Source organism: Salvelinus fontinalis, chromosome 19 (genome assembly GCF_029448725.1).
Source record: "Salvelinus fontinalis isolate EN_2023a chromosome 19, ASM2944872v1, whole genome shotgun sequence".
Lineage (NCBI taxonomy): Eukaryota > Metazoa > Chordata > Actinopteri > Salmoniformes > Salmonidae > Salvelinus > Salvelinus fontinalis.
Window position 1 is genome coordinate 3,185,965 of NC_074683.1, and position 72,089 is coordinate 3,258,053.

At 42.6% G+C, this 72,089-nt stretch overlaps 2 protein-coding genes across 2 annotated transcripts in view; one reads left to right on the forward strand and one right to left on the reverse strand.

Moving 5' to 3' along the window:
- The first annotated feature begins 416 nt into the window (after window positions 1-416).
- Window positions 417-33,649, forward strand: LOC129816155 (insulin-like growth factor-binding protein 2-B). The gene is made up of 4 exons (XM_055870377.1): window positions 417-796; window positions 12,589-12,764; window positions 14,821-14,961; window positions 31,852-33,649. Exons 1-4 carry the CDS (start codon window positions 433-435, stop codon window positions 32,029-32,031), a joined length of 861 nt encoding a protein of 286 aa, XP_055726352.1. The 5' UTR covers window positions 417-432; the 3' UTR covers window positions 32,032-33,649.
- Window positions 33,650-54,545: 20,896 nt separating this feature from the next.
- Window positions 54,546-72,089, reverse strand: part of LOC129816156 (insulin-like growth factor-binding protein 5) — a 19,216-nt gene continuing 1,672 nt past the window's right edge. The window contains exons 2-4 of the mRNA XM_055870378.1: window positions 58,983-59,206; window positions 58,682-58,801; window positions 54,546-58,503 (exon numbers count right to left, since the gene is read on the reverse strand). Of these exons, the coding sequence (XP_055726353.1) occupies window positions 58,366-58,503; window positions 58,682-58,801; window positions 58,983-59,206 (482 nt within the window). The 3' untranslated portion in view covers window positions 54,546-58,365. The remainder of the gene's footprint in view (window positions 58,504-58,681; window positions 58,802-58,982; window positions 59,207-72,089) is intronic.

The following is a 72,089-nucleotide window of genomic DNA, read 5'->3' on the forward strand; positions in this document are numbered from 1 at the left end:
AATCGAATATATTAATGCTTAGGATCCTTTTTCACTCGGGACAGCAGTGCAGCCTAAGATAATATATGAAATGTTGTAAGTAAACATAATATCATTTGAAAGCACAAAGCAAGCTCGTGCTATAGTCGAAGCGTGGCTATTCAAACATATGCACATGTTTATTCAGATATTGACATTTGATCATTTGTTCCTTCAATAATTCGTTATCTATTGCACACTAAGGTTATGCAAGAGACAACTCACTACAAGCTACATGTAGTTTTGACATACAATATCAGAAACATGACAGTTGATAGGACCCTGCAGATTGCACCACTGGGTTTCCCACTTGTTTACTATGCTAACACAGTTGACAGCTCCACTTTTGGACCCAAAGTTTACATCCTTATCTATCCATGTTACTCTTTATTAGACAGTACAGCTAAAGGTAGAATGGTGCTATATTATGGCTGCAGTTTGCTGCTGCTTACTTTCCGTGCTCTGCCGGGTCTATTGCTCGGGGACATGGAATTCCATTGTCCGAGCTGTGCTGCGGAGCGCCAAGCTGCATGTCCTAAGCTTGCTACAACCTGTACTGAGATAGTCAGGGAGCCCGGCTGTGGCTGCTGCCCAGTGTGTTCCCGGTTAGAAGGCGAATTCTGTGGCGTCTACACACCGAGGTGTTCCACAGGGCTGCGTTGTTATCCCACTGCAGATTCAGAATTGCCCTTGGAGCAGCTGGTTCAGGGGTTAGGACGATGCTCACACAAAGTAGACCCGGTACCCAACCTCACGCAAGAGCATCAGGACAAGAGTGGTAAGTAACTAGACTGTCGCTAAGAGAAGCTTATCATTATTGTAGGTTAACAAGTATTCTGTGTTAAACATGTCTTTAATCGGCCACAATATTGAAGTGCATGGCATCTGCTGAATGTCATAGGCTGGTATACTGGAGATCTATTGCTTCTCTAAATGTTTCCATTAGAAATCAGTACCCCAAGACGTCCCCTTATTAGGTGTAAATGGAAAACATGTATTTAAAACAATTTTCCCACTTTTTTTAATGCCCAAAGCACAGGTCAAAGATTAATGCTGCTAGCAGTAACTTGGTGCCATCTCACATACAGCATCCCCTTCACATCAGATTTCCATTTCATGAGCCAGTCAAGTGTAAAAGAGGCACTATCAGGTGCCAGGTGTCTTGTAAGCTTGAGGCTCTCTAAATTATCTTTAATTAGGTAGCAAGTCATATTCCTACACATAGCTCCCCCCTCCACACTCCATCCATCTCCCTCCCTCCATCATGTGTTTGTTTGATAACTGTTGCTGTTATTGGCATGACAACACATCTTGCAGCAATGGGAGAAAGCTGTACGAACTCGTGTGCTTTCGTACCAAAATACACGCACAAACCTCAGAGTACATACAGTACACTCTGGATGAACTCATCATTTTCAAGGAATTCTGTGCTTGGGTGGATGTTTGAAGATGTGTCCTCATCTGACTGAGCACACATTGCTTAGGCTGGAACTGCATTCAGTCTCTGAAAAACAGTGGGTTCTGACAAAAAGTTTCCCAGATTGGGAAGAGCTAATAGTGACTGTCATGTTGTAGTGACTGTTAATAGTGACTGTCAACATGTCATGTACATGTTGATTGCAAACAGCAGACCATAGGTCTGTTACAACTTTTTAGCCTCTTTATTGTCTCATACTTCCTCTCTTTCTCCTCCTTCTCTATGTGTTGTCTGTGAACAGGGATTGCCCTTGTAGCCCTGCAGGTAATGGTGTACTCAGACTTGGTGTGCTGACACCCCTACAGGTGGTTAATTACTGCATGTCTGTGCTTTTTGTGTGAGAGAGAGAGATTACAAATATAGGATCTTAATTTGACCAGTTTCTCACAGCAGGAAAATCATGTGAATTATTGTGTGGATTCTAATTAAATCAAACATTATAAAGTGGAAATTACAAACTTTAGAAGCCTTTTAAAACCTCAAGAGACTAAAGGTTTGCATTTCTAGCTGTGCAGGACATTTCCTGTAACAATAGGGTGATCACATTAAGATCTAACATCTGTAAAGATAGAGAGGGTGCGCTCTGGGTGGCAACTGCATGTTAGTACCTTTATTGAACTCCATTAGCATTAGATTTAACCTGTTCCGAAAGGAAAAGTTATGTGACCGGAGAAATGAGAATTCTGAGCCTTTTAGAGGTCAAAATGGTATGGAGACTAGTTGAAAAGGTCAATTTCCAAACGAATCAAACATTTTATGAAGGCAGAGCTGGCAATAGTAGCTGTACACTGTAGCAACTTGTTAGCATTAGTTAGCCAAGTTATGCACATCATAATCTTGTTCACCATACTTCCTCCCAATGCTCAGAATGTCTGGTAGACCAAAGCTTCAAACACAGCCTTCATTAGCCCAGTGGCAAGTTCTGGAAAAAGTCCATATGAAAATAGAAAGTCAGGGAGAAAGTCCAAATGCATATCCAATAACAGTGTGAGGAAGCAACTCTCAAAATATAGTTTACCAAGCTACCAATTTTTTATCTCGTCACATTAGTTTTTGGTTAAAAAGTTCATTTTTTTATCATCATGATTTATTTAAACAGTAATGTGCAATTGACCAAAAGTAATCCAACTTTCTGAATAGGAAACAAAGGCACGGGAATGCCCCTGTCTGTGTGTGTCAGGGCTAAACCAACATACAGGGAAGGTTTTGGAAACCCTCCAAGGCAGTCGATCATCCCGTCAGTGGCCCGCTCGCGCCAATAAATACAGTATAATGTAATATTGTTATTTTTTATCGAGGCTATGTAATTGATAAAAAAACATATGGATTCCCAAAGCTGTTCATTTGTTAAGTTGATTATTTATCACATGCTTGCTGCACACATATAGCCTATAGATAATCTGTTTGGCAGAGACAGCATGCAGCTCTCAAACAGCTGGTTCTTGCGTGGAGGAAAGCAGTAGGAAAGATGTTCCAAGTCATGATATCTACCAGTAAATGCTAAGGCAAGAATAGGTATGCAAACCAGGTATTACTGGTGATGTATAACGGATACTGATGATGCGCATTTTAGTCCTGCTAAGCTACAGGACTGTTTTACTAGCACAGACTGGAATGTTCTGGGACTCTTCTGATGGCATTGAGGAGTACACCACAGCAGTCACTGGCTTCATCAATAAGTGCATCGATGACATCACCCTCACAGTGACCGTACGTACATTCCCCAACCAGAAGCCATGGATTACAGGAAAAATCCGCACTGAACTTAAAGGGTAAAGCTTCCGCTTTCAAGGAGCGGGACTCCAACCTGGAAGCCTTTAACCTCTCTGGGATATGTGGGACGTTAGCATCCCACCTGGCCAACATCCAGTGAAAATGCAGAGCGCCAAATTCAAATAAATTACTATAAAAATTTAACTTTCATGAAATCACACATTCAATATACCAAATTAAAGTTATACTTGTTGTGAATCCAGCCAACGGGTCAGATTTCAAAAATGCTTTACGACGAAAGCAAACAATGCTATTATCTGAGGATAGCAACCAAGCAAACAAACACAGACCATCATATTACAACCCTCCCGGCGGGACACAAAACGCAGAAATAAAGATATAATTCATGCCTTACCTTTGACGAGCTTCTTCTGTTGGCACTCCAATATGTCCCATAAACATCACAAATGGTCCTTTTGTTCGATTAATTCCGTCGATATATATCCAAAATGTCCATTTATTTGGCGCGTTTGATCCAGAAAAACACTGGTTCCAACTTGCACATCGTGACTACAAAATATCTCAAAAGTTACCTGTAAGCTTTGTCCAAATTTTCAAACTACTTTTGTAATACAACTTTAGTTTTTTTTTTACGTAAATAATAGATAAAATTGAAGACGGGATAATCTGTGTTCAATACCAGAGGAAAACAATGTGTAGCATGCTTTCTGGTCACGCGCCTCTAACAAACAGTACACTTCACTGGAGCCTCATTCTGAACATGGCTACTTCTTCATTTCTCAAAGGAAAAACCTCAACCAATTTCTAAAGACTGTTGACATCCAGTGGAAGCAATAGAAACTGCAGGAAGGTCCCTTAGAAATCTGTATTCCCAATGAAACCTTATTAAAAAGAGAGTGTCTGTCTTCGGGGTTTTGAAAGACACCCAATGAAAACTTATTAAAAAAAAAATCTGAATGGTTTGTCTTCGGGGTTTTGCCTGCCAAATAAGTTCTGTTAGTCACAGACATGATTCAAACAGTTTTAGAAATTTCAGAGTGTTTTCTATCCAATATTAATAATTGCATATATTAGCATCTGGGACTGAGTAGGAGGCAGTTTACTCTGGGCACGTTTTTCATCCAAACGTGAAAATGCTGCCCCCTATCCACAAGAAGTTAAGAAATCCCGCTATGCCCCCAGAGGAACCATGGGGGCATAGCGGGATGTCAATACAGGACTAAGACTGAATCATACTACACCAGCTCCGACGCTCGTCAGATGTGGCAGGGCTTGCAAACTATTACAGACTACAAAGGGAAGCACAGCCACGAGCTACCCAGTGACATGAACCTACCAGACAAGCTAAATTACCGTTCCAGACAACTGTGTGATCACGCTCTCCGTAGCCGATGTGAGTAGACCTTTAAACAGGTCAACATTCACAAGGCTGCAGGGCCAGACGGATTACCAGGACGTGTACTCCGAGCATGCGCTGACCAACTGGCAAGTGTCTTTACTGACATTTTCAACCTGTCCCTGACTGAGTCTGTAATACCAACACGTTTCAAGCAGACAACCATAGAAATTAACACTAAGGTAACCTGCCAAAATGATTACCGACCCGTAGCACTCACGTCTGTAGCCATGAAGTGCTTTGAAAGGCTGGTCATAGCTCACATCAACACCATTATCCCATTATCCCAGAAACCCTAGACCCACTCCGATTTGCACACCGCCCCAACAGATCCACAGATGATGCAATCTCTATTGTACTCAACACTGTCCTTTCCCACTTGGACAAAAGGAACACATATGTGAGAATGCTATTCATTGACTACAGCTCATCGTTCAACACCATAGTGCAATCAAAGCTCATCATTAAGCTAAGGACCCTGGGACTAAACACCTCCCTCTGCAACTGGATCCTGGACTTCTTGATGGGCTGAACGCTTGTCAATTTTGGGACTACAATTGATGTTTGCCACTACTATCAATTCCACATGGAACATGTTTTGCACTATTCCCCAACACTGGCCATTTGAGTCCATACTGTTGTTTTTATTGGGGTTGTTGGTTTTCCTAACAAGCACAACCCATATTGATCATATATTTGGATAATGTATACCCAGCAAGTCTTCTAAATTCCCCCTATTAAAAATTAGAATTTAATTTATCTGCATGTCCAGCCATTATATTTAGCCTCACAATTAAGTATTTTACCATTTTCTTTTTAAGACAACCAGGGATACAAGTAGAACACAAAACAATTTGACATAAACAGTTGCATACATTAGTTTTACAAATGTCAATAAAATAATAAAGTGCGCCAAAGCAAAAACCTGCTAAAATGTATATGAATGCTGTAACTACAGAAATTGTTGGCTGGATGGGAAATAAATATCCAGCTAGCCAGTGACAACTGTGTGGAGTTTGGAGTTTGTGACAGTAACTATGTAAAGGTATTACAGTATTATAAACACTATGTTCTGGGATTTCCTATGATCTTCAATGTAGAAGACCCACATACCTTCTAAAGACTCTTATGTAGCTTGTGATCTTCATAGACATGTTACATGTGCGTGTTCGTGAGAGAGTCTCACCTTTTCATAGATAGCTTTTAATAGTTTGTAGCTCAAACTATTGGACTCCACAGACTTGTTTTTTTTTATGGGATCTGCCCTTGTCTCACAAACACTGCTCTATCTCAGCTCCCGTTAATCACACAGACCAATGATTGGTATCTACGGATGCAGATGAAATAGACTAATCAAATTGTGTAGCTCAAACACACAATGTTGAAAAGGGTTTAGCAGTCCAAAACATGCAGGTGTTACGGTGGCACTTATTGGGTTAAGTTAGCTAGAGATAAAAGGTAGCTAGCTAGCTACAGCTAGCTCGCTACTCTCAAGATTGGGGGAATGTTTTTGCTAGCACACAACATGTTTCTGATTCAGAACCATGCCTCACAGTCATGTAATTCGCTCAGATCAAATAATGACAAATACTTAGAGGAGCTGAACCAAAAACAAAACAACTTCTCTGGTTAAAAATGTTCCATGTGGAATTGATAGTAGTCGCAAACATCAATTGTAGTCCCAAAATTGACAAAAAAAGTGTAAAGTTGGATAATTTATAATGTCAGTGTTTTGTGAGATTAATGGAATAAAGGATGTAAATGTTCTTCTCATGTTGGGTTTGGATTTCAGTCCGCCCACATTCCCACTAACGTGGGACCACTGCCTGTTAGCACCCAAATCATCTGAGCACAGCTGCACGCTATCCAGTTGTAGTAGCAGAATCAACCTATAGCACACCCATTCCTTTACAGACAGTAGAACTACCCAATGAGACAACGAACAAGACATAGCTACAATACATCATCGCCAATGTTATGTTGAAAGAACAAGACTTGTTCATTATCAAAGGCTTGTTTTTTCCCCAACTCAAACATCCACACATTCGTGAGTCAACATTAGCATCCCAAACACAACTGTCATTCCTTTAGCCAATTTCGTAGATAGCACGGTGGTGCAGGATGTTTGGGGCTTGGGATAACTCAACTATGGTAAGTGAAGAGGAACAAAACAACAATAACTGCCATATATTGATCATAACACATACACATCAAACCACACCCTCAAGATTCAAATCTAGTTTTTCTTGAGGAGAAAAACCCAGGTGGAATCAATTCAGACCCCCGTCAGGTTTACTACCACAAAGGCCAGATTTGAGTCGTTGGTGTTTATATGCGCAATTAGCCTGGTGACGATGTTAGGCACATCATTACTATTCCATGATAAGAATTTTGGGACTATTTATATCTCTTCTTGTGAGTTGTTGCTATCTTTTTAGAATAAGTTAGACACATTGCAATTGACACAAAATCTATGGAAGTTGACTGATATGACACTTTTGACTGTAATTCCTTTTGGAATAAGTGCTAAATCCTCAAACACAAGACTAGACCTCATGTCTTTTGGGAGCAGAGAACTTGAGTTGGAAGAAGAAGCAAACCATCATATTTTTGGGCTCCCTGCTTCGACAAAACCTACACAATAATTTTACTGTTTGCCAACTGAACTTGTTTGAAGAGGTTTAGCCTCAAGTGGAAGGAACCATCACAAGCTACGACCATTATCTTGGCAGAAGAAAACATTTGTGATTTGCAACCTATTTACCACATTTTGAGCACAGTTATACTGTAAATGACAACCAATGTCCAAAAGAACGGTACCATTTTAATTGACATTGTAAGTACTGTATATCACTAATTCAGACAGCTGTGAAAGCATGTTCAGTAGCATTCTCAAAGCCAAGGTTCACATAACTTTCTAACATGCAGTTGCTATGCTGCCAAGATGGGATCAACACTAGTGTTTCAAAGTGAAACTAACAAGCTGATGGTTGTTGGCTGAAACTTGTATAATTCTTCTGAAATTTGGAATTTCAATAGCTACTGCCACAAAGCATTCAATCTGTCCAGAACAATGAACGCTATACTCTCTACTGCTGTGGACATTTTAACCAGTGGACAGTAAGCCATTCCTGACATTTTGAGGAGAAGCATACTAAGTAAAGTAATTAAAAAATGGTGTATAAATACACACAAGAATAGATATGAATACCCCCTCTCTCATTCTCTCATTCTCTCTCGCCCTCTCAATTAAATTCAATTTAAGGGCTTTATTGGCATGTTAAACATATGTTAACATTGCCAAAGCAGGTGAACTAGATAATAATCAAAAGTGAAAATCTCTCTCTCTCTCTCTCAGACACTCTGGCACAGTGACTGTACTCTGTTTGAATACCTTTGTCAAGTCAATGGGTTGCTCTCCCTCCTGGGAGTGGTTTACAGTCTTAGAGCTGCATTCCTCTGTTTGTGCCTCCCTAATTACAGATAAGAGTTAGTGGAGTGAGACACACACACACACACAGAGACACACGCACAAACACACACACGCTCACACAGTGCCCCCAGGAGGTAGTTCACCTCCACTGAGAAGGCAGGCAGAAAGTCCTTACTCAGCAAGAATACCAGGCTAAAAGTGCTTCCATACTATTCCCTGCTCGCTTCCCATGATAGGAAGTAATGTTCTGATCCGCAGTCAACAATTCTCCACCAGTGTTCTCTATAAGAATAGCAAAATTCAGCTAAGTTATAAACAGCGTTTCTGGGTTTCAAAACTGAGTGACTAGGAAATGAGTGTAACTATATCAGAATGTAGACGTTTTGTAAATCTGAGCCCTCCTGAAAATTCCCCATATCCATTGTTGGGCCAATTCAGCCTAATTTTAGTGAACCGAGCGATGCTACAAAAGTGTAGTGTGAAAGACAGTGTAACTGGGACAGCATTGCACAGCTTGTGTTGTAATACAGATAACGCTTTGCCAAAGATGATAAAACTTCAGGTGGACAAAACAAAGATTAACATTTGGGTACAACTTTATCCACCACCACAATTGTTTTATTTGTTATAATTATATATATTTTTTTACAGATAGAAGGATAACAGTGTAAAAGACAGGTGGGACCGGGATTCGATCTCTCTCAGCTAGAGGCTCATATACAGTGCCTTCATAAAGTTTGCATACCTCTTGACTTAGTCCACATTTTGTTTTGTTACAGACTGAATTCAAAATCCATTAAATATATGCTTTTTCTCACCCATCTACACTCAGTACCACATAATGACAAAGTGAATACAAATGTTTAGAAATGTCTTAAAGAGAAACTCTTTACAATTATTCAAGCTCTGTCAAGTTGGTTGTTGATCATTGCTAGACAACCATTTTTTTTGCCATAGATTTTCAATGAATTTAAGTCAAAACTGTAACTAGGCCACTTAGGAACATTCAATATTGTATTTTATGGGCTCCTAACCAGTGTGCTATTTTGTTTGTTTTTTCACATTGTTTGTAACTCATTTTGTACATAATGTTGCTGCTACCATCTCTTATGACCCAAAATAGCTTTTGGACATCAGAACAGCGATTACTTACTTCGAACTAGACTAAGACTTTTTCTTTAATGAGTCTGACGCAAAGGATACACCCCTTTGTCAAGACAAGGCCCAAATCCCCGTCATCCGCGTGAAGAAAAGATGGAGAAAAAGGGGGAGGAGGGCGGGTTGCCTGGTAAGAATTTTGCGACGAGTAGGTAAACCACCACTACCCTCCGTATTAATAGCCAACTTGCAATCATTGGAAAACAAACTGAATTATCTACAATTAAGACTATCCTGCCAAAGGGACATTAAAAACGATAATATCTTATGTTTCACCGAGACGTGGCTAAACGACGACACGGATAATATAGAGATGGCTGGCTTCTCCTTGCATCGGCAGGACAGAGCAGATATGTCTGGTAAAATGAGGGGCAGGGGTGTGCTTCTATTTGTCAATAACTGCTGGTGCGCAATATCAAATATTAAAGAAGTCTCGAGGTATTGCTCGCCTGAGGTAGAATACCTCATGATAAGCTTTAATGCAGGCAAACTTAAATATGTTTTTACCTCATTTCTACCAGCATGTCACATATGCAACCAGAGGAAAAACTCTAGACCACCTTTACGCATACAAAGCTCTCCCTCTCCATCCATTGGGCCAATCTGACCATAATTCTATCCTCCTGATTCCTGCTTACAAGCAATAACTAAAGCAGGGAGTACAATTTACTCGCTCAATACGGAAGTGGTCAGATGATGCAGATGCTACGCTACAGGACTGTTTTGCTAGCACAGACTGGAATATGTTCTGGGATTCATCCAATGGCATTGAGGAGTATACCACCTCAGTCACCGGCTTCATCAATAAGTGCATCGACAACTTCGTCTTCACAGTGACCGTACGTACACATCCCAAACAGAAGCCATGGATTACAGGCAACATCCGCCCCGAGCTAAAGGCGCTTTCAAGGAGCGGGACACTAATCCGGACACTTATAAGAAATCCTGCTATGCCATCAGACGAACCATCAAACTTGCAAAGTGAACCATCAAACAGACACCGGCTCTGACGCTCGTCAGATATGGCAGGGCTTGAAAATTGTTATGGACTACAAAGGGAAACCCAGCCATGAGCTGCCCACTGACGTGAGCCTACCAGACGAGCTAAATGCCCTTTATGCTCGCTTCACTGAAGCTTGCATGAGAGCACCAGCTGTTCCGGACGACTGTGAGATCACGCTCTCCGTAGCCGATGTAAGCAAGACCTTTAAACAGGTCAATATTCACAAAGCTGCGTGGCCAGAAGGATTACCAGGACGTGTACTCCAAGCATACGCGGACCAACTGGCAAGTCTCTTAACTTCTATTTTCAACCTCTCCCTGACTGAGTCTGTAATACCTACATGTTTCAAACAGACCACCTGCCTAAATGATTACCGACCCGTAGCACTCACGTTGGTAACCATGAAGTGCTTTGAAAGGCTGGTCATGGCTCACATCAACACCATCATGCTGGAAACCCTAGACCCACTCCAATTCTCAATCGCACTCCACACTGCCCTTTCCCACCTGGACAAAAGGAACACCTATGTGAGAATGCTGTTCATTGACTAGAGCTCAGCGTTCACCACCATAGTACCCACAAAGCGCATCACTTAACTAAGGACCCTGGGACTAAACATCTCCCTCTGCAACTGGATCCTGGACTTCCTGACGGGCCTCCCCAGGTGGTAATGGTAGGCAACAACACATCTGCCACGCTGATCCTCAACACTGGGGCCCGTTAGGGGTGCGTGCTTAGTCCCCTCCTGTACTCCCTGTTCTCCCATGACTGCGTGGTCAAGCACGACTCCAACACCATCATTCACTTTGCTGATGACAGTGGTAGGCCTGATCACCGACAATGAGGAGACAGCCTATAGGGAGGAGGTCAGAGACCTGGCAGTGTGGTGCCAGGACAACAACTTCTCCCTCAATGTGAACAAAACAAAGTGATCGTGGGCTATAGGAAAAGGAAGGCTGAACAGGCGCCCATTAACAATGATGGGGTTAAAGTGGAGCGGGTCGAGAGTTTCAAGTTCCACCAACGAACTAACATGTTTCAAACACACCAATACAGTTGTGAAGAGAGCACGGCAACACCTTTTCCCTCTCAGGAGACTGAAAATATTTTTAATGAGTCCCCAGATCCTCAAAAGGTTCTACAGCTGCACTATCAAGAGCATCCTGGCCGGTTGCATCACCGTCTGGTATGGAAACTGCTCTGCATCTGACCGTAAGGTGTTACAGAGGGTAGTGTGTACGGCCCAGTACATCACTGGGGCCAAGCTTCCCGACATCCAGGACCTATATACTAGGCGGTGTCAGAGGAAAGCTCAAAAAATGGTCAATGACTCCAGTCACCCAAGTCATAGACTGTTCTCTCTGCTACCGCACGGCAAGCAGTACTGGAGATCCAAGTCTAGGTCCAAGAAGCTTCTAAACAGTTTCTACCCCAAAGCCATAAGACTCCTGAACATCTAATCAAATGGCTACCCAGACTATTTGCATTGCTCCCCCTTTTTACACTGCTGCTATGGGGTATTATGTGTAGGCCAGTGGCAAAAACATATATAAATGTAATCCGTTTTAAATTCAGGCTGTAACACAATTTTGGGGGGAAAAAGTCAAGGGGTGTGAATACTTTCTGAAGGCACTGTATGTGCTGAGGGCTTTGATTTTAACCACACAACCAATCTTAGGCACCATCTCTCATCATTATTTACAACCTGTAGTACATACAAACTGTCACCAATGAGATTATAGTCCCGACCACTTCTGAGACTCAGCAGGAGAAGTGACATCAGGGTGTGAGACACATACTGTACCAGCAGGATGGTGCCTTGAGAGAGCCAATGTGAATCTTTTGTCTTCCAAAGATAACACATTGTTTACAGAAACCTGTCATTAGAAACATAGTGCTTTGAAAGCTCCTTTGGGATTAATTAAAGGAGAGCAAACAATTGTGTGTGTATCTATGGGTGTGTGTGTTCTGTCGACCCTGAGAGTCTATAAAGGGAACATTTTCTTCAGCAATCATTTTCTCTTTGTTTGGAACGAGTTTCCGGTGCATATAAACTTTATATGTGCAGATGTCCTTGTTTGTATTCGGGGCATGTACACTCTTAGAATAAAAGGTTCCAAAATGGTTCTGTGGCTGTCTCAATAGGAGAACTATTCTTGGTTCCATGTAGAACCCTCTGTGAAAACAGTTCTACAAGGAACTCAAAATGGTTCTAATTGGAACCAAAAGGGCTTCTTCATAGGGTTCTCGTATGGGGACAGCCAAAGAACCCTTTTTGGTTCTAGATACAGTACCACCTTTTTTCTAAGAGTGCACTAAGTCTTTGTTTGTGTGTGCGTGTTTGTGTGTGTGTGTGTGTGTGCATGCAGGACCTATAGTGGAGCTGCAGGGCGCTGAGGGTCCCCCTCAGAAGAAGCCGACCAAAGATGCCAGCCCCTGGATGTGGTCCAAACAGAAGGCTGTGAGGCAGGCCCTGAACGAGCTCAAGACCAAGATGAAGACCAACACCCGCCCTGAGGAACCTAGGACCCAGCGGCCCACTCAGGTCAGGACAAACCATTCCAAAAATAAATAAAAATCCATCTTTGTTCACATCCGCTATCTGAGAGATACAGTTCAGAAACTTGATGAGTAATTAGTATTATGACACTACATAGCTTAGAATGGCTAAACTTGGGGCCTTCCGAGTGGCGCAGCGGTCTAAGGCACTGCATCGCAGTGCTTGAGGCGTCACTACAGAACCGGGTTTGATACCGGACTATGTTGCAGCCGGCCATGACTGACCGGGAGACCTATAAGGCAACGCACAATTGGCCCAGCATCATCTGGGTTAGGAGAGGGTTTGGCCGGACGAGATGTCCTTGTCCCACCGCGCTCTAGCGACTGTGGCGGGCTGGGCGCATGAATGCTAACACTGTCGCCAGTTGTACAGTGTTTCCTCCGAAACATTGGAGCGGCCGGGTTAAGCGAGCAGTGTGTCAAGAAGCAGTGTGGCTTGGCAGGATCGTGTTTTGGAGAACGCATGGCTCTCGACCTTCGCCTCTCCCGAGTCCGTATGGGAGTTGCAACGATGGGTCAGGACTGTAATTAACAATTGGATATCATGAAATTGGAGAGAAAAACATGGATTTGGGTCAACTGATCCTAGAGCCTCCCAACCTCCCTAAACACACTGTTGTGTAAATTGATCGCAGTTCTGAAAGTGGTATCTGTAAATCCACTATATCCAATTGATTGAATACTGGCCTTAATGACCCTGGTTGGTATTTGGTACGGCAGTGCCCTCTTCCGTACACACACAAACACACAGCTACTTTGTATGTCAATAAAATCTTTATATTATTATATGTGTTGACAGATTGTCATTTATTTACATAGACCACTGAAGGCCAATATTCTTATACATTTGGCCCTATTTATTTTAATACTGCAATTGGTATAACTGTTTACAAAATACTATCAAATATTGACAGTATTTTCACCGTCAATCAGTAGAAATATTCGAGCTAAGTTGAATTGTGTTAAATTTGCACACTGCCAACAAACAGCATTCATTCAACAGTGTTTATGTGCTTCATTCAAGATCACGTGGCTTACAAGGACAACCTTGTTATTAGTTGACTAACACAACCCTAGTTAGCCCTACATTCATTTCCCAAACAACCCACTGTCGTCCGGTTCATGTGAACTTTTTTTAAAGCAAAAACATGTGGCATGCTAATAAGCGTGGCCCCCGGGCCCACAGAGAAGAGCCATAAGTGTTCCGACCTAGGAAACAATCATATACATGCCCAGATCTTCTCCCTCATTTAACTCTATGTATTGCCACAAAACACAAAAGAAGCGAGAGGGAACACAATTGATGAGACCATTAGAGACAACAATGGATATACTAATGCAGTAAATGGGGGTAGGCAAATGGGGGAGTCAGTTCTGGGGGTTGGTAAGTTGTGGGTTGTGGAGGGACAACTAAAATGACAATTCAAAAATTTTCCAACCTGGGGTTTGGTGAAATGGAGTGGTAAAGATGGGTTTTCTGTTAACGTGAGTGTTTGGAGTATGAGGTAAATATAGTGAGATCATTATTTACTCCAACTAGACATGAGAAGAATTGCTAAGTTAAAAGCTCACTTTTTCTACATCCTCCTTCCCTCAATAGAATGTGTGGGAACTTAGCATCCATATGTTATTGTAAGGTCCAGATAAGAACTCTGGCGGGTCATGCCGCCCTCTTGTCCCAGACCAAACCGTTGGAGGACACACTGATCCACTTTGATGGCTGTCATACACTACTGTATGGTATAAATAGGCGGGGAAAACACAGCCCTCAGCTCTGTCACGCTGTGCACCCGTCATACAATTCAATCACTTATTTAAGGGAAGGGAAAGGGGGGGGATACCTAGTCAGTTGTACAACTGAATGCCTTCCGCATTTAACCCAACCCCTCTGAATCAGAGAGGTGCGGGGGGCTGCCTTAATCGACATCCACGTCTGTGACGCCCAGGGAACAGTGGGTTAACTGGCTCAACGCTATGTACTGGATGGTGCTGAGTTGAATGTGTATTAGTTCAACAGTCAGCATTTTGTCTGTGCTTTTCAGAGCCATTGTCAACAGGAGATGGACAAGGTGCTGGAGGAGATCTCCAAGATGACCTTCCATGACAACAGGGAACCGCTGGAGAATCTGTACGAGCTCAACTTCCCCAATTGTGACAGAAGGGGCCAATACAATCTCAAACAGGTGAGCCTAAAATCATTGATATGGTTAATGTAATATACACTGCTCAAAAAAATAAAGGGAACACTTAAACAACACAATGTAACTCCAAGTCAATCACACTTCTGTGAAATCAAACAGTCCACTTAGGAAGCAACGCTGATTGACAATAAATTTCACATGCTGTTGTGCAAATGGAATAGACAAAAGGTGGAAATTATAGGCAATTAGCAAGACACCCCCAAAAAAGGAATGATTCTGCAGGTGGTGACCACAGACCACTTCTCAGTTCCTATGCTTCCTGGCTGATGTTTTGGTCACTTTTGAATGCTGGCGGTGCTCTCACTCTAGTGGTAGCATGAGACGGAGTCTACAACCCACACAAGTGGCTCAGGTAGTGCAGTTCATCCAGGATGGCACATCAATGCGAGCTGTGGCAAAAAGGTTTGCTGTGTCTGTCAGCGTAGTGTCCAGAGCATGGAGGCGCTACCAGGAGACAGGCCAGTACATCAGGAGACGTGGAGGAGGCCGTAGTACGGCAACAACCCAGCAGCAGGACCGCTACCTCCGCCTTTGTGCAAGGAGGTGCACTGCCAGCGCCCTGCAAAATGACCTCCAGCAGGCCACAAATGTGCATGTGTCTGCTTAAACGGTCAGAAACAGACTCCATGAGGGTGGTATGAGGGCCCGACGTCCACAGGTGGGGGTTGTGCTTACAGCCCAACACCGTGCAGGACGTTTGGCATTTGCCAGAGAACACCAAGATTGGCAAATTCGCCACTGGCGCCCTGTGCTCTTCACAGATGAAAGCAGGTTCACACTGAGCACATGAGCACATGTGACAGACGTGACAGAGTCTGGAGACGCCGTGGAGAACGTTCTGCTGCCTGCAACATCCTCCAGCATGACCGGTTTGGCGATGGGTCAGTCATGGTGTGGGGTGGCATTTCTTTGTGGGGCCGCACAGCCCTCCATGTGCTCGCCAGAGGTAGCCTGACTGCCAATAGGTACCGAGATGAGATCCTCAGACCCCTTGTGAGAACATTTGCTGACACATGCACATTTGTGGCCTGCTGGAGGTCATTTTGCAGGGCTCTGGCAGTGCACCTCCTTGCACAAAGGCAGAGGTAGTGGTCCTGCTGCTGGGTTGTTGCCCTCCTACGGCCTCCTCCACGTCTCCTGATGTACTGGCCTGTCTCCTGGTAGCGCCTCCATGCTCTGGACACTACGCTGACAGACACAGCAAACCTTTTTGCCACAGCTCGCATTGATGTGCCATCCTGGATGAACTGCACTACCTGAGCCACTTGTGTGGAATGATTTCTTTCATCACATTCCCAGTTGGTCAGAAGTTTACATACACTCAATTAGTATTTGGTAGCATTGCCTTTAAATTGTTTAACTTGGGTCGAATGTTTTGGGCAGCCTTCCACAAGCTTCCCACAATAAGTTGGGTGAATTTTGGCCCATTCCTCCTGACAGAGATGGTGTAACTGAATCAGGATTGTAGGCCTCCTTGCTCGAACACACTTTTTCAGTTCTGTCCACAAATTTTCTATGGGATCGAGGTCAGGGTTTTATGATGGACACTCCTCCTACAGCAAAGCACCCCCACAACATGATGCTGCCACCCCCGTGCTTCACAGTTGGGATGGTGTTCTTCAGATTGCAAGCCACCCCCTTTTTCCTACAATATGACAATGGTCATTATGCTCAAACAGTTCTATTTTTGTTTCATCAGACCAGAGGACATTTCTCCAAAAAGTATGATCTTTCTCCTCATGTGCAGTTGCAAACCGTAGTCTGGCTTTTTTATGGCGGTTTTGGAGCAGTGGCTTCTTCCTTGCTGAGCTGCCAATCAGGTTATGTCGATATAGGACTCGTTTTACTGTGGATATAGATACTTTTGTACCTGTTTCCTCCAGCATCTTCACAAGGTCCTTTGCTGTTGTTCTGGAATTGACTTGCACTTCTCGCACCAAAGTACGTTCATCTATAGGAGACAGAACGCGTCCACTTCTGACCCACTGGAATTGTGATACAGTGAATTATAAGTGAAATAATCTGCCTGTAAACAATTGTTGGAAACATTACTTGTGTCATGCACAAAGTAGATGTCTTAATCGACTTGCCAAAACTATAGTTTGTTAACAAGAAATGTGTGGAGTGGTTGAAAAGCGAGTTTGAATGACTCCAACCTAAGTGTATGTAAACTTCCGACTTCAACTGTATGTATATATCAGTGGAGGCTCCTCAGAGGAGGAAGGGGAGGACCATCCTCATAAAAATTTAAGTAGTTAAACATTTAAAATGTTATGGTTTTTATATGAAACTATACTAAATATATTCAAGTCACCAAATAATTGATTAAAACATGTTGTTTTGCAATGAAGGTCTACACTCTGTAGACTAGCACTGTGGTGTAGCCGGAGGACAGCTAGCTTCTGTCCTCCTCTGGGTACATTTACTTCAATACAAAACCTAGGAGGCTAATGGTTCTCACGCCTTTCAGGCTCCATATCTAAATCTTTTCAGGGTACCTAAATCTACATTTGTGCCAAATTGGGTGTGTTAATCTCAAAATAAGACTTCTGAACTGTATATTGTATTACCGTCTGTGGCCATTTCATAAGACGACTGCTAAGGCACCCTGCTAAGGCACCCATATCTAAAAAAAAGTATTTCAGAACATTAACATTATATTACCAACAGTGGCCATTTTGTAAAATGGCTGCTACGGCCCAAAGGGTGTGAGTCCAGATCTAAATATTTTGAGGCTACATAAACACACCAAATATGGCACAGAGGTAGGTTTATCTAAAAACAGGCCTTCAGAACATTAACAGTGTATTACCAATAGTAGCCTTTTTTGTAAAAAAAAAGGTGGATCCATTTTAAAAACTTTTCAGGCTACATAAATGTAGTTCTGTGCCAAATGTTGTGTGTTAATCTCAAAATAGTCATTCTGGATTGTAAAATAGTGTTACAAAATGTGGCCATTTTGAAATAGGCTGTGGTGTCTCCATATTAACATCTTCTCAGGTTCCATAAACCTACCTCTGTTCCAAAGTTGGTGCCTTTATCTCAAAACAGTTCTTCTGAATTGTGAAATAATGTTACCGTTGGTGGGCATTTAAAAAAATGTCTGTCACACCCCCCAGGGGCCAAATCTGTGGCGGCTCTATATCTGAATATTTCCAGGGTACTACCTCTGTGCCAGATTTGGTGCTTTTATTGCAAAATGTATGATTTTTCCCCAGATTTTTTTGTTTATAAGCTTGATGAGAAGATTCAATTATTTAAGATTTGTTTTAAATAAGACCTGTAACAACATCTAGTTTGTTGTTAGGCAAAATAAAGACATCTCAAGGAAGACGTCTTAAACTGTTCATCATTTGGTTATATGACGTCGAGACCAGAATATACCCAGACTAAGAAGACAAAATGACATTGTGTGCCCGTTAGCAAGTAGGTGACTGAAGCATGCTTCATTGATGTGGGGCACATGGGTCCCCCTCCTCCCATGCTTCCATCAATATCTGTAGTTGATCGCATTTCCTAAAGCCTAAGTTATTCACTTTTACGTGATGTGATATCACATTTTGTTACTTTGTATAGTTTATTTTCAAGCTTTCAGATAGGACATGAGTGTGAATCAATGGGTCCTGCACACTGGCTGATATGTTTTAAAAAGTCAAATGATGTCTTACCATTATTTCTCACCTTTATTTCTCATGAGTGTTCATGTTGATCAATATTTCGGCTATGCTGGCCTATTATAAATGATCAAATAAATGTCTGATCAATAGATACAATTCTTAAAATCTTGTCATTTATAATATTAATGTAGAGGTACCAATAAATTGTCCAGTAGACTTATTGTATGCTATTTTCATGTACGTTCCTTCTAAGGTGAGTCAGGCTTTACTAATTATTGTGAAGAAGTGAACCAACCATATTCTGTAATTAGTTGCAAAACAATAGGAATGCAATTGTGTATTGCTGCTGTTTATCTGATATCTAACAGTCCATGATCAGGTCTGTTGATCATGAGAGCATTTAGCGGAGAAAATGAGTTGAGGCATACTATTAGCAGTGTTGCATTCGAGACCACCTAAAGTGAGACCTACTCAAGAGCAAGACCGCAGCAAATCGAGTTCAAATCAAGACCGAGAACTGGAGGGGGACGAGGGATCCGAGACTGAGTCAAGAGAGAGACCAGAAAAATGTGAGTCCAATTAAAAGACCATGAATGTCATTTTCTCCAATTGCCACCATAATAAGAGATCAAAATGTCAACTGTTTCTGTGTTCATATTTCAGAAGAACTCTTTAGACATTCAGAATGGTGTCGTTTTAAAATATACATTTCGTGTTAATTTCTATTGAATTTTTTCAATAATATTTCAATAATATTATAACTATATTATTATTTTCAATTATATTCAGATTTAATCTCTTCAGTTTTTGTTGGAAAGGTATGTGTAACGGCATTCCTTCTCCTCTTCATCTTCGGAAGAGGAGGAGTATTGAGGGAACCAAGGCGCAGCGTAGTGAAAAGACATATTTATTTAACGAAAACACGAACTTGATAAACTAACAAAAAAACAACAAACGGTGTAGACAGACCTAGACGTCGTACTTACATAAAACAAGAAAACGCACGAATAGGAACATAGGCTACACAAACCGAACAAACCGTAAACAGTCCCGTGTGGTGTACAGACACAGACACGGAAGACAATCACCCACAACTAACACTGTGACAACGCCTACCTAAATATGACTCTTAATTAGAGGAACGCCAAACACCTGCCTCTAATTAAGAGCCATACCAGGCAACCCAAAAACCAACACAGAAACAGAAAACATAGAATGCCCACCCAACCTCACGTCCTGACCAACTAACACACATAAACTAACAGAAATAGGTCAGGAACGTGACATAACCCCCCCCATAAGGTGCGAACACCGGGCGCACCAGCACAAAGTCTAGGGGAGGGTCTGGGTGGGCATCTGACCACGGTGGTGGCTCAGGCTCCGGGCGAGGTCCCCACCCCACCATAATCAATCCTAGCCTCCATCTACCCCTAAAAATGTCCACCCATATCTTACCCCCACAAAATCCTCTTAGTAACATCCATGACAGGGACAGCACCGGGACAGAGGGATAAATCAAGACAGAGGGATAGCACAAGACAGAGGGGCAGTTCTGGGTATATAGCCGTTTCTGGCTGAAGGGCAGCTCATGGCTGACTGACGAATCTGGACACTCATGGCAGGCTGACGGCTCTCGACGCTCATGGCTGGCTGACGGCTCTCGACGCTCATGGCTGGCTGACGGCTCTCGACGCTCATGGCTGGCTGACGGCTCTCGACACTCATGGCTGGCTGACGGCTCTCGACGCTCATGGCTGGCTGACGGCTCTCGACGCTCATGGCAGGCTGACGGCTCTCGACGCTCATGGCAGGCTGACGGCTCTCGACGCTCATGGCAGGCTGACGGCTCTCGACGCTCATGGCTGGCTGACGGCTCTCGACGCTCATGGCAGGCTGACGGCTCTCGACGCTCATGGCAGGCTGACGGCTCTCGACGCTCATGGCAGGCTGACGGCTCTCGACGCTCATGGCAGGCTGACGGCTCTGGACGCTCATGGCTCGCTGGCGGCTCTGGCAGATCCTGTCTGGTTGGCGGCTCTGGCAGATCCTGTCTGGTTGGCGGCTCTGGCAGATCCTGTCTGGTTGGCGGATCTGGCAGATCCTGTCTGACGGACGGCTCTAGCGGCTCCTGTCTGGCGGGCGGCTCTAGCAGCTCCTGTCTGGCGGACGGCTCTGTAGGCTCATGGCAGACGGGCGGCTTTGCAGGCTCATGGCAGACGGGCGGCTTTGCAGGCTCATTGCAGACGGATGGCTCAGACGGCGCTGGGGAGACGGATGGCTCAGATGGCGCTGGGGAGACGGATGGCTCAGATGGCGCTGGGGAGACGGATGGCTCAGATGGCGCTGGGGAGACGGATGGCTCTGGCCGGATAAGGCGCACTGTAGACCTGGTGCGTGGTGCCGGAACTGGAGGCACCGGGCTAAGGACACGCACCTTCATACTAGTGCGGGGAGCAGGGACAGGGCACACTGGACTCTCAAAGCCCACTCTATACCTGGTGCGTGGTACCGGCACTGGTGACACCGGGCTGAGGGCAAGCACATCAGGATTAGTAGGGGGAGAAGAAACAGTGTGTACAGGGCTCTGGAGACGCACAGGAGGCTTAGTGCGTGGTGCCGGAACTGGAGGCACCGGGCTAGATACACGCACTACAGGGAGAGTGCGTGGAGGAGGAACTGGGCTCAGGAGACGCACTGGTAGCCTAGTGCGTAGTGTAGGCACTGTAGGTACTAGGCTGGGGCGGGGAGGTGGCGCCGGAAATACCGGACCGTGGAGGCGTACTGGCTCTCTTGAGCATTGAGCCTGCCCAACCTTACCTGGTTGAATGCTCCCGGTCGCCCAACCAGTGCGGGGAGGTGGAATAACCCGCACCGGCCTATGTAGGCGAACCGGGGAAACCATGCGTAAGGCAGGTGCCATGTATGCCGGCCCGAGGAGACGCACTGGAGACCAGACGCGTTGAGCCGGCCTCATGACACCTGGCTCAATACCCAATCTAGCCCTACCAGTGCGGGGAGGTGGAATAACCCGCACTGGGCTATGCACTCGTACAGGAGACACCGTGCGCTCTACTGCGTAACACGGCGCCTGCCCGTACTCCCGCTCTCCACGGTAAGCCTGGGAAGTGGGCGCAGGTCTCCTACCTGCCCTTGGCCCACTACCTCTTGGCCCCCACCCAAGAAATTTTTGGGTGTTACTCACGGGCTTTTTGGGCTTCCGTGCAAGACGCGTCCCCTCATAACTCCGGTTCCTCTCTCTCTTTTCCTCCACTCTCCGAGCTGCCTCCAGCTGTTCCCATGGACGGTGATTCACTTTAGCCCATGGTCCTTCTCCGTTAAATATTTGCTCCCAACTCCACAAGTCCTGTATACTTCCCCGTTGCTCCAAATTACGCTGCTTGTTTCTGGATTTTTGGTGGGTTATTCTGTAACGGCATTCCTCCTCCTCTTCTTCTTCGGAAGAGGAGGAGTATTGAGGGAACCAAGGCGCAGCGTAGTGAAAAGACATATTTATTTAACGAAAACACGAACTTGATAAACTAACAAAAAAACATCAAACGGTGTAGACAGACCTAGACTTCGTACTTACATAAAACAAGAAAACGCACGAATAGGAACATAGGCTACACAAACCGAACAAACCGTAAACAGTCCCGTGTGGTGTACAGACACAGACACGGAAGACAATCACCCACAACGAACACTGTGACAACGCCTACCTAAATATGACTCTTAATTAGAGGAACGCCAAACACCTGCCTCTAATTAAGAACCATACCAGGCAACCCAAAAACCAACACAGAAACAGAAAACATAGAATGCCCACCCAACCTCACGTCCTGACCAACTAACACACATAAACTAACAGAAATAGGTCAGGAACGTGACAGAATGTGTGAACATTGAAGAGAAAAAAAGATCCAGTGAGGATTTTTCTTTGGTTTTGTCTGGGGAGATAAATCTAGATAGGTAAGTCAGCCATTTGCTAGGCCATCAGAAGTTAGATAGAAAGTTATCTGCTCCATGCACCCTTAGTGTCCGGAAGTAATTTAGCCATTCATTGTAGCCATTGCGATCTGTAGGGTTTCTATTTTCTCTAGTTTGTCTCATGTCAATTAACTTGTGACATTTAAACAACAAATACAATAGTTCGTTGAAAAAAGGTTAAGGGTACAAGACTGTTAATGACTGGAGCGGCATGAGTGGAACGGTATCAAATACATCAAACACATGGTTTACAGGTGATTGATGCCATTCCATTTGCTTTGTTCCAGACATTATAATGAGGTGTTCTCCCCTCAGCAGCCTCCTGTGCTGTGTACATATCTTTATGTGTTGGCAAAGTCACTACTATCCCATCGAGCCAAGCGGGGAGAGGCTGCTCGTTGTCACAGTTCCAAGACCAGTCAGAAACGTCCAGCTAACTTGGATCTGCGTTAAGGGGGTGGTCGGAATTTACACAATTATTACCGGAGGAAAATGCGGGAGGGTCATGCTTTTTCAATTTCAGTCAGGGGGAGGGGTTTACTATTTTTTATTTAGTTCAGGGGAGGGTCATGTAGTTTGTACTCGATAAGCAAACCAAACTCAATGGTAAATCTAAGCACTGGTGGTAACACTATAGGTTTGGTGGAGTGTCAGAAACATTTTTGCTATTTTCACAACCAAAATAATCAGTGCAGTGGTGGTGGTGGTGGGAAAAGGCTGGGTTTGATGAATAAACCAGTTGTGTCGAGGCTTAGCCCCTCGTCAAAATGTGCTCCATGGCTAAATAAGTGATTGCTTCAAGTTGTGAATTTAGGGTATTTTATGTGTTACCAAGGTGCAGCGTGGTGAGAGTACATTTTCTCTTTATTTGGAAAAAGACACCGAACAAAACAACAAACACTACAAAAGCAAGCCGTGAAGCTAAAGGCTATGTGCCCTAAACAAAAGTCAACTTCCCACAAAGACAGGTGGAAATAAAGGGCTACCTAAGTATGGTGCTCAATCAGAGACAACGATAGACAGCTGCCTCTGATTGAGAACCACACCCGGCCAAACACAAAGAAATAGAAAACAAAGAAATAAAGAAACTAGAATGCCCACCCTAGTCACACCCTGGCCTAACCAAAATAGAGAAAAAAAGCCTCTCTATGGCCAGGGTGTGACAATAAGAAAATATAAACCCATCCCATCTTTGCTAAACACGTTAACTTGAAGCTGTTTGCAGTCAACATTGTTCTAAATAATTGCATGACTTTAATGTGGAAATATATACAGTACATACCATTCACACTGATATAGGGGCTAGGCCTTAGGCCTACTGTAAATTGCATTATGGCTGAGCATGGACATGCCAAATGTTGTTAATAAGCAATATACAATTCATTATTGATAAGGCCTTTATTGATAAAGCAGGTTTTCATCAAGGATCTCTCTGTACTTTGCTCCGTTCATCTTTCCCTTGATTCTGACTAGTCTCCCAGTCCCTGCTGCTAAAGAACATCCCCACAGCATGATGCTGCCACCACCATGCTTCACCGTAGGGATGGTGCCAGGTTTCCTCCAGACGTGACGCTTGGCATTCAGGCCAAAGACGTCTATCTTGGTTTAATTAGACCAGAGAACCTTGTTTCTCATGGTCGGAGAGTCCTTTGGGTGCTTTTTGGCAAACTCCAATTGGGCTGTCATGTGCCTTTTACTGAGGAGTGGCTTCCTTCTGGCAACTCTACCATAATGTCCTGATTGGTGGAGTGCTGCAGAGATGGTTGTCCTTCTGGAAGGTTAGGAAGGTTGTCCTTCGCGCTCATGAGTGGCATAGCGGTCTAAGGCACTGCATCTCAGTGCAAGAGGCATCACTACACACCCTGGTTTGTATCCAGGCTGTATCACATCTGGCCGTGATTGGGAGTCCCATAGAGCAGCGCGCAATTGGCCCAGCATCGTCCGGGTTTGGCCGGGGTAGGCCGTCATTGTAAATAAGAGATTGTTCTTAACTGACTTGCCTAGTTAAATAAAGGTAAATAATAAATAAAAGGTTATCCTATCTCCATAGAGGAACTCTGGAGCTCTGTCAGCGTGACCGTTGGGATCTTGGTCACCTCCCTGACCAAAGCCCTTCTCCTATAATTGCTCAGTTTGGCCGGGTAGGTTTGCTCTAGGGAGAGTCTTGGCAGTTCCAAAATTCTTCCATTTAAGAATGTGGTGGCCAGGTGGCGCAGTGGTCTAATGCACTGCATCGCAGTACCACCAGAGATTCTGGGTTCGAGCCCAGGCTCTGTCGCAGCCGGCCGCAACCGGGAGGTCCATGAGGCGAGGCACAATTGGCCCAGCGTCGTCCGGGTTAGGGAGGGTTTGGCCGGCAGGGATATCCTTGTCTCATCACGCACTAGCGACTCCTGTGGCGGGCCGGGCACAGTGCACGCTGACCAGGTCGCTAGGTGTACGGTGTTTCCTCCGACACATTGGTGCGGCTGGCTTCCGGGTTGGATGTGCGTTGTGTCAAGAAGCAGTGCGGCTAGGTTGGGTTGTGTTTCGGAGGACGCATGACTCTCGACTTTCGCCTCTCCCGAGTCCGTACGGGAGTTGCAGCGATGAGACAAGACTGTAAATACTACCAATTGGATACCATGAAATTGGGGAGAAAAAATTAAAAAAAAGAAAAAGGAAGAAAGAAAAAAAGAATGTTGGTGGCCTCTGTGTTCTTCAGGACCTTCCATGCTTCCAGAAATGTTTTGGTACCCTTCCCCAGATCTGTGCCTCGACACAATCCTGTCTCTGAGCTCTACGAACAATTCCTCCGACCTCATGGCTTGGTTTTTTATCTGACATGATGAGGGACCTTATATAGACAGGGGTGTGCCTTTCCAATCAATGTCCAATCATTTGAATTTACCACACCATTTACTCCAATCAAGTTGTAGAAACATCTCAAGGATGATAAATGGAAACAGGATGCACCTGAGCTCAATTTCGAGTCTCATAGCAAAGGGTATGAATAGTTATGTAAATATGATATGTTTTTTATTTTTCATACATTTGCAAAAATATTGAAAAAACTGTTTTTGCTTTATCATTTTGGGATATTGTGTGTAGATTGATAAGGAAAAATATGCATTCAATACATTTTAGAATAAGGCTGTAACGTAGCAAAATGTGGAAAAAGTCAAGGGGTCTGAATACTTTCCGAATGCACTGTCTAGTAGGGTAATATAGCTTAGCAGATGCTCTTATATTTGTATTCCCTAATCACAGTCAACACAAGTCAATTTTGTAACAAGAATATCATGGAATAAAATAGAACACATTAGAAAATGGTAATTTCAAGATGGTAAAAAGTTACAAGTGCATATAGGCCTACCGGCTGTGTTAAAAAACAAATGGCTTTTTCTTGAATAGATTTATGATCAGATACTTCCGTTGTAACTGGTTTTGTTGCTCTACAATTTTTTTAATTGATAGACAACTTCAGCACTGTTCCAAATATAGACTATCCTCTTTCTTAGCAATAGCCTGTATAGAAATCAAAACCTCTTTGGTGCTACAGCAGGCACTCATTCGTTGTCATACTCTGTTGTGGTATTTAAAGATTCTGCATGTCTCCAGTCATGTAAAATTATGTGGAATTAAAAAAAAGCAATTTTTTCTCGGACCGCAAATAAAATGATAAATTCATTCATTGCTTTTATTTTAACAATCTTTCCCCGTTCCCTTGTCAAAGGTGGAATATGACTACACAATCTCCTGGCTACTTTGCCATGTAGGCTAATGCTTACAAAACGAAGAACAGTTTCTGTTATGGTGTCGACACTATATAAATAATTACATTGAATATGTTATCGTACTTACCTGTAGTATAGTATGATTACTATTCATGTGTTCATGGTTATTATTGGCATTGGCTTTGACTGTGACCTTTCCCTTTTGATGATGTCATCAAAAGGGAAAGTTGGACCTGTTCTACCTGTGGTAGAGTTGGACCTGTTCAATGCAACTCTACCACAGGTTGAGTGGGCTGTATCGCTTTGCTGTGTTTGTACCGGTTGTACATGTCTGTACACCTTTTATTTATTAGGTTGAAAGTAAAGGAAAGTCATGTTGAATTGCATGTGGGCATTCCTTGTCAAGTTACTACAGTTTCTAAAACAGCATATCTGAAGGCTCTGGTCTGTCCTAGGAGTGAGTGTAAATAGTAGGCATGTTCTCTGGGTAAAGGGGACGGTCACTTGTTTTTTTCAAACATTCAGGGAAGGTCAGGTAAAAATATAAATTATTTTACTGAAGGGAGGGCCGTCTATTTTCATTTCAGAGAGGTACATTTTTCTCCTGGTATCACTCATTATAATTAACATAATAGCAATACTGTCCTTCACCACCATCGTCTTACAACAGATATCTCGATCCAGTCATGACTATTCAACAAAACAATACACCATTTCAAGTTTCTTTTCAGAGTATTTCTTAGTTACATAATTGTATAACTACCAAATGAGTTTTGAAGTAGAGGGTGCAGTATTTATGAAGTTTGGCAATGAGGACCGCTAGCCAGCTAGTTTAGCCAGGGAAAACCAGGGAAAATGAGCTTGGGCCGAGTGCGCATGTGTGCCAGCTGGAAACACATGCGCACTGGGCTAACTCAGGAGACAGATTGTAGTTTTTATGCCCTCATATCAGGAGCTGGTGGTGAAAAGTTTGATTAAACAATTCAGAGGCTGAAACGAATGAAACAGATTACTTATATTTAAGGAGAGCAAATCAATATACAATCCTGAAATCAGCTGTAACTGTCAGTAGTTAAACAAAGCTTAAATCGATGTTTGAGTGAACCCTTAATACAGAAAATTAATGATGAATTTGCTTCCGGACACGATAGACACCTCCTCAACCATTTATTGGGTCAGAATTTGGAAGTGACAGTGGAATCAACTGCTAAGACTTTACTTGACTTCCAGTGTCATAACACGTTATGACACGGTCATGTCATAATATGTCATAACGGCTGACATAACGTGTCATAACACTGTCATGACCCATATATTTACACTTGTTGTAACATATTGCGTTGTTTTATGGCTGGTTATGATACATAGATAACATGGTCAAAACCCCCAAAACCTACCAAACAAGGCAAAACATTCCATTACACCATAGCCTACTTGTCAACAGTATGTTTGTTATATTACGTTTTCTAAAATTGACCATATTAAAGTATCATTGTAATAAATGACTTAAATGTAAATGTAATTGCGCACACATTGATGTCAGACATGCACCTTCCCCAATGCTCTGTTTCTGATGACTAAGATGAATGCAGGAGCAGATTTCAGGAGCAGGACAAGACACCCTCTTCATGTACGTGATAGGCCTATCTGGTTTGTATGAATATGATAGTCGTAATGTTCCTTGACAGTGTCATAAAATGCATTTTCTTTGCCCAAGTAAAGTGACACAGGATGGTCATAATGCTTCTTGACAGTGTCATAAAATGCATTTTCTTTGCCCAAGTAAAGTGACATAGGATGGTCATAATGCTTCTTGACAGTGTCATAAAATGCATTTTCTTTGCCCAAGTAAATTGAAACAGGATGGTCATAATGCTTCTAGACAGTGTCATAAAGTGTATTTTCTTCAAGTTATTTAAAATATGATGGATAAAAACATGACTGTAAAGAATTCATTACAACAGCAACAAAGGACTTAAAAAACTTCTTGGCAGGGAAAAACACATTTTAATAAATGTGGGTTTTGACACTCTTATATAATAACGCAATATATGTCACAATAGGTGTACATATATGGGTCATGACAGTGTTATGACCATATTATGACAGGTTATGACAAATTATGAGATGTTATGATCGTGTCATAATGTGTTATGACACTGGGTGTCAAGTAAAGTGTTACCAATCAACATTTTGACTGGGTGGTACCATTTTTACAAAAACATATGAGAGCTTATGCCTTCTCGAAGGCCGACAGGTCACTGCACAATAGCGAGCAGTAATTTTCCCATAGCTTTTTGTAGGCTAGTTTGCAGCGGCTGCAGCAGGTGTTATCGAAGAGGATATTGTTGCTAATTTGTTAGGTTTGCCCTTTTCAAGATGAACTTTCACAAGAAGTTAAGTTTCAAGCTATCATCACCTGGTGAGTGGAACTGTGGTTTTTATTGCAGCTCGCTTGCTGTTAGCTATCTCTTTGAAAATTACTTGCATTAAACTTGTTGCATTTAATCTTTGGATCACCGCTTAATTTGTGTGCTGAACATAAAAAATATGTTTGCAATGCGAAGGAAGAGTTGTACATTTCGATTGGGAAATCCTATGCCTAATGGTTGTGTTTTTGTATTGTTATGATTGGGACCTACTGTACTGGCTTATTATGTCTGAGTGAATAGGCTGCTTATCCTTTAACATCATGCTGTGTGTGAGTGCTGTCTTTCTATTGGCCCCAACTGTCACGTTCTGACCTTAGTTCTTTTGTATTTTCTTTGTTTTAGTATGGTCAGGGCGTGAGTTGGGTGGGTTATCTATGTTTTGTGTTTCTATGTTGGGTTTTTCGTTTGGCCTGATATGGTTCTCAATCAGAGGCAGGTGTTAGTCATTGTCTCTGATTGGGAACCATATTTAGATAGCCTGTTTTCTGTTGTGTTTTGTGGGTGGTTGTCTTCCGTGTCTGTGTGTTCCACACGGAACTGTTTCGGTTTTCAGTAGTTCACTTTATTGTTTTTGTATCTCAGTGTTCAGTTTGTTCTATTAAAGATTCATCATGAACACTTACCACGCTGCGCTTTGGTCCTCCTCTCTTTCTCCAGACGAAGATCGTTACACCAGCTATGTGTTTTACAAAAAGTGCACTCACCTGCATCACAAGCCTGTCACACACAACCTTTGATGTGTCACTGTTGTCACTTTTGGTGATAGTGTGATAGTGATGGCGTTAGTCTAACATAGGTTGTGTAAGCAGTGTTGTTGCTGGTAGCATTATCCGTGCAGGTACTCTCTCTGTGTGAGTGGCAGCCCGAAGCTTGGCTCAGCCTCAGGTCTATTTGATTCAGCTGGGCGCATTAAATTATGCTACCTTTCTGCTATTTGTCTTCATATTTGAGTTTGGTACAAAGTAGTTCCAGTAGTGATGGTAGTGATGGTTCTCCACTGCGCAAACATGTCTATAATAGATATAAAGACTGTTACAACTTCTCACGGTCTTCCTTTACTAATAGTGAGCGTTCAAACTTCAAACAATTTCCCTACTCTTCCAAACCAATGAATCAAGGAAATTCTGACGATCGCGACAAAGTTTGAGGATTTTCTTTAACGAATGGACAGTAATGTCATGAGTAAAGTAGAAAGCCCAGTTTCAATAAGCAATAAGATATGAAAGGGATTCTTCTGGGTTTTGGCAACAAGGCACTTTATTTACTTCCCCAGAGTCAGATGAACTTGTGGATACCAATTTTATGTCTCTGTGCCCAGTATGAAGGAAGTTATAGTTAGTTTCGCTATGCAATTCTAACTAGAGTTAGCAAAATGACTGGAAGTCTATGGGTTTCTGCTAGCATGCTAGTAGATACCCATAAACTTCCAGTCATTGTGCTAACGCTAGTTAGCATTGGCTCTCGAAACTACCTCTAACTTCCTTCCTACTGGACATCCCAAAGTATCCCTTTAATGATTCATGATATAGCCTGGTGAAGTGATTTTATGCACTCACTGAATGGAAGCTGATAATTATGAATTTTTTACTCTGCTAGTCTTGGAAAGAAATGATGAGTTCTCACTGTCTGAGACAGAGTCAAGGCCAACTAATGTATATGACACAGAGACAAGATCAAGACATTCAATATGTGGTCTTTAGATCAGACTCGGGTACTACAACACTGATATTTAGGCTTGGAATGACATGTGGCCCATTGTTTACCTTATCATCAATGACATGTGGCCCATTGTTTACCTTATCATCAATGACATGTGGCCCATTGTTTACCTTGTTACCTGACAACAACAAGGGCATTTCAAAGAGCTATCAGTCAAGGCGAGTTCATGATTATAAGCTCCCTGCCCACTCAGCCTGTTCGTTCAGGCTTCCTGATAGTTACAGATAAGAGAAAAGGTACAATTTCTTCAATTCTGAGCATTTAAATAGCATAAAAATATTATGGGTGATGTTTTGGTAATTTGAAGGCAATTTTTACTTGGGAAATAAGATGACTGTGCAGGACCATTAACTCAACTCATACTGTTAAAAGATGTAATATAATCTGCACGCACACATACTGTACACAAACACACACACACACATTTATTTTCAAGAATGCCTTGAAAGGCAGAGTCAGTGGGTAGAGGCCCAGCAGGAAACTATGCCCCCTTATCCACCACCCTCCCTCACACACACTCTCACCCGCCCCATGCCCGAGAATGGGGCGATTTTTGTCAACATGGGGGCGACAGCGTCTGTGTCCAGAGTTACAAGGTAATAAAACTGTTTTCAGGCAGACCTTGGGAAGATTTCCACACTAAGTCGAAACAATGTTTCCCAATGAAGCTTTTCCCAGTTTCCTCTGCAAGCTTGTCTTTGCTGCTGGAAGGACCCACTTATTTTTAGAATGTGGTCAAAACAATGATATGACATATCTGCATCCTGAAAATACTTCATCTAGGCATCTGTGTGAGGTAAAATGAGGACAGGCGAGAAAGAGAGTGAGAGAGAGAGAGAGGCAAATGAGGGCATTGTTTTGATGACAAAACTCTCTGGTTCCCAGGGCTCAAAAAACACTGCACCTCCAACAACACTTAATCGTTCGGTAATCATTTTGTTCCTCTCGCAATTACTGTAACTGTCCCTTTTTGTTCTTTCTCATTGAAGGAAAAAATGGAAAGTGTGTTTTTTCTCTCTCCTCCCCTAAGGCCCTGTCCCCGTGGTCCTTTCTTGCGTGGCCTAAGAAGTGTCCAGTTAAATCAGTTCAATTATAACATTCGCGGGATGGGGGGGGGGGGGGGTCTCAACGGGGGGTCCGAGGCCAGCTAGCATGCTGGAGGAGACAGAGGGGGGATGGGGGGTTGGGGAGGGGGAATGTCCTGAGGATGGGCTGTTATTGCGGGCCAGAGCCCTACCCATCCACCTCATCTCAGCCAATCCAAATGCAAACACCCTCTTGTTATGCCGCCTACGCCCCCCAAACGCCCCATCGCTGACTGTATCCAGTGCCTCATTAAACCCCCACCTCTCCCCCCTCACCCCCCACCCTTCTCTCTCATTTCCCCCTCGTGTGTTCCAGTGCCACATGTCCACCCATGGTCAGCGGGGCGAGTGCTGGTGCGTTAACCCCATCACGGGTGTCCAGATCACCCAGTCCACGAAGGTCCGGGGGGACCCCAAATGCAGCCAGTATGTGGAGGAGCAGGAGATGGTGACTGGGACACTGCCCACTGTCGTCCTGCATATGGCAGAGGTATAGCAGCACTTCACCCACATCCAGATATCCCCAATGGTGGAACGGTCCAAATTGACTGACAGCTGATATTGTTGTCATGTGCATTGGTTTCTTTCTATGTAGCCTACATGTTTTTGTTTAAGTGTGTGTATAGGTGGGGTGTTGTCTTTATATGTTTATGTGTGCGTGAGAGGGACAGATAACGAGTACTTCTCTTGTCTTAGGACAGGTCTCCCTTGTGAATGTCACGATCGTCTTCTTGAGACAGATTGGACCAAGGCGCAGCGTGTGCAAAATACATCTTCTTTTATTGAGAAGAGAGAGAAAATACAAAACGAACACTATATACAAACTAACAAAACAACAAACGACCGTGAAGCTAAATAACGTAGGTGCACAGACAAGCAACAAACGTTCAACATAGACAACTACCCACAAAAGCCTACTGCCTATGGCTGCCTTAAATATGGCTCCCAATCAGAGACAATGAATGACAGCTGTCTCTGATTGAGACCCAATCTAGGCAGCCATAGACATAACTAGACAACCTCACTCTTCTCTACCCCATTCACATACAACACCCCTAGACTAGACAAAACACACAAAGACAACCCACCCCAACTCACGCCCTGACCAACTAATCAAGATGTTTGATAAAAGGGGTGTGAGAACAAGGCAAGGACATTATCCATGCTACAATTCAAAGCAGGTTTCATGAATATGTATTTACTGTGTGGGCATAAGCACTGTACGTGCGTGTGTGCCTGCCTGCTTGCTTGCTCATGTGTGTGTGCGTGTGTCTGTATGTGTGTGTGTGTGTTTGACTGGCTGTGTCCCCTGCTATTCATAGGCTAGGTGCTGCAAGTAGCATGGATGCCGGAGATAACACTATGCTAATCACGGGGCTGTCACTGCATCTGGTTCAATTGATGTATCAGGCGGCATATAACCTCCCATTTATGCAGCTGCTTGCCTTCCATGCCACGTTCCATATCTATTTATTCAACCTTTCTCTCATCACACTAGTCAATATGTGTGGTGGACTAACAAAGCCTCACATTAAGCCCTTGACATATAGAAGATCCGTACCAAACTAACGAACCATGGGTGACACTTTATTTTGGTGTCTACATACAATACACACTAATCTGTTATTAGTGCATCATTCCAATGATGATGATGTACTTACATGCTAATGCTAATTTGAATTGTTGGAAACACTTTACCTTAATAACCTATACCGCCACAGTCTATTACCAACGCTATTACATAGCAGTTCCTATGTAACTACAATGTTGTTACTACAGTTACTACGGTGTAGTTACATAGGTAGGCTACAGAAGCAACTTAAGGTACTGTGCTACCAAGTTGTTTCATGTTAATCGAAGTGTTCAGAGATTTCTGTAGGGTAATTGTAATGTTAATTATTTGTCTTCTTTAATACAAATTCTTATGTCCTCTTCTCGTTCTGATAAACAGTCTCGTGTTTTTGTTATTGATATAGCTCTGTCCTTTAAAGATATTCAGAGAAATAGCCTGTGCATGAATGTATCCTGTAGGTCCTTCACATCAACAAGGTTAGGTCATTTACGTTCAGATAACTTTCCTCTTTTGAGTATTCCTTGATTAGTTAATCAAATGTAGGTACATCTCTTGTTGAATAAAATGCCTGAATAAAATGTCCCCAACCAAGCTCTGTCTCTCTCTCTCTCTCTCTCTCTCTCTTCTACTATTTTCTACTCTGCCTTCTTCTTTATCCTTCACCTCATGCGTCCTCTCCCTCTTGTTGATCCTCCAGAATTCTGACCCCCTCCTCTCTCCCTTTCTCCAATCTATCCATCTTCTGCACTCTCTTCGTCCACTCCTCCCACCTCTCTACCAATGTTGTTCCATGATGACACCAGTCTGCAGTGGAATTGGGGTGGTGGTTTGTGTGTGTCTCTTTGCCCTCTGGTACTGTCATGCATCCTGCCCATGTGGTGACGCCCCTGGCAAAGGGTGGTGGGGGTGGTCGAAGGGAAAGGTATATGGGGATCGGTGGTGGTTTGTAGAGGGGGGGTGTTGGAGGAAAGGGTGAATGGGGGTCGGGTCGGCGGGTGGTTTGAAAAAGGGGGTGTCGGGAGGGTGTTGTGGGTTACTAATGAAGTGTTGACAGTGGTGAGAGATTAGAACCCAGGGCTGACATTGATAAATGTGATACTAAGTGGGTTTAAGTGTCTATAAATAAACACAGGTTCCCAAATGTATGTCCGCTATGCCAACGCTGAGGCCTGGCTGCTACACCTCTAGTCCACACACTGCTAGACAGAGGGTGAACAGAGAGAAGGGAGGTAAGGGTTGGTGGGAGGAGGAGGAGGGTCTTGCACTCGTGTGTCCTATCCAACCCTAGAACTGGATTTCCCATACTTTCTATGGGCTCTTTCCACAATGCTGAGAGCCAACCACTGACTGTCTTAAATGGCCCACTGACCGAATGAAGATATGAATACAAACATGCAAGCATGTCATACCATATCAATGTATCAATGATTTACAACTAAAATATTAAAAGAAAGGACAAACTAATATATGAGACTGTCGTTATGGAAAAACCACAATAATGTTTGATGATCACATGTGAATTGGTCCAAAAACACGTTTTCATATGACCACATGATCTTATTTAAAGTAAATGTCATAACATGTGACAACATGTAAAGCAACATGTGATAACATGAAACTACATGTGAAAACATGAGATCACATGTGAAGTGTTCCAAAAATACATTTCACATGTGAAGTCATGTGTTTTTTCTGTAAGGGTGTGACTGGGCTTTGATCTTATGACCTTATGTGTTGCCAGTCTGCCAGCAAGGTGCTAATCCAGTCACAATGCATCATCAAACATGCCACTCTCAATGTGGAACTGGAGCTAGTATTTTCATATTTCCTTTTTGTTACTGTTTTCGTAGAGTAAATTTTTTGTGCTTAGTATGATTTCAGTGCTTTGAGGATGTTGGCAGTTCGTTTCCTGTATAGATCCCTCTGTGCCCTCTGGTAGTGCACTAAATTTAACGGTAGTTTGAGGCTGGCCTACTTTGAAAACAAAGAGAAACCAATCCCTGTGGTTTTTGGGTATATTGATTTGTCAGAGTGGGCTAAAGTGGGTGGTGTGTGTGTTGATGGAGTGTTTGTGCCGGTGTGTGAAGAAGGGGTAGGTTTGACTAAGAGTGTGCATATGTACAGTATGTTTTCCTGGGGGGGAGTGGTTTAGCACAGAGTGGAGTGAGTGTTTACCATGTGCTGCAGAGCAGGTCCTTGTGTTTGGAGAAGCTCACTCTGGGTGACAGAGGGAATTCTCTGAAGCAAAGCAAAGCACCATGTGCTCTGCCAAGAACATTCACCGGGTGTTCTCCTTCCTTGTTTTAACTTCATGTTTAATTTTAAGGTAGCACCTTCTAGCATTCTTTCTGATTTGCGTAAGCTATACTGAATAAAAATATAAATGCAACATGAACTAATTTCATATAAGGAAATCAGTAAATTGAAATACATTCATTAGGCCTTAATCTATGGATTTCAAATGAATGGGACGGGGCGCAGCCATGGGTGCGCCTGAGAGTGCATAGGCCCACCCACTTAGGAGCCAGGCACACCCACTGGGAAGTCAGGCCCAGCCAATCAGAATGACTTTTTCCCCACAAAAGGGCTTTATTGCAGACAGAAATCGCTCCTCAGTTTCATCAGCTGTCCGGGTGGCTGTTCTCAGACAATGTCGCAGGTGAAGAATTCGGATGTGGAGGTCCTTGGCTGGTGTGGTTACACGTAGTCGTGGTTGTGAGGCCGGTTGGACGTACTGCCAAATTCTCTAAAATAACGTTGGATGAGGCTTATGGTAGACAAATGAACATTCAGTTCTCTGGCAACGGTTCTGGTGGAAATACCTGAAGTCAGCATGCCAATTCGACGCTCCCTTAAAACTTGAGACATATCTGGCATTGTGTTGTATGACAAAACGGAACATTTAAGAGTGGCCTTTTCTTGTCTCCAGCACAAGGTGCACCTGTGTAATGATCATGCCATTTAATCAGCTTCTTGATTTGTCACACCTGTCAAATGTATGGATTATCTTGGCAAAGGAGAATTGCTCACTAACAGGGATGTAAACACATTTGTGCACAAAATTTGAGAGAAATACCTTTTTTGTGCGTATGGAAAATGTCTGGGACCTTTTATTTCAGCTCATGAAACATGGAACTAACACTTTACATGTTACATTTATATTTTTGTTCAGTATATATGCAGTATTTTATAAATTGTTGATGTGGAATATTGAAAGATGTGGAACATCATGCTTCACTGAATGTGTTAAAATTAGGTTTTGTTGGCCACCCGAGTGGCGCAGTGGTCTGCGGCGCGCAATTGGCCCAGCATCGTCCGGGTTAGGGGAGGGTTTGGCCGGTTGGTTTGTCCTTGTCCCAACACGCTCTAGCGACTCCTGTGGTGGGCAGGGCGCAGGCACGCTGACATGGTCGCCGGGTGTACAGTGTTTTCTCCGAAAAATTGGTGCGACTGGCTTCCGGGGTAAGCGTGCAGTGCGGCTCGGCTGGGTCGTGTTTCGGAGGATGCACAGCTATCGACCTTCGCCTCTCCCAAGTCCTTATGGGAGTTGCAGCGATGGGACAAGACTGTAACTACCAATTGGATACCACGAAAAAGGGTTACATTTTTTGGGGGGGGAGGGGTTTGTTAACATTTTCACTATAACATCTAACAACAAAACATTAACCCAACTCTGACTGTTTTACTCTAGGATGAGATTTGATCAGATGTTCTGGGATTCACAGATGTTAGTCATACAGGACCAGCATTGGGGGAGAGAGCGCTTTAAAGGAGTGTTATGCTTTTTTTTTTTACAACTAAATCAAATATTTTTATGCAAATGGGGTGTTATAGAAGGGTCAAGGCACTTTTTTGCAATTTCACTTGTGTTTGAGAAAATTTCCCCAACCAACAATTAATTTCCTCATCCTCGTTGTACACTACGGGGGCTCCGAAAACATGAACATAGGCTCCAGAAAAGCCCAAAGAAGCCCAGAAAAGCCCAAAGAAGCCCAGAAAAGCCCAAATAAGCCCAAACTCTCAGTATAGTGATGCAGGTCTTTGTTGTGCACATGAAATTGTGTCATTCAGAACTTTATCTGCAACGTTGTATTCCAATTTGTTGCGACTGGAGCGATACCCCTCCGTCCATTCTAGCATCGGGTTACACATCGAATTGAACAGCTCGATAGGGAAATTGTCTCGAGTCGCACAAAATGAAATATTGCGTTGCATATAAAGTTCGGAATGGCACAATTTCATGTGTGTCACATGTAAAGATCTGCATCACTATACTGAGACGTTTTCCGTTTCTAAAAATCTGTATTTGGCTGTGTTTTTGGGACATTTGTTAATGTTTTTTTTTGGAGCCCACGTACTGCACAACGAGGATAAGAAAGTTAATCGCTGGTTGTGGTAAGTTTCTCAAAAACAAGTAAAATTGCAAAAAAAGGGTCTGGACCCTTCTATAACATGTAATTTACCTCAACAATAGAGATTTGGTTGTAAAAAAGAAAACTCCCATGCTGCGCATTCCTCAAATCTCCTTTCATCTTTATTCCAAATGGAGAAGAACCCCTATTACCCTCTGAGAGATGGAGAGAGTAGTACATTTAGGAGAACACAAGCAGTCATTTGGTATTTGTAGGTCTTGTAGTAAAATATGGGGGTGATTAAAGGCATATTACCTCCAAGGTCTGTGTTTCATTTGTGTTGCCATTGTTAATTATGTTTTTGACTCTCTTAACTACGCATATCACTATGTCCTGAATTTGGGATGCTCTCCACAGAGTGAGGCTGGTTTCGGATTGAGTAGTACTGAGAAACTGAGATTAAATCTGTTTATTCATTCCATCAGTTAGTAGATGTTATTCAATAGTTATTCAATATTGCTAAGCACATTTTAGCAGACCGACATTATATACGTTTCACAAAACTCCCTGTGCGACTTTGTGGGCCGATAAACCTTTGAAACCTCAAATACTTGGCATGAATCACCTTGTTCTAGGACAGGTTTGGTGTAGCGAGGCCCATGTTGCAATTATATGTAGCCATCCATAATTGTTGGCCTAATACTGTCATAAAAGGGGCATGAATGCTTTGAAGCCCTAAGTGCACTTGTCAGTTTCTTTGAAGGCAATAGTGAACATGACAATTACTATCTCACAAATCAAATCCTCTACACATGTTCCTTCTCCACAGAGTCTACCCGGCTTCCCTCTTATATTACTGACGCCTTGATCCGACTATACAGGGGAACAAAGTTACCAAGTCCTCCTCCCTCAGTGTCTGTGTGCCGACGCTGCGTCAATCACACACATCTGAAGTTGGTCAAGCCCAAGTGTCCCCAACATCCCTGTCTCTTCATGTTGTTTCCTCGAAGTCGTCGGCAAACAATTCCCCTTACACCCTCTCCTTCTCCCCCAAAACCGAAAAAAATCCAGTATACCTTCAGAGGAAGGTGTGTGATAGATGAGCTGATAGTACCCTCCTCTTTCCTGTTATTGAGCCCAAAAATGTTCTCTCTCTCTGTGTGTGTGTGTGTGTGTGTGTGTGTGTGTGTGTGTGTGTGTGTGTGTGTGTGTGTGTGTGTGTGTGTGTGTGTGTGTGTGTGTGTGTGTGTGTGTGTGTGTGTGTGTGTGTGTGTGTGTGTGTGTGTGTGAGAGAGAGAGACAGAGAGCAACGACTTATAACACAGTTCAATAACTTTGTCCTTGGAAAACTTTGACTTGGCATAACTGTCATATCTTCCATACACTGTTAGCCGTTTTTATTTAATCAGTAACTTACCATATTAATCAACAGTATGATACTGTATAACCTGAATACAGTAGATTACCGTAGAATGCACAGTAAAATACTGTTCATTTGTTTTACAGCAAACTAAGATCTTTCTGTAATTTCAACAGTAAAATACTGTAGAATGCACAGTAAAATAACTATAGTGCATTTTGGGAAAAAGTTGTCAGTGGGAAAGAGTCTTTTTTGGTTACTACATTCCATATGTGTTATTTCATAGTTTTGATGTCTTCACTATTATTCTACAATGTAGAAAATAGTAAAAATAAAGAAAAACCCTTGAATGAGTAGGTGTGTCCAAACTTTTAACTAGTACTATATTATATCATAAAATAAGTTGTTGTAATTACAATTATTTTGAAAACCAATGCATACCTAACTACAACAACATTTTCAGTAACGGTTACAGAAACCTTTTAGTTTCTCTGATTTATCAACCTTGAATGCACTGACTGTAAATTTCTAAGGAAAACCACAATACTGTTTACCCCTTAGCAAGCTCTGCCACTCAAACATCCCCTCAATTTCTATGGGGGCTGTGACTCAGGGTTTCCCAAAGTCGGTCCTGGTCCCAAAAGAATCCCACCTTGTCTAGCGTATTTTGTTTTGTCGGCATTTGGAGTTTACCAAATTTCATAGCACCTGGTTTATGACTGTGATGTCTCACCTAGCTATCTTCAGATGAATGCACTTACTGTAAGTTGCTCTGGATAAGCGCATCTGCTAAATAACAAACATTTACATTATTTGGCATGTCTGTGTGTGCGCCCATGTGTGTGGACTTTCGTTTCAGTGTGTGTGCGTTCATGTGTGTGTGTGTGTGTGTGTGTGTGTGTGTGTGTGTGTGTGTGTGTGTGTGTGTGTGTGTGTGTGTGTGTGTGTGGGTGTGTGTGTGTGTGTCTGCGAGTCAAATAAAGGCTCATTTTCCATAACATGATGGTGCTCCTTAGGCTACCCTTTCCCCATTTGAATAGCTAAGTTAGTACCGCCAGAGTTCTCTCCCCTTGAAGTTAGTTCAAACCCCATGTTAAATGACTTCCTAGTTCCTGGGCAATCTCTTTGATTTGTGTTGAAAACCAGGTGACTTGCCCCCCGGGCAGGCCTTTAATAAAGTAATATCCTGTATTCTATTCTCTTCCTGTGGGCCCTCATCTTCACGTCTCTATCTTAGTATGCAAGCTTTATTATTAACATGCTGATCATATTGGTCCACCCGATAATTTTTTTAAAGACCAAATGCTATCATCCTAAATAATCCACCTTTCTTTTACTACTGGTATACTTCAAGGGGCTGATTCAGATTTAGGAATATGTGCCTTTTGTTTCACACAACTTTCCTACACACTTCTCAGTATTTGGTATTCAGATTTACCTTATTCAGTCACGTAACAAGCTCTGCAGGTGTGGCTACCTTGCTCGCGCTGAATACATTTACAGTGCCTTGCAAAAGTATTCACCCCCTTGGCGTTTTTCCAATTTTGTTGCATTACAACCTGTAATTTAAATTGATTTTTATTTGGATTTCATGTAATGGACATACACAAAATAGTACAAATTGGTGAAATAAAATGAGAAAAAAAAAAATGTTTCAAAAAATTAGAAAAAATTCAAAACGTAAAATTGGTGCATGTATATGTATTCACCCACTTTGCTATGAAGCCCCTAAATGAGATCTGGTGCAACCAATTACCTTCACAAGTAACATAATTAGTTAAATAAAGTCCACCAGTGTGCAATCTCAGTATATATACACACCTGTCCTGAAAGGCCCCAGAGTCTGCAACACCACTAAGCAGGGGACACCACCAAGCAAGCGGCACCATGAAGACCAAGGAGCTCTCCAAACAGGTCAGGGACAAATTTGTGGAGAAGTACAGATAAGAGTTGGGTTATAAAAAAATATCAGAAACTTTGAACACCCCACGGAGCACCATTAAATCCATTATTAAAAAATGGAAAGAATATGGCACCACAACAAACCTACCAAGAGAGGACCGCCCACCAAAACTCACAGACCAGTCAAGGAGGGCATTAATCAGAGAGGCAACAAAGAGACAAAGTCAACCCTGAAAGAGCTGCAAAGTTCCACAGCGGAGATTGGAGTATCTGTCCATAGGACCACTTTAAGCTGTACACTCCACAGAGCTTGGCTTTACGGAAGAGTGGCCAGAAAAAAGCCATTGCCTAAAGAAAAATAAGCAAACACGTTTGATGTTCACCAAAAGGCATGTTGGAGACTTCTCAAACGAAGGTACTCTGGTCAGATGAGACTAAAATTGAGTTTTTTGGCCATCAAGGAAAACGCTATGTCAGGTGCAAACCCAACACCTCTCATCATCCTGAGAACACCATGTTTTTCATCGGCAGGGACTGGGAAACTGGTCAGAATTGAAGGAATGATGGATGACACTAAATACAGGGAAATTCTTGAGGGAAACCTGTTTCAGTCTTCCACAGATTTGAGACTGGGACGGAAGTTCACCTTCCAGCAGGACAATGACAAGTCAAAGCCCAGACCTCAATCCAATTGAGAATCAGTGGTATGACTTAAATTTTGCTGTACACCAGCGGAACCCGTCCAACTTGAAGGAGCTGGAGCAGTTTTGCCTTGAATAATGGGCAAAAATCCCAGTGACTAGATGTGTCAAGCTTATAGAGAGACATACTCCAAGAGACTTGCAGCTGTAATTGCTGCAAAAGTTGGCTCTACAAAGTATTGACTTTGGGGGGGTGAATAGTTATGCACACTCAAGTTTTCAGCTTTTTTGTCTTATTTCATGTTTGTTTCACAATAAGAAATATTTAGCATCTTCAAAGTCGTAGGCATGTTGTGTAAATCAAATTATACAAACCCCCAAAAAGCCATTTTAATTTTAGGTTGTAAGGCAACAAAATAGGGAAAATCCCAAGGGGGTGAATACTTTCGCAAGCCACTGTAATTAAATCACTGGCCAACAGATTTTCTCGTGAATAGGGTTTCAGAGTTTTTATAGAATAGGGTTTTCAGTACATGTATCTTAATAACCCTATCAGTCTGGAGATTCCAGCAAAAAATGGCTTTTCATTTTGTCACGCTCGTTGGAATAAATGGACCAAGTCGCAGCGTGCGTAGAGTTCCACATGTTTTAATAAATGAAACTCACCAAAACAAATACAGAAACAAACGAAACGTGAAATAATGGAGTGCACACAGACACTACATAAAAACAAGATCTGTAACGATCGTCCTCGGAAGAATGAGACGAAGGCGCAGCGTTCCTGAAACTACGACACAACAAAACAATAAAGAATACGACAACCGAACAGCTACGTCGTGCAACCTAGCGGCACACAAACAAAGAACAAGATCCCACACAGAAAGAGAGAAAAGGGCAGCCTAAGTATGGTTCTCAATCAGAGACAACGATAGACAGCTGCCTCTGATTGATAACCACACCCGACCAAATACATAGAAATAGACCACATAGAACCAAGACATAGAATGACCACCCCAACTCACGCCCTGACCAAACCAAAATAGAGACATAAAAAGGATCTCTAAGGTCAGGGCGTGACAGTACCCCCCCCCAAAAGGTGCGGACTCCGGACGCAAAACCTAAACTTATAGGGGAGGGTCTGGGTGGGCATATATCCGTGATAGTGGCTCTGGTGCAGGATGTAGACCGCCGCCGACCCCAGACTGAGGACCCTCGCAGCGGGCCCCGGACAGGAGGGCAATTCTGGCGGCTCCGGACAGGAGGGCAATTCTGGCGGCTCCGGACAGGAGGGCAATTCTGGCGGCTCCGGACAGGAGGGCAATTCTGGCGGCTCCGGACAGGAGGGCAATTCTGGCGGCTCCGGACAGGAGGGCAATTCTGGCGGCTTCGGACAGGAGGGCAATTCTGGCGGCTCCGGACAGGAGGGAGACTCTGGCGGCTCCGGACAGGAGGGAGACTCTGGCGGCTCCGGACAGGAGGGAGAGTCTGGCGGCTCCGGACAGGAGGGAGAGTCTGGCGGCTCCGGACAGGAGGGAGACGCTGGCGGCTCCGGACAGGAGGGAGACGCTGGCGGCTCCGGACAGGAGGGAGACGCTGGAGGCTCCGGACTGGGGATCGTCGCTGGAGTCTCCGGACTGCAGATCGCCGCTGGAGGCTCCGGACTGCGGATCGCCGCTGGAGGCTCCGGACTGCGGATCGCCGCTGGAGGCTCCGGACTGGGGATTGTCGCTGGAGGCTCCGGACTGGGGATCGTCGCTGGAGGCTCCGGACTGAAGGGAGTCACTGGAGTGGAGAGACACACAGGAGGCTTCTTGTCATGGATCATCACTGGAGGCTTCGTGCCATGGATCATCACTGGAGGCTTCTTGCCATGGATCATCACTGGAGGCTTCTTGCCATGGATCATCACTGGAGGCTTCTTGCCATGGATCATCACTGGAGGCTTCGTGCCATGGATCATCACTGGAGGCTTCTTGCCATGGATCATCACTGGAGGCTTCTTGCCATGGATCATCACTGGAGGCTTCTTGCCATGGATCATCACTGGAGGCTTCGTGCCATGGATCATCACTGGAGTGGAGAGACACACAGGAGGCCTGGCTCTGGGAGAAGGCACAGGACTCACCAGGCTGGGGAGACATGCAGGAGGCCTCTTCCTTGGCCGAGGCACCGGATACACTGGGCCGTGGTGGCGCACTGGCGGTCTCGTGTGCAGAGCTAGCACAACTCGTTCTGCCTGGATACCCCCTGTAGCCCGGCAAGTGCGGGGAGCTGGAACAGGCCGCACTGGGCTGTGCTGGCGAACTGGGGACACCGTGTGTAGGGCTGGTGCAGGGTAACCCGGGCCGAGGAGACGCACTGGAGGCCAGATGCGCTGAGACGGCACCATCCCCACTCTAGCCCGGCCGATGCGAGGAGCTGCGATGTAGCGCACCGGGCTATGAGTGGGCACTGGGGACACCTTGCGCGTCACCGCATAACACGGTGCCTGCCCGGTCAATCTCTCACCACGGCAAACGAGGAGTTGGCTCAGGTCTATGGCCTGAAATTCTGGGGCTGCCTCTCGTGCACTCCTCCTCGAGCCAACTCCTCGTAGTGTCGCCGCTCCGCCTTAGCTGCCTCCAGCTCCTCTTTTGGACGGCGATATTCTCCCGTCTGTGCCCAGGGTCCCTTGCCATCCAGGATTTCCTCCCATGTCCATTCCTCCAGAAAACGCTGCTTGGTCTTTTTGTGGTGGGATCTTCTGTAACGGGTGTCGTCGTCGGAAGAGACCAAGTCACAGCGTTCTTTGAGTTCCACATAATTTTAATCACGAAGTGAAACTACGACACAACAAAACAATAAAGAATACGACGACCGAACAGCTACGTCGTGCAACCTAGCGGCACACAAACAAAGAACAAGATCCCACACAGAAAGAGGGAAAAGGGCAGCCTAAGTATGGTTCTCAATCAGAGACAACGATGGACAGCTGCCTCTGATTGAGAACCACAACCGGCCAAACACATAGAAATAGACCACATAGAACCAAGACATAGAATGCCCACCCCAACTCACGCCCTGACCAAACCAAAATAGAGACATAAAAAGGATCTCTAAGGTCAGGGCGTGACAAGATCCCACAAACAACAGGTGTGAAAAGGCTGCCTAAATATGATCCCAAATCAGAGACAACAATAGACAGCTGCCTCTGATTGGGAACCATACCAGGCCAACATAGAAAAGAAAAACTAGAATACCCACCCTAATCACACCCTGACCTAACAAAAGTGGGGAAATTAAAGGATCTCTCCTGTCAGGGTGTGACACATATATAGAGTGCATTTGCAAAGTACTCAGACTCTTTTACTTTTTCCACATTTTGTTACTTTACAGCCTTACTCTAAAATGGATTCAATTGTTTTCCCCCCTCATCAATCTACACTCAATACACCATAATGACAAAGGAAAAAACGCTTTTTAGAAAATTTAGCAAAGTTATAAACAAATTACACAAATATTACATTTACATAAGTTTTCAGACCCTTTACTCAGTACTTTGTTGAAGCACCTTTGGCAGCGATTAGAGCCTTGATTATTCTTGGGTATGATGCTACAAGTTTTGCACACCTGTATTTGGGGAGTTCCTCCCATTTTTCTCTGCAGATCCTCTCAAACTCTGTCAGGTTGGATGAGGAGCGTCACTGCACAGCTATTTTCACGTCTCTCCAGAGATGTTTGATCGGGTTCAAGTCCGGGCTCTGGCTGGGCCACTCAAGGAAATTCAGACTTGTCCCGAAGCCACTCCTGTGTTGTCTTCGCTGTGTGCTTAGGGTCGATGTCCTGTTGGAAGGTGAACCTTTGCCCTAGTCTGAGGTCCTGAGCGCCATGGAGCAGGTTTTCATCAAGGATCTCTCTGTACTTTGCTCTTTCATCTTTCCCTCGATCCTGACTAGTCTCCCAGTTCCTGCTGCTGAAAAACATCTCTTTAGCATGATGCTGCTATCACCATTCTTCACCGTAAGGGTGGCGCCAGGATTCCTCCTGGTGTGACGTTTGGTCAAAACGTTCAATCTTAATTTCATCAGACCAGGGAATTTTGTTTCTCCTTTAGGTGCCTTTTGGCAAACTCCAAGTGGGTTGTCATTTGCCTTTTACTGAGGAGTGGCTTCCATCTGGCCCCTCTACCATAAATGCCTGATTGGTGGACTGCTGCAGAGATGTTTGTCCTTCTGGAAAGTTCTCCTATCTCCACAGAGGAACTCTGGAGCTCTGTCAGAGTGACAATCTGGTTCTTGGTCACCTCCCTGACCAATGCCCTTCTTTCATGATTGCTCAGTTTGGCCGGGCGGCCAGGTCTAGGAAGAGTCTTGGTAGTTCCAAACTTCTTCCATTTCGGAATGATGGAAGCGACAGTGGTTTTGGGGACATTCAATGCTGCAAACAGTTTTTGGTACCATTCCTCAGATCTGTGCCTTGACACAATCCTGTCTCGGAGCTCTACGGACAATTCCTTTGACCTCATGGCTTGGTTTTTGCTCTGACTGTCAACTGTGGGACTGTGGGACTGCTTAATCAAGCTAGTCGCCTTGACTACTTTCTTATATCATTCTCTCTGGCACCAAAAGTTAAAAAGTGTTTGATAGGGGACAGAATGCGGTCGGACCATCACATAATTGGCATATATATTACTCTTACAGAATTTCCACGTGGGCGAGGATATTGGAAATTTAATCAAAGCCTACTAGATGATAAATTGTTTAGAACTAGGACAGAAGAATTTGTAACTGACTTTTTTTAGACATAACATAGGTACAGCAGATCCCCATATTGTATGGGACACTTTTAAGTGTGCCTTTAGAGGCCATGCAATTCACTACTCATCTATAAAACAAAAGCAATTTAGATCAAAAGAGTCCATATTAACAAAGGAAATTGAAGGACTAACAGTACAGTTAGATAAAAATAAAAATGGTACCATAGAGGCACAGAATAAGTTAGAGGAAAAACAAAAAGAAATGGAGGAACTTATTCAAGAAAGATTCAGTGTAATATATTATAAAAATAAAGCAAACTGGATGGAATATGAGGAAAAATGCACCAAATTCTCTTTCAATCTTCAATATAGAAATGCTACCAAAAAAAACGTATTAAAACTTGTTACAAATGATGGAGTCACGCATGATTCACCAAATGATAATTTGAAAGAGGAAGTAAAGTACTTTAAGATTATGTTTTCGTTTCAGGCTCCTCCATCTCCACTAACTGAAACTAATTGTATGGATTTTTTTACTAATAATAATGTAAAATTAACATCTGTACAGAAAGACTCATGTGAAGGCCTAATTACAGAGGAGGAACTACTTGATGCAATTGGGGCCTTTAAGGATGGGAAAACTCCAGGGCTGGATGGCATACCAGTGGAAGTATACACATTTTTTTTTGATATACTCAAAGGACCATTATTAGCTTGTTTTAAACACTCCTATATAAATGATAGATTATCAGACACGCAACAAGAAGGTGTGATATCATTATTACTGAAACAGGACCCAAGTGGCATATATAAAGATCCAGTCCATTTAAAAAATTGGAGACCTCTTACACTTCAGTGTTGTGATGCAAAAATCCTAGCAAAATGCTTGGCGCATAGAATAAAAAAAGTTTTGTAAGATATTATTCATCCTAATCAGACAGGTTTTTTACATGGACGATACATTGGAGATAATATAAGGCAAGTACTGGAAACAATAGAACACTATGAAATATCGGGGACACCAGGCCTGGTTTTCATAGCTGATTTTGAAAAGGCTTTTGATAAAGTACGACTGGAGTTTATATATAAATGCCTAGAATATTTCAATTTTGGGGAATCTCTTATAAAATGGGTTAAAATTATGTAGGTGTAAAATAGTAAATAATGGCTACATCTCAGAAAGTTTTAAACTATCTAGAGGAGTAAAACAAGGTTGTCCACTATCGGCATATCTATTTATTATTGCCATCGAAATGTTAGCTGTTAAAATTAGATCAAACATTAATATTAAGGGATTAGAAATCCAGGGCCTAAAAACTAAGGTGTCATTGTACGCTGATGATTCATGTTTTCTTTTAAAACCACAACTAGAGTCTCCCCACGGCCTCTTAGAGGATCTAGATACATTTGCTATCCTCTCTGGATTAAAACCAAATTATGATAAATGTACCATATTACGTATTGGATCACTAAAAAATACACATTTTACATTGCCATGTAGTTTACCAATTAAATGGTCTGACGGAGATGTGGACATACTCGGTATACAAATCCCAAAAGAAAGAAATGATCTCACTCCAATAAATGTTTATAGAAAGTTAGCAAAAATAGATAAGATCTTGCTACCATGGAAAGGAAAATACCTGTCTATTTGTGGGAAAATCACCCTGATTAACTCTTTAATCATATCACAGTTTACCTATTTGCTTATGGTTTTGCCTACACCTAGTGACCTGCTTTTTAAATTATATGAACAAAAAATATTCAATTTTATTTGGAACGGCAAGCCAGATAAAAATTAAAAGGGCCTATTTATATAACGAATATGATTTCGGAGGGCAGAAATTATTAAATATTAAAGCATTAGACCTCTCACTAAAGGCATCAGTCATACAGAAGTTATACTTAAATCCAAACTGGTTCTCTAGTAGATTGGTACGAATGTCTCATCCTATGTTCAAGAAGGACCTTTTTCCCTTTATTCAGATTACACCTGCTCACTTTCGGTTGTTTGAAAAGGAAATAATCTCCAAAATATCTTTATTTTTTAAACAAGCCTTAGAAAGTTGGTTGCAATTTCAGTTTAATCCACCTGAAAGGACGGAACAAATAGTATAACAAATATTGTGGTTAAATTCAAATATAGTAATTGATAAAAGAACTGTATTTATCAAAGAAATGTTTAAAAAAGGTATAATTTTTGTGAATGATATCATAAATAGGACTGGTGGAGTAATGTCACACATGCAGCTAACACAGACATATGGAAATGTCTGCTCTTCCCAAAATTACAACCAATTAATTGCAGCATTACCACAAAAATGGAAGAGGCAAGTAGAAGGGGAAAAAAGTGAGGAACTTGTATGTCGGCCCTATATTAAAGAACATAAATGGTTAAAGAAAAGTGTGATAAATAAAAACATATACCAATTTAATTTAAGGACCAAAAAACTGACAGCTGTGCCATATAAATTGCAAAATGGTTGGGAAGAGATTTTCGATGTATCCATTCAATGGCACATGGTTTATGAATTGATACGCAAAACAACGCCGGATTCAAAACGTCGAATTTTTCAATTTAAATTACTGTACAAAATTCTTGCAACTAATAGAATGTTATATATATGGGGGATACAATCTTCCCAGCTCTGCAGATTCTGCTGTGAGGAGGCAGAGTCATTAGATCATTTATGTTGGTATTGTCCGTATGTAGCTCGTTTTTGGTCACAGGTCCAGGAATGGCTGAAGAATTGCAACATTTGCGTAGAACTATCGCTACAGATAGCAATACTGGGGGATTTGAAAAGCCATAGTCATTCAATCAATAATATAATAATTATTTTAGCAAAAATGTTTATTTTTAATTTACAATCGGTGGAAGCTATGAGAATAGGAAGATTCAAATCTTTTGTGAAGCATCACAGCACAGTTGAAAAATATATGGCAAATAAAAATCCGAAATGGATGATGTTGGAAGATAGATGGGAAGGGTTGAGTGGAGCTGAAGGGTGGGACTAATAACAAGATAAACAATGTAGGGCATACGGGATCTGTGAAATGTGTATAGGTGCGGAGCTTTTGTGAAATAGCACAGTTACAAGTGGAAATCAAACTGGATGGACAACAGAAATAGAGGAAGGACTAAGAACAAACAAGAGAGAACTATTATAAAGTAGACTGTGTCTGTAAAATGTGTATAAGATGTATAAATTGAAGGTAAACAGAAATGTTTATCAGTTTACTCCAATTGGGGGATCGGTGGTAGGGTTTGCAGGGAATAATAATAAAGGTATACTCTTTAAAAAAGTATGTGTGTCTATATTGGTATGTGTATGTATATATGTGTATATGTATGCATACGTGTATGGATATATATATTTACCCCCAAAAATATGGGGGATTGGAAATGATGCAGACAATTACATTGGAAGCAACATTCTTTCCGCAATATTAAGCTGATCCACCCCTAAAAAAAAAAAAAAAAAAAGGAATAAATAAAAAAACTGTGGGACTGTCAACTGTGAGACCTTATATAGACAGTGTGTGGCTTTCCAAATCAATCAAGTTGTAGAAACATCTCAAGGTTGATCAATGGAAACAGGATGCACCTGAGCTCAATTTCAAGTCTCATAGCAAATGTTCTGAATACCTATGAAAATAAGGTATTTCATTTTTTACTTTATACATTTGTAAAAATATCTAAAACCCTGTTTTTGCTCACCTTTTCATAGATAGCTTTTAATAGTTTGTAGCTAAAACCATTCAGACTCCACATTAATTTTTGTATAAAAGACCCTCCCCCAGGCCTCTGCGGGATCCGTCCTTGTCTCACAAACACCGCTCTAGCTCAGCCCCCATTAATCAATGGTGCAACCCAGAAGTATGTAGTTCAAATACACAATGTTTAAAAGGGGTAAGATGAGTCCCATTGTTAGAGTAGGACTCATTGGGTTAAGCTATCCCTTTAAATAAGGTGTACCCTTTAGTTAGGATTTTGTCAACAGACTAGAATATATTGAGAGAACGGTGTCATGCCCTGACCTTAGAGATCCTTTTTATGTCTCTATTTTGGTTTGGTCGGGGCGTGAGTTGGGGTGGGCATTCTATGTCTGGTGTTCTATGTTTTCTTTTCTGTGTGTTTGGCCGGGTGTGGTTCTCAATCAGAGGCAGCTGTTTATCGTTGTCTCTGATTGAGAACCATACTTAGGTATCCTTTTCCACCTGTGTGTTGTGGGTAGTTGTTTTCTGTTTTGTGTTGCTGCACCTTACAGGACTGTTTCGTTTTGTTCACTCTCTTTGTTGTTTTTGTTATTTCAGTGTTCAGTTTATTTATTAAATTAACATGAACACTTACCACGCTGCGTTTTGGTCCACTCCTTCTTCCCAGGACGATCGTTACAAACGGGTTCAGAATATTAGGGATCAGTGAATGAAAACCATTTAAATATATGCATTTTCATCTCTGTTTCAGCACCAATTGGTAGATTTTAAAATACTCTGATTTTACAGATTATTTAGGTTCAGGAAAGTAGTCATAAATCATAAAAAACAAGTTTGGAGAGCCTTTACGCATGAAAGAAAGGAAACAGTGTTGTGATTATTTCAGAAAAATGCCAAATTCAGTTTTTTTTATTTCATTAGGCAAGCCATTTAAGACCAAATTCTTATTTACAATGACGGCCTACACCGGCCAATTGTGCGCCGTCCTATGGGACTCCCAAACACAGCTGGTTGGGATACAGCCTGGATTCGAACCACGGTTTCTGTAGTGAAGCCTCTAGCACTGAGATGCAGTGCCTTAGACCCCTGCACCACTCGGGAGCCCAAAGCCTAAGCTGTTGTTCAACCCATGGTTATGTTGGAAAATGTGTGTACATAGAATTACAATAGGGCGAATAGTGTACAATAGTAGACTATACACTCGTCTATTGCATGCACTAACCATGGAACTGTGTGATGACACAGCCAAATAATGAACCATGTGTCTGGTTCAAACTGTTATGGCTTGGTCTGTGCTCTGCTCCTTAACAATTTAATTAGCCTACTTGTTACTAATGATCCTCATCAATAATAAAATGTATTTCCTCAAGTGGTATTGATGTGAGATCTAAACTGAGGAGTGCTGCTAATGGAAAAAGAATGGTTTCTGCCTTATACAAGCTTGTTCTCCTCTCCTCCCCAAACAGCAACATCTCTACTGAGTTACGTTGGGAACAGGATTTGTCTCACCGCACTACCGTGGAATGCATTATGGAACAACACAACAGCAATGTCCAATTGTGTAAGGTATAAAATTAATCAAATTAAGATCTTACATAGGGCTTATATTATACCACACAGGTTGAAAAAAGGGATCAAAGCCTTTCAGATTTGTCTTGGCGTGGCTGTGGTGAGGTTGGTACCTTAATGAGTATGTTCTGGAAATGTCCAACCGTCAAAAGACTGAGGTAGTTGATATGTTGTCTGGAATTTTGAATCTATATATCCTAATATGTCCTGTAGTGTGCTTGCTAGGAAGTAGGGTGGACAATATCCAACCTAGAACCATGCAACACATAATTGCACTGGCCTTCCTATCAGTCAAGCGAACAGTACATATGAATCGGGAAGAGTGTAAACCGCAGTGATTCAACATGGACATTTGACTACTGCCAGGTCACACGGAACGCCTGGCTTGCTGTGGTAGGGCTCGCTGGGTATTCTGTGTTTCCTGGTTGGACCCAGGCTACCTACCCTCGACCTCCCCCATCTATTGTTTATTGTCATGTTTGGATGTTTGTTGTCACTATTTTGTTGTTTTTGTTCTTTGTTAAATGGAAAATAAAGTATAAATAAAAAATAAAATAAAACGAATGATCCTCAGCAACAACCACACAGCGTTTACAGAGGAAGTAAGGTAAACTAAGCAATGTAATTAAATGGAATGTGTCATGTTCGTCATATTGAGGAGACCAAGGCGCAGCGTGATATGAATAGATTCTTCTTTTAACAACAGAAGATCACTGAACAAACATGCCGCTAAATAGAACGAGTGCTGACATGCAACTCCACATAGACAACTACCCACAAAACCTAAATGGAAATGGCAACCTAAATAGGATCCCCAATCAGAGACAACGATAAACAGCTGAGTCTGATTGGGAACCAATTCAGGCCACCATAAACCTACATTACCTAGACATACCAAAAATCCCCATAGACCCCTATACAAGACAAAAACACACATACCCACCCTCGTCACACCCTGACCTGACCAAAATCATACAGAAAATATAGAAAACTAAGGTCAGGGCGTGACAGAATGATAATGTAGACTATACCAACTGAAGGGAATAGTAATTTGGCAGTTGAATATGTGTGGTTATTAGGGCTACTGATGGTCGATACTCATAGTGGCTAATATTTAACATGATAGAAATAGAAAACTGAGAAAGTAGGGGTATGTTATAATTAAGACATTCGAGAGTGCCCTTGCAAGTTAAAAGGGTGGCAGGTACCCTGGTGATTAAGAGCATTGGACTAGTAATTGAAAGGTTGCTGGTTTGAATCTTTGAACTGGCAAGGTGGAAAAATCTGCTGTTCTGTCCTTGAGCAAGGCAATTAACACCCCAACAACTGCTGTGGAACTGAAATGTGAAATTGAAATGTGGAACACACATTTCAGTTGAATGCATTCAATTGTGCAACTGACTAGGTATCCCCTTTCCCTAAAAGGCTATACAATTTAAATTATGGAGAATGGTGTTATATCAACAAAAATTGCAAATGCTTATTCCACTTGGAACCGGTAGGTTCGCTAGACTAGGGTTTCCCAAACTCGGTTTTGTTTTTTGCCCTAGCACTACACAGGTGATTCAAATAATGATTTGAATCATCTGAATCAAACTGAGTTTTGATGATTTGAATCAACTGAATCAGACTGAGTTCTGAAAACCCTGCGCTAGACCTTATTCAAGGGTTTCCTCACTCGTAAAATTTGTGGAATTATAAAAAAAATGTAATCAAGGTCAGAATACGGCGCAATTGTAGACTCACCTTAAGTTATTTGATCTCCACCTCGAAAGAATAGTGAGTGAATAGCATGCTATTCTCATACTTAATATAAGTTCAAGGTCAGAATACACAGAGGGAAAAGTGCGTAAAAAGGGATTTACGTTCCATTTACACTTGCTTAATTCGGGTCTAGAATCGTCCCCCAAGTCTTTACATTGGATTTTAATAGTTTGTATACAGTTAAGATTATGGCATCTGATTAAATTTGCATCGACTGTATGGATTTATTCAGCCAGCCAGTATTAATTTGTACCGTTTATATTATGGGTAACCAGTAATTTAGTCTTTACAAACCCTGTAATATTTCTAGGCCTTAAAGCAGCAATCTTCAAATGCTACATCCTTTGTTGGACGTAATTATATATAACCATTGATTCTTGAAAAATATAAGCAGAGTTCAACTGTCATATCCCATCAGAATCCAAAATATAAGCTTGTTTTTTTCCAATGTTTGTCAACAACGTAAATATAAACATATACTGTAAAGCCTCAAAACATGGTTAAAACTATTTGATATCATGGATGGTCAGTCCTTACATCCGTACTGTAGCTCTGTCTACATTTCTCCACCCCCATCGCTCAGCTTTTTATCAAAACATTGGAGGGGATAACTTTTTCTTATTGTTTCAACTGTGGATTTCCCCTTTAAATATAGATTATATTCATCAACATTGGGTATATGTATGTTATGTGATGGGGTATTGTGCTTTGAGTCATTTCCATGACCAGGGCAAGTGTGATCAGTCCTCAGTCAAAAGTGATATCCCCCTTGCAGTATACAAAAGCAAGACCACAATCATTACATTTAAGTCATTTAGCAGACGCTCTTATCCAGAGCGACTTACAAGTACATACATTCATACTTTTTTGTACTGCCCCCCCGTGGGAAACGAACCCATAACCCTGGCGTTGCAAGCGCCATGCTCTACCAACTGAGCTACACGGGACTACAATCATGCAGCTTCTATCATGGCCAGTGTCTGTAGATACAGCATGTCCTCATCATGTCTCATCATATCTGATCACCACACCCTTAGGCCCCATACACACTGCTCCTGGTAACAACATGGAAGTATTTTCATTGGTTCTAGCCGGCTTAATCTGGGGGCGTGTCGGCACAAGGAGTGAACTATTTGTATGGGCTCATTTGAATAGCTAGGATTACTCTGAGAACCTAAGTTGTTGTGGTCAGGTTTTTCAAACCTCCACTAACACACATACAGTACACTCCCTATATATCCCTCTTGTATGGCTGTACTGTATTTTTGGTATATGACTATATGTTAGTGCCTTGGAATAGCCTAAAAATTGTTTGGAGATAAACAATTTTTAGAAGTAGGTTTTGAGGTCTTGAGGCCACACTGCACATCACAAAAACACATCACTACTAAGTCTTTAAATGAATACATAACTTTATTTAAATAAATGCTTTATCATAACAAAAAAGACAAAGGTTAAAAGAGTACATAAATTACAAGTTGAATAAATATTACACAGTGATATTCACTTTAATAATTTGAGATTTTTTGTCTTTTTTATATTTGTTTCATGAAGAGTTCCAAATGCTGACCATTATCTTGTAACTATCCTCCGGCACCAATGGGTCTTTTTTCACAAGCCAGTTAACACCACATGTTATTAAGATAACCAATTGATTTTGTCTCATTTCATCCATAAAAACGTTATGCATTCAGAAAAAAAAGCTGTAGTTACTATTGTAGTATGAACTGTATGAGTCTATAACCAGGTTGGAGACTAGGAATCTGAAGAAGACACTTTAAAATTCAACCTCTCCAACACCTCAATCTAACGCCATACCACAAAGAAAATGTATCGAGAATTTGCACAATTCGCAGCTTGGTTGAATTGTGTCAATTTGTTGATTAGACCTCAAATGATTCAATGCCCTTATCCACATTTTCTTTGACCCAAGATAGCCTTGGCAAATCTTAATTTTGAAAATGCCCAGTTAGACTGCATCATTATGGCTGGTCAAGTACTTCAATAGGCTTCTGACGGATTGCTCTTAAAATGGAAGGTGAACATTGAAGCTGGAGAGGGAGTCAACATCTAAACATCAGCCGCTAGCTGCATTCCTGTTCCTCAGATTCCCAGGTCTCCTTGTGTCTGTTCCTAACTGTATCTACTGTCATGCCATTGGTGACCCCTCCGTGAAGGGGTGGTGTGTGGCTAGGCCCTGAACACGACCCCTGTCCATGGTGCTCTGTCTCTTGCTTTCGCTCTCTCACTCTGTCATTCTTTCTCTCTCACTCTCTGTGTGCTAGAGTCCATGAGAACAGTTAGATCAAAGTGGGACAGTTGTGTGGTTGCTAATGTATGGTACTGTGTGTTATTATCCCCATTTCCTTATTGGACGTTGGTGATGGAGGTCCCAGGCATGGGCCACATAAGCCCCTGTCAACGATTACCCAGAAGGCCTTGCAGAGGCCTGATTCTGAATCACAGTAAATGTTTAGCTTGTTTTGTTTCTATACACAAGCAACACTATTACAGGACATTGTCTGTCGGTATTAATATTGTAGTTGTTTTAACTTCTATACAGTAAGTGCAAGCTGCTTTCTTTCAAAGTGGACTGGGGTGAAGGTGGGGAAGGGTGCCAAGCTGCATTGGGTATAGGAGGACCTAGTGATTTGAGATTTTCCACAGGGGCTGAGTAGTTCACCTCCATGTAAGAAGGCATTTTGGATGTGAAGGGTAGCAGGGTATAGTGACTTTTTTCCCACTAATTCTGTCTAATAGTAAATGAGGGTATAAAGGTCTATAGGCCTGAACGTATTGACCCCATTGTTAGTTTTACAGCATCTCGTTGCCATTATGAGCCATGATAAACAAGAGTATCCTATCCATCACATCTGTATGTCCAAACGGATAATATTACGTAATGGTTGGTTCACAGACTCAACTGAGGCTGGAGTAAAAGCTCTTTAATTTGTTGTCTGCTGATGGCCTTTCACCCTGCCTCCCACTCCCTGGCTAGAGTAACTATGACCACTTACGCTGTGGAATAGGATCTGATGGCTAGTAATGCCTTGTACATCTCTTCTCTGACTACTGGGAGAGAGAAGCAGCAGCAGTTTGCTAGGTCTAACTCGGAATTGTAATATCACTTGGCTTATATTTTCTGGCAATCGAATACATTGGCAGTCAACTTTGAAAGCAATGTTCTAGCTTATCAGTGCGTTTGAAAATAAGAGACAGAAGGGGTATTCTGGTCTGCCTTGCCCACAGAGAGGGATTAGCAACGGATTCATAATGTGATTGTGACACGATTACAAGGGCTATGTCACATCCTATAGAGTTACCCTTTGTCTGTACTACACCAAGAACTACTACTCTGGGGCCTCTCAGCATGAGCAGGGTTTCTGTAACTTAGACAGCTACCACGTTGCATTTGCATCACTATTCAAATGTGGATTTGCATGTAGGAAGGCACTGCGACTTGCACACAGACGGACATAAACTACTCTTTCAACTGACCCTGTAGGTAGTGTTCAACGATGCCCCCCTTCAGTGGAAGGAAAACTGCTCACCATTTCCAATGCAAGTAATGTTGTGTTGTGTTGAAAAACAAGTTGTCAAGAAGGAGGGAACAATTTTAGGGTGCGACATGCAAGCAAAGAGGGAAGGATATAGATGGGGTATAGCTTTTTTTTGACTGTCTCATATTCAAATAAGGATGATGTCATGGAACCATTCAAATTGTTTACAGGCTAAAATACACACGTCCTTTTCCAAGCACCAGTACATTGTAGTTGTTTGTTTAAAAAAAGAACATTCATTAATCTATAGGTAAAAGTAATACACCAAGGTTACACCGTAGCAGTGTTAGGGGACCACTTGGTTAAGGAACATGGCTCAAAAGTGGGCGGTTGTTACTTCACTGAAGGCAAAGAAAACAGTACAAACAAAACCATACAAGACTACACCCTCGAGCAACTGAGACACAAAGAGTAAACACCTAGCCTCACTGGTGAATGCAAGTCTACAAAATGCTTTTTTCCCCTCGTTCTCCCAATTTTTGTCCAGACTTTAGCAATAAAATGCATTACTGCTGTTAGTTATTGGGGGACTGCATGATTGTTTAGCCACATTCAATATTCTTTAAGTCCAGGTAGTTGGACCAATAGAGTCTTGCTGAGCACAGCTCTGATCAGATGAGAGAATGGGCACTTTGTGGCAGTATTCCCTTCACCAGTAGGGGCAGTGTTCTCCATTAAGTTCTGTGTTACCCTGCATGGCAGTGTCTGTTAACAATAGGCACAGTTGGCATATCAGGCTAGCTACAGAGTCAAAGAGTCACTTACATAGGTTTGTCTGTAATGAGCTGCTTATTATGTCAAACACTCTCCATTTTCCCAGATACATAGGTTTCATAGGCTAGTGGGAGAAATCCATCCTCAAGACTACTTCAAGCACCAGCAATAATGCTTGTTATGTTGTTGTTGTGACAAGACGAAAAGAGAAAGAAAAATGACATTCTTGTGTTAAAGGCTCACTCCCTCTCTCTCACACACACACACACTCAAACACACATACATGCACGCCCACACAAACTTAGTGAAGTTACACATATCCAAGCAGGTTCCCCTATTCATAAGTGCTGTGACAGAACCAAATACCCAAATAGAGTCAACTGTCTCAGAAAGACCCTATCACATGCTTCTTTTTTCTTTTTTGGAAAGCACCCAACCAAAAAAACAAATACCTCTGCCAATAGAAGGTCCAGCTATCTCCTCTGACACCTCAATAGCAATAGATGTGAAAGATCAAAACAGTCCTGTTTATAATCAGCATGCCTTATTTTCGTTTTTTCATCGCTTTTATGTTAGCTTTACATGATACAAAGTTTGGTGCTTACACCCCAGCTTCTATAAAAATATATCAACACAAGTATATATTTTCATGAATCATTAGTGTGGTTCCCAACTCTTAGTGGGGGAGGGGCCCGAGGGTCAAACAAGGGCTTAAAACCTCCTGGGTTCCGTCTACTAAGAGATGAGCACACAGTCACACAAAAAAAAAGAGATTTCAGGTGTCCTTTTTTCAAGCCTGTCCTTTCGTTCATTTGATGGTTTAATTTTTTTTGTATTGAAAATCTCAAAAAGTGACTGGAGGGCGGAGCAGACAGGCAGGAGGGAAAGGAGGAGGCAGGGCCCTGGGTCAGGTGATCGGGACGGGGTTGGAGCAGCCTATTCACTCATTGTTGATGCTGCTGCTCTCTAGATCCTTGCATTGGATGTCTCCCCCGCTGTAGTCTGTACCGGGCAGCTGCACGCCGTACTTGTCCACGCACCAGCAGATGCCCCGCTTCCTGCCGCGAGACGGTTTGCACTGTGGGAGCAATCAGTGTGCAGCAACACAAGGGAGGGAAAGAGAGAATGAGCGAGAGAAAGACATTGTAAGAACAAATATTATTTTGGAGCCAATGTGGATCTGAAGAGGCACATCAGTATACAACTGGTCTATGTTAAACCATGAATAAGGATGATGACGGAGGGATAGTTCTCACCTGTTTGCGTTTGAAGAAGCCCTTTCTGTCACAGTTAGGGAGGTACAGGGACAGGGCCATGACACGGGATGTGTCCTTCATTCCCTGGATGATCCCATCCAGCTTCCTCCTGCAAGGACCCTGTGGAGGAACGATACAACTAACATTAGTTCCCAGTGCTAGCGCCATGGGTGGAACAAAATCCTGCACAGTCAGTTCTCTCTTCTAGGACCAGAGTTGAAGATGCACACTAGCAAGCATCAGCATTAGCACAATATTAGCGTTAGACCCCATCTTTCCTACTCTCCACTCTTGTACTTACAAACTCTGGCTCGTGCTTGTCAATGGGGAGTGGAGAGTAGTCCATGGGCCCAATGGAGCGCAGTTTGGCCTGCGCCCGCTTGCGGTCCTTGTCCTTGCGCATGGCCTGGATCTTCTTGCTGTTGATGACGTCCTGCTTGGGGAGGAGTGGCACTTTCGCAAGCTGCAGTTGGTCCTCCATTATTTCGGTTGTCAGGGTGTCCTCGTGTTCCCGAGACTCATGATCTACACATGGAAAAAATATTTGTATCAATGTGTGTGTCATCAACATGAACTAAAACAGTGCATACTTGTCACATTACCCCCACCTAAAATGTTCAAACAGCTTTTCCTGCACAAACGAAAATATGGACTCCCAGATGCTTTTCCCAGAGTTTGGGCTACCAAATGTTTATTTTCATTGTTTAAAAAGGAGGGGTCAGGATCAAGGATCAACAGCTGATAAACTACTGTACCTCCTCCACCACCTCATCAACTAATGGAGGTCAAAGGAAAGAAAGTAAACATGTCTGAACGCTGACCAAAAATTACAAAAGCTTATCTCAGTCACTTGTGTATCATGCTGGCTACGTGCTTGACCTTGTCTCTAAGACATCTCTACAACAAGGTGTGTGGCATTTTGGGTGACACAATGGCTTATTTGGTTGATCATAAGCCATTTTGGCAATAAAATACTTCTCTGGCAATTCTTGCAGACTTTCACATCTCTCACAGATCAGATGTTGATGTCATGGTAACTGAGGATCCATGGCAACTGAAGCCTATGGCAGAGGTGGACACATCGTAGGCTAAATGTAAAGTATAACTTCATATCAAGAAACATAACATAATAATGTAAAATAGCCTGAAGCCAGGCAGAAACACCAGAGCTCTCCCCCTACCCCATCCCACTCCCCAGGGGGCACTACAGTCCTAGAGGTACATTTGAAGTTCCCACCAGGCTAGAGATTTGGGGTCCTGATCCCTTATCCCCTCTCCTCCAGTCCCTCCTCTGGGCTCAGCCCCCATAAGCCAAGAGCCCTAGCCTGCATGAGGTTCTCTGAGGCCAAAGAGATGAGCGTTCCTCTCCCATCTTTGCTTAGTCTATCGTAAGCACACAAGGCACTGTTATGGGACTTTGCCAGGCCCCAACTGGTGGGTGGCCGCAGTGCCAGTAGATGACCGGGGATATATTTATCCAGCAAAGAAACCCACAGGTCATTGCAGCGGTGGCAATGAGGAGGGCTGGCCCAACCGGAGTAGTGGTTGAATGTGCAAAGTATTGTTGGGGAGAGACAACCGCAAGATATCGACAGACAGCTGAAGAGGGGGACCATAAAAAATTATTTAAACATAACCACGTTTTAATGTTATCTTAATTAAGTATAGACTAGTGGTCTGGACTTAGTGCATGGCCACCTTGGGGAATAAAAAGAGAGGTATGTGACCACTGAGCGGTATATTCCAGAGAATTGATGTCTGAAGAGTCTGGACACAGCAGGGGTGTCTGGGAGGAGGTTAGTTGGGGGATGAAGGGAGGAGGGTGATTACCGGAATTGGGACCCTGGCTTCTGAACTGCCGTCCTCGCTTTGAAAGTAATCTCACAACTCATGACTTGGCAGGCGTCTCTGTGTTTGGATACGTCCTCGACTCTCCCTGCTCAGACCGCCAGGGCTATAAAACGCTATAAATAAGTATGTCAAATGAGCTTTCCTACGTGCTCGATGCCTGGATGCTGGGGGAAGAATCCTGCATTTGATCAGTATTCAAAGTACCACTGATGACAATGCTGCTTATGTGTTTCAAGCCTTCATGAATTTTCAGGGTTCCATTTTCAGGGTTCCAACAAACCGGAGAACGTATCCCCCTTCCATTTTACAAATGCAACACACACTACATCATTGACCTACTTTACATGTGAGATCCAAAACATTTGAGTATCTTCCAGAAAGACTGCTCTGTCTCATGGTCCTTGACATGTATTCACATTCAGCCTAATATGATTTGGGTGGAAAAATATTAGATTGAGAAATGTCAGCACACTGACATCATTGCACTCCAATTACATTAGCAGTAGGATTTGTGAACAAGCTCATTAGCTCAAGTGAGGGATGAGAGTTTGTGTTACTTATGTGTATAAGCTTGTGAGGAAATATTGGACGTTATATATTGGATGTTCTATTGAAATATGGGATGGTAGAAGTTTGCTTCATATTTGATGGCGAAAATGAACATCCATCAACCGTTTAAATGTATATTATTATTATAACAAAATGTAGTGTTTATTTTAGTACATCATACTCCTTGCCCAGAGTAAATAAAGTGATGTTGTGCTTCCAATTCACAAGCTGTGCCTGCAATTCAAAGACATGGAGACAGAATGTACCCATCTTTTGCCAACAATACCCAGAGTGTAGCCTGTTTGCAGACAATGGAGTCTCTCTCTCTCTCTCCCGCTCTCTTTTTCTCTCTCGCCCTCTCTGTTTCTAAACCACCAAATTTGTATTTTCTGAAGTGGGCTCTTCACTGCAGCGGCAAAAACTCAGTTTTTCCATGCTTAGGGTCCCCAGCTTGTAAAGGAGGCTTAGTAGGCCTGTGTTTAAGTACTGAAACACTGCCAGGACGCTGGCCTCCAGCCAAGACAGCACGGTCACATGCAGCCCCCTCCATTAAGCCCAGGCTGACAAGGTATTGGTATCTCTCCCCTTGTTCTCACTAAAGTTTTCATTAAGACAAGAGGAACGGAACAGGCAAAGGAGGTGCAACCGATACACCTCTGTTTAAAAATGTACATGTGTGCGGGGCAATTATGCTTCATCAAAATCCCAACCCACTGGGCACACACTGGTTGAATCAACATTGTTTCCACATCATTTCAATTAAATTACATTGAAACAATGTGGAATAGATGTTGAATTGACATTGAATTCTGTGCCCAGTGGGACGTTTCTCTCAGCCAGGAAGCCTAAGCGTGAACGATAAGCCACTCTTCTTTCAGTTCTTTTTCTCTCTCTCAGCTGGTCTTTATGAGTTCACAGTCATGCAACTTGGGGTGGAAAATGCACCAGAACAATGAGTTGCTCAAATTCTCATTGGCTCACACACCTTACACCACTGAGTGTACCCTAGTCCATGAACTAGCACAGAACACCCTCTGAAATTACACCTTTACAAGATCCTAGGTGTTGAGTAAAGGTGCTGCTAATCCGGGGGTCAGGGGGTATGCGATAGCATAGTGATAACGGAGCAGGATGTCCTCTGTCATCTTTTAGCCATGATACTGGCCAACCATGGGTCCCTCAGTCTGATTCTGATGCTTAATATTTCAAGGCTTCTGGACATAGTCCATGGCCTGATATCCCTGCTGTTGTATCATGGAGAAGGAGACATGGAAAAACATTGGACAATCATTGTAAATAAGAATTTGTTCTTAATTGACCTGCCTGGTAAATAAAATACAAATAAAATAAACGGAACATTGCACTTGAGTAATTATATTACAGGTAGGAATACATGATCCAGACCAAGAGCCTGTAGAGATCTAAACAAAATGCTTGCTCATTAGGGCACATTGAATTCCACATCGAATGGCCTTACAAAATGCTTGCTCATTGGAGCACATTGAATTCCACATCGAATGGCCTTACAAAATGCTTGCTCATTGGAGCACATTGAATTCCACATCGAATGGCCTTACAAAATGCTTGCTCATTGGGGCACATTGAATTCCACATCGAATGGCCTTACAAAATGCTTGCTCATTGGGGCACATTGAATTCCACATCGAATGGCCTTACAAAATGCTCATTGGGGCACAACTGGAACACTGAATTGCCCTCCAACACAGCTGCAGTGTAAGAAGAACATGTTGATTTGTTATCAGTAGTCCTGTAACAACCTCAACTAAAATGTATGTGGAGATAGTGCCACTATACAGTGCATTCGGAAAGTTTTCAGACCCCTTCCCATGTTCCACATTTTGTTACGTTACAGCCTTATCCTAAAATGGATCAAATAAATGTTTATCCTCATTAATCTACATACAATACCCCATAATGACAAAGCGAAAACAGGTTTTAGAAATGTTTCCACATAAAAACCATATTTACATAAGTATTCAGACCCTTTGCTATGAGACTCGAAATTGAGCTCAGGTGCATCCTGTTTCCATTGACCATCCTTGAGATGTTTCTACAACTTAACTGGAGTCCACCTGTGATAAATTAAATTGATTGGACATGATTTGGAAAGGCACACGCCTGTCTATATAAGGTCCCACAGTTGACAGTGCATGTCAGAGCAAAAACCAGGCCATGAGGTCGAAGGAATTGTCCGTAGAGCTCCGAGACAGGACTGTGTCGGGGTACAGTAACAAAACATTTCTGCAGCATTGAAGGTCCCCAAGAACACAGTGGCCTCCATCATTCTTAAATGGAAGAAGAACCACCAAGACTCTTCCTAGAGCTGGCCACCTGGCCAAACTTAGCAATCGGGGGAGAAAAGCCTAGATCAGGGAGGTGACCAAGATCCCAAAGTTCACTCTGACAGAGCTCCAGAGTTCCTCTGTGGAGATGTGAGAACCTTCCAGAAGGACAACCATCTCTGCAGCACTCCACCAATCAGGACATTATGGTAGAGTTGCCAGATGCAAGCCTCTCCTCAGTAAAAGGCACACGACAGTCCGCTTTGAGTTTGCCAAAAGGCACCTAAAGGACTCTTAGACCGTGAGAGACAAGATTCTCTGGTCTGATGAAACCAAGATAGAACTCTTTGGCCTGAATGCCAAGCATCACGTCTGGAGGAAACCTGGCACCATCCCTACAGTGAAGCATGGTGGTGGCAGCATCATGCTGTGGGTATGTTTTTCAGCGGCAGGGACTGGGAGACTATTCAGGATCGAGGGAAAGATGAACGGAGCAAAGTACAGAGAGATCCTTTATGAAGACCTGCCCCAGAGCACTCAGACTGGGGTGAAAGTTACCTTCCAAAAGGACAACGACCCTAAACACACAGCCAAGACAACACAGGAGTGGCTTCGGGACAAGTCTCTGAAAGTCCTGGAGTAGCCCAGCCAGAGCCCGGACTTGAACCCGATCAAACATCTCTGAAGAGACCTGAAAATAGCTGTGCAGTGACGCTCCCCATCCAACATGACAGAGCTTGAGAGGATCTGCAGAGAAGAATGGGAGAAACTCCCCAAATACAGGTGTGTCGAACTTGTAGCGTCTTACCCAAGAAGACTCGAGGCTGTAATAGCTGCCAAAGCTGCTTCAACCAAGTACTGAGTAAAGGGTCTGAAAACTTATTTTATATTTTTTATAAATTTGCAAACATTTCTAAAAACCTGTTTTTGCTTTGTCATTATCGGGTATTGTGTGAAGATTGATTTTAATCCCTTTTTGAATAAGGCTGTAACGTAACAAAATGCGGAAAATGCAAGGGGTCTGAATACTTTCCGAATGCACTGTAAGTGCTGGTGGATAGTCAAATCATATTCATGTAAAACTTATCCAGAATGACATCATTTCCATACAATTTATTGACATTTTTAGATGGCTACTACAGGCCAAAGCAGATTTTGATTCCACCATTTATAGGAGATCTCTTCATTGAATCCTTTGTTTTGAAGATGTAGAGGGGAAATTTAGCAGGGTCTTCAGCGCTTTTCTTTCTGCTTGAAATAAAAATGCTGGACCTCATTATAAAAAGTGTAATCATATTCAGGTGGTATCATTATTAACACACCCTTTTGTACTGCTAAACGACAGCTTTGGTTGGACAAGGAGACCATGCTACTGCTTTGTTCAGTACGGTATGTTTGATGTGCAGTATGCATTGTTGGTTCCTGTTTTGAACCTTGTATCTGGGCCGTACAATTGCAGTCTCCTCTGGCACTGAATTCAAACTCAATCAGCAACTTACAGGAAATAACTTTTTCTAAGGTACAATGTGCAACAAATATGTATAGTGCAAAAAAAAAAAAAAAAAAAAGAGATAAAAATAGCAGCAAATAGCTGCAGGAACAATTCAGGGATTGAAAATTAAAGGAACTCTTGTTCCGTAGGGATGAGAGTCCCTTCCAAGTAGGGCATTGGTATACTGACCCCACTCCCCCTCTCGCAACTGCTGCACCAAAGACATTTCTCCTTTGAGGTATAATACATTTTCGACTGCAGTTGAAATCACACTATCGCGATGCTACATGCCACTGCTCTCCTGTGCAAGCCTAATTTTGGTCTGAGGTCTCATTACACATCTAAGTTTTTTTTTCTGACAAGCCACATGGACAGACGCTGCCTTTTTCTGGGTCAACCTTCACCACTACACAATTGCTGGGTGTGACATAATCCCCGGGGGCAGAGGCTGCTATTTTGGCTCGCCATGAACGTTCTCTATCCACTGTCCAAAGCTCAACTTCAGACAATGAGGCCAGAGAGGAAGATGAAAATGACAAATCCACATTTTGGAGCTGAAACTGGCACCAAAGTTGCAGACAAAAGATAAGGACCTCTATTGTTCCCGTTCTGCAAAGAAACTTGAGGCAGGCTTTTTTGTTGAGCTCATTACAGTGACATTCAACAAGTTAGGTTCTTCTGTGGGAAATGATTAGTTGATTTGGAGCCCAATAACATCCTTATGCTGTCCTGGGTCGTGTCCATTAGGGAGAAATGTATTGAAACAGAGTGAAAAGAAAAATACTAAACAATAATTTTCGTTGTTTGTTGCAAAACTTTTGGTGTTCTCTACTGAGCACGACCCTGGAGTTGGAGCAGTAAATGGTGGCAGCGTTGGGGTTAACAGGGCCTACACAGTTTAGGTCAGATCACGCCGGTTTTAAAGCCAGCATGTGGATGTCACTACCTTTGGAGTCACATGTTTCTGATAGAGGAGACTATGTGAGCTGATTCTCTCCACAGCTGTTACCCACTAGCCTTCCAGGTGTAAGTGACAAAATGCTAGACTGATTGCTATAAAACTTTATTGGAAGAAACCATTCAAGCATGCCAACTCCAAAGTAGGTTCTCTAGCTTTAATACTGTGCATGGGAACAATGCCATAGCTTGACTGTAGAGTAGGTTTGCGTGTTCTTTTGGAGACCTTACATTAGCAATTGGTTTCCCATGATTAACACTTGCAATGGCACAGCATTCTAGAAAACCAGAACCTACACCAAAGAAGAATACATATTGTACGCCGAAGACGGCATGTCATTGATAAACTGTTTCACATCTGATGAGGTTGGTTATATTTAGCAATCAACAACATCCAGATCTGTGAGGAGGGGGTTCATGGTGAGTGAGTTGTAAAATCCCTGTCAGCAATGGTCTTCTCCTTATGACATAGCAATGTAACAATCAAACAGATGGGGCCATCTCTGAGTTAACTGAACTGTCCATAACGGATAGAGCCATTTGTATGCAATGTCTACAGTACAGTAAGTGTTCAAGTAGACCATTTATAGTAGATAGGCAAACCAAGATGCCTAACGTAAATGTGTATTGTCAGTGGACTCCGTTGAAGGAGACTGGCTTGTCTGATGTAAAATAAAATAATAAAAATGAAAAGATGTTTTCTCGATTAGGGAATATAACAATGCAGTAGGGATGTGCAACGTCAACTAGCCCATACTGGCATTCTGCTGGTCCGTCTGATCAGTTCAGACGAGGAGAATTGGTGTGGAAATACTTGAAGTTGACCCCGCTACCGTAAAATATTTTCTTTACATGGCTGGGGCTGTATTTTATCTGTAAAAGACCTGGGATAAAGAAAACAGAATCGTCCCCCTAGTTCTAGCCTTTAAACAACAGAGCCACAAATCACTTGACACATGGATTAAGTTGTCAAGCTAAGGGAGTAAACTTTATTTATAATAAAGGTTACATGGAGAAAATCGGACCTCTCTGAAATGAAAATGGATTACCCTCCCTTGAGCAAAATATATTTGACCTAAACCCTCCCTTAACGCTTGAACAAAAAAAACAAGTAACCCTCCCCTATACCCAAAATAATAATTAAAATAGCAGAGAACATGTCTACCGTTTACCCTGGACAAGAGTAGGGGTGGAAAGATCTCCTTTATAACAAAGCAATGCATGAATCTATGATCTTATTTGCAGGTCCGAGAAAAAATAGCATTTTATCAAAATGTCATGCAATTCTACGTCATTTTACATATCAGCAGAATACCAGACAAATTACAGAAATTACAGGCTAAGAATATACAGAGAGATGGCCTATGTCTTCATCTGATCATATTAGTCCAATGCCATCAGTGTAGTGTGTCTTGTTTGCAACGAAACTGTCCCTGTTTGCAAATAATTAAATCTGAGACATCATTAGGAATCTGAGCATGGTACTTTCAAAGGTTAGGCCTACCTTTCCACCCCAGACAGAGTAGGCCTACCATCTGCTGGCTACTCTTCTTTCGTGGCTTAACCCAACGAGATAACAAGTGTTTCCCTAAAAGCTGTCTGGGTTTAAACATCTTCTATTGTACAGAAAGTGAATAGCTTAATCAATTGATAGTGACAGAATTAGATTACTTGCCAAGAAAACTCTATTTATTGTCTCCTCGGCCATAAAAGGTTGTAACTCAGCCTCTGAATGTCAAAGCGACAAAACAATGAGAGTCACCTCTTTCCCACAGATTTTACAGCTTGTTTCTAGCATAAAGGATCACGGACCAAAGTGCTGTTATAGATCACGTTATATAATCGAATCTGTCTCATTTTCTTCTGAATCTTAAGCTAACAAGGGGTAGGCCTTTGCTTTTTGCCATTTTCTTTAATTAAAGGTAGGACTATGGCATACACTCTCATACCCCCTTAATTCAAGCCTTGGTTTTAATTTAACAGCCCTTCACTGACACGAACGTAGGCTAAAGAGTGCATGGTGGTCAGAGGAATTGACCAACAAATCTATGGATATACCAGCCTATAGCAACATGTTCTAAAATAGGAAGAAATAGGCTCCAACAAAAAGCCCTCTTGTTGTTAGTAAAGTCTAATTAAAATGAAGACCGTTTAACTGAATTATGCCTACTCCAATGTGTCTACTTTCAGTTCCATGGGCTGTCCATTTCCGATTGATTGTGTCACAGCTGATGTTTCGAGTTTCAGCACCACAATGTAAATTACTCGAACCTGGCTTATTGTGAGGTCAATAACTCTGATAAATACATCATGGCAACAAACATGTTGTTGTTAATCAAATCTATTATAGTAGTAGCAAGCTATCAAAGTTGCACTCCGGTCCTCCTCATCTTCGTGCTCTCCTTCTAAAACTGAACCGAACATAGGCTATAGGCTAGTCTGAGTACAAGATAGTGAATTTTTTAGACTAGGCCTAATCAAAAAAAGTATAATCTGAGGAAGCTTTTGACTCTCCTCCTGAACTGCCACATAGGCCTACACAGCACAGTTAGGTAGCACACAAAAACCTATTTCATCAGCTAGAGCAGAGCAGGCTGGGGCTCATGGTTGGTTTATCCACTGCAGTGTGTCATGCACCCTAGTTTAATTTACACCATCCCGCTATCTTCGAAATATAACTTTGCTATGTGCTTCTCCGAGCATGCACTTCATAGCTTATAGCCTATAGGCTATGGATCATTTGATTGAGACTAGAGGTCGACTGATTATGATTTTTCAACGCCGATACCGATTATTGGTGGACAAAAAAAATCGATACCGATTAATTGGCCGATAAAAAAAATATATATTTAGATATATATATCATACACACACACACGTGTAATAATGACAATTGCAACAATACTGAATGAACAATGAACACTTTTATTTTAACATAATATAATACATAAATAAAATCAATTTAGTCTCAAATAACATGAGAACATATGTTAAAACGAACCACCAGCTTTCATGGGTCTTCAATATTCCCAGTTAAGAAGTTTTGGGTTGTAGTGCAGAAAGCAGAGCTTGTCTGCATGGTCCCTTGTCAGTTTGCTCCTCCGCGAAACACAGACCTTACTTGAAGTAGATCAAGACATTCTCTATGGAAGACATGAACGGTAAAATAACGAAGGAACCCAAGTTCAGCCGCAAGTTATTACAGAAATTATAACGCGTCGACTATTTCTCTCTAAACCATATACCTTTGACTAATCCGGAAACTATCACCTCAAAAACAAAACGTTTATTCCGTTCCGTATTTTATCTAACGGGTGGCATCCATGAGTCTAAATATTCCTGTTACATTGCACAACCTTCAATGTTATTTCATAATTACGTAAAATTCTGGCAAATTAGTTCGCAAAGAGCCAGGCGGCCCAAACTGTTGCATATACCCTGACTCTGCGTGCAATGAACGCAAGAGAAATGACACAATTTCACCTGGTTAATATTGCCTGCTAACCTGGATTTCTTTTAGCTAAATATGCAGGTTTAAAAATATATACTTGTGTATTGATTTTAAGAAAGGCATTGATGTTTATGGTTAAGTACACATTGGAGCAATGACAGTCATTGATTGATTGTTTTTTATAAGATAAGTTTAATGCTAGCCAGCAAATTACCTTAGCTTACTGCATTCACGTAACAGGCAGGCTCCTCGTGGAGTGCAATGTAATCAGGTGTTAGAGCATTGGACTAGTTAACTGTAAGGTTGCAAGATTGTATCCCCCGAGCTGACAAGGTTAAAAATCTGTCGTTCTGCCTCGTCATTGAAAATAAGAATGTGTTCTTAACTGACTTGCCTAGTTAAATAAAGATTAAATAAAGGTGTAAAAAAATAAAATTTAAAAAAATCGGCAAATCGGCGCCCCCAAAAATACCGATTTCCGATTGTTATGAAAACTTGAACTCGGCCCCGATTAATCGGCCATTACGATTAATTGGTCGACCTCTAATTGAGACTACACTAAATATCCTATAGGCACACTTGATATTGCGCGCCCAGCAGAGAATCAGAGATGAGGTCCGGCATTCGGACACACAACAATACATAGCCTAATAAACAACTAATTCTAAAACACTGAGAAATATTTACATTTCATCCACTACAAATTACATGACCCACCCTTGGACTAGATTGAAAAAATGCTAAAACCTCCCCTTGACAGAAATGTTAAAACCATGACCCTCCCTCATTTTCCTCCAGGTAACCGTTCTGTAAATTTCTGTCAAATTTCTGTCAAATGCAGAAGCTGCATTTGTGTTGATGCTGTGCTTATAAAGCACCACGTGCTTGTTCATGTGCAAGTCAAGCTTTCTAGATTTATACGCTCTCTTTAATCATCTTCTTGTTTCTTGGCAAAGAGCAATCTGTTCAAACATAAGGCTCTTTCACAAGCTCAGAGAGCAAGGGGCCTTCTGCCATGGAGTCATATCTGTTGGCAGGCGTTCCAGGATCCTATTCTTCTGGGCTAACACAGTGCACTGAGAGGCCAGCAACACAAACCAGCCTCCTATGCCCAGCCATCAGAGCTAAGCACCATTTCCTTGGAACACAACTCAACAGTCAACAAAAGAGGGTGACACCAGACTTATGCAGAGATGAGAACGAGACAACAGAGTCGTGTGTAGTTTGGCAACATTGTATTACAGTGTTATACCCATGTCATGCCAATACATTTGTGACAGAGAAATATATAGATCATTCAATGTCATTATCTCTCTTCAAGCAACATATCCTGATCTGGCAGTCCCACTTTTAACAAACTACAACCTATGAAGACCTTACATATGCTATATATAGCCTTTATAATATGTAGATTGTTTAAAGTGGGTCCACTTTTCTTGCTAGGATGCTGTAGAATTGCATGAATGCAGTCGAGAGATGGAAGCTATTGGGTCCCCTGAGGATCTGTCTTTGGACACTTGACCTGCCCTCTCTCTGTCTGCCTTGCTCAGCTGGTCAGAGCAGGTTGAAACCCTACCCAGCAGGAAACCAAAGGCTTGTGTCTAATTCCAATCGTAGCCCTTGATAGACAGCCCTTCAGAGAAGAGCAGCCGGAGGCATTCTGCTGAATCACTGTGCTGTGCTTGAGCGCCCACACTGCCTAACCAGGGGCAGGAAAACGGACGCACTCCGGTTACCACCCAGTGCCAAAGGAGAAGTCAGTGTTCACACACATACACAAATGCACGCACAAACGCCTGCACACACACACCCACCCACAGGCTTCACACAGAGTGCGTGTTGGAATTCAATCTCCTAGATCAGAGTGACACTTATAGCTAGACAAAAGTACTTGGGTTTATTTCAGTTATAGCTGCAAGTATTCGTTGGATGTTATGTATAGCCTTGCTGCCATTACTACAGACAATGGTGGCCTCTTGAATGGTCTGAATTCTATTCTAATGTTGTTTAATGCATGTCCTCCAAGGGAGGAGGGTGTATCCAAAGCCCAAATAGCCTGAGTCTTTCAACCTGGCCAACCGAACAATAAACCAATAGCATTCATCAAATGTACCTTGTCACCAAAACTTGTATGTAGCCTAATATAGTTTGCCAACAACTGAAAATCAAAATCTTGAATCATCTAATAACATGTGTCCGTGCACACACACATTGAAGAATTACAAGTGCGCACAGACTACACACACACACACACACACATATCATCAGATGTAATATTTGAGCAGTAATCCGACTCAACACCACCCAGAGGGACTAAACCTAAATTCAGCTTTCAAAAGATCTGTAGCCTCGAGCACAGCCCTCTTCACTCAATTAGGCTACAATAAGAAGAACCGGATATTATATGTTGGAAAATATAGATTTTCTTCATGGGTGGCAATTGTGTTTGTGAGAAATGCAAGTCTCTAACACAGTGAAAAGGGATATAACTAATTTCCAGAGAAAAAAAGAATAGCAGCAATTAGTATTACCACATACAATATGTTCTCACGTGAGAAAGAGAGCACAAGAATGGATATCCAGGCAGGCACTGCGACAAGGGAGGGACACAGCCATGTAGACAAGCATGCAGAAGAACGCTTTAAGTCAGTCTACCATACTGTATTCATAACAAACCCCATACAGGGACTGCAAATTAGAGCAGGGATTCCCAAACTCTGTCCTGGCTGTGCTGCTCTCTAACTCAGGGTTTCCCAAAGTTAATAATCCTGCAGCAACAGGACATGTGAATTATTATGTGGATTA

Coding starts and splice junctions, on each gene's coding strand:
- LOC129816155 (XM_055870377.1), top strand. CDS start 433: ATGGTGCTATATTATGGCTGCAGTTTGCTGCTGCTTACTTTCCGTGCT. Junction 797..12,588: donor AGAGCATCAGGACAAGAGTG/GTAAGTAACTAG, acceptor GTGTGCATGCAG/GACCTATAGTGGAGCTGCAG. Junction 14,962..31,851: donor GCCAATACAATCTCAAACAG/GTGAGCCTAAAA, acceptor CGTGTGTTCCAG/TGCCACATGTCCACCCATGG.